Consider the following 72,089-nt stretch of genomic DNA (forward strand, 5'->3'; position numbering starts at 1 on the left):
CACTAAGCGAAAGACTTAACTCATGAAAAAGATTTCAGATGGGAACAAATAGTATATGCAAACTTAACTTCTCAAAATAAAATCTCAATACTCATATATATATATATATATGTGTGTGTGTATATATAACTCAATGTTTTAAAAACATGAACTCTGACAATAACTGAAAAATCTCTGTTTGTAACTAGTCTATGAAGCCTCTAAAAAAGACTCTTAAATAGGTATTGGGATAGGCCCACAGCTACTTCAAACCAGTAAATAAAGACTGAAAGATAAAGACTCAAGAGTGTCTCTGAATGTAAAGAGGTTTCGCCAAAAGCTTGATAGACATCTGATCTGTAATGATGTACTTGTTGAGGATCCCTCTCACCTGTGTCTGCATAATAAAATGATACAACGCCAAATGACTTCAGTATATGGAATATACGGTATGTAAAAAAGCTGAAAGAATACTTACTCAAAGATACTCAACTCAACTCATATGAATCAACTGTGAAAATAGCTCAACTTAATAAAGTATGGAATATATGTAAAATAATGGTTTAAAAGATATGGATTGTAAGACCCTAGAAGTTGGAAAGTCGAAAAATAAGGTTTAAGAAGAGTTCCCGAGGAAAATGCATCTTTTGGCACCTGTTGGCCTTCACGAGCCATGAAGCAGACCACGAGCTACGATGCTCCCTCATGATTCAGCTTGGTGTAACTTTGGATCATAAGTCAGGACCAGGAGAGGCACCACAGGCCATGATGTGCACCATGAGTCATGGTGACCTTCGTGGTGGTCACCCCTTTCAACCCCTAGTCGTCTTTCATACCACGACCCTCATCATGGGCTGTGGAGCTCTTCACTAATCATGATGTGGCTTGTGGAGGGTGAATCTCCTCAGTTCAGGAACCTCATTCAATTCACGAGACCCTTCATGGACTGTGAAAGGGTACACGGTCCATGAAGACCCTTCATGGACTGTGAAAGGGTACACGGTCCATGAAGACCCTTTCGTGTAGGAGCTCGAATTCAAGTTAAGCTAGGGGTATTTTGGTCCTTTTCCTATGGTTTCCTTAATGAATATTGACCGTTTTTGGGGATTTATTCTAACATATTAACTACCCTAAGCCAAAAATTCTACAAAATCACAAAATCCTCATTCTCACCAAAACACTCAAAAACCACAAAATCCTCTCTCTAAAGTATTCTCTAAAGAAGCTTCTTCTTCCTCAAGCAATTCAAAGAGGAATTCAAGTAAAGTGTCCAATCAACAGGAAAATTAGGGCTACCTAGATCAAAATTATGTAGGAATTCATCCATGGGTCCTTTCATCCATTGAATCCCAACTTTTCTCTTAAAATCTTTTATGAATTCTTCTTTTAAAAGCCCTAGTTTCATGATTTTGCATTGGGTCTTCTTACTTATGATATATCTTATGATTATTGATCAAATTATACATAATTCACATCATATTTTATGATTTCAAAATTAATTTCAATGACCCATGCTATATGTTAGTTTCAGGTATGGTTTTAATGAATTGTGATCATGTATTTCAAGGGAGTTCAATGAATGCTTTATGAATGATTACCATGGTTTATAATAACTCACGAAAGATTATAAATAATGTTTGAATGATACATTAACAAAGAAGTTATGGTGTGATAAGGTAGTTTTCACGCAATCATGTTAAAGAGTTGATAAGGTAGTTCTCACTAACTTATGGATTCTTATGAATCAATCATATTAATGCGCTATTCCTATGATTTTCTTGTTATGAGGATTGATATCTATTATTGTCTTTGCTAAATGATGTGAATGACTATGTTTTCATGAAGTTTTGTTGGCATAATAACTAAGCACCGAGAGGACTTTAAGGTAGGGTTCGGTCTAGTAGCCATTGTAGCTATCCAAAGAAATTCGAGTAGCAACCTTTCCTACATAGGTTAATGATGCCAATATGTTATAACTAGTGGATCAAAATATAGCTCACAGTTAGAGAAAACACCATCACGGAGTCTACCTTGTCAAAGTAGCCTCCCCCTTCTCGGTGTAGGGTACATCGAATTCCATGTTATAGCTCGTATGGTCTTATATGTCAGTTAAAGGTCCTATCCCACATCAAGGTATATAAAAAGGTATAAAGTTCTCATGATGATGCTTTGATGCATGGACCAATGATTATGATGTTCTAAGGTTGTCATGGCTTTACTAGGGATTAAAGTGTCCTAGGAAGTCTAACAGGCCACATCCAGTAGAGTTTTGTCGGTGTGAAGCGCGCCACATATACGAATAGAAAACTCAATAGCATCTTAGGAAAACATCATTCTTTCATGATCTCATCATATGATATAGTTGAACTCCAAGGCTTCTTCCTCTAATGCTTTCTCTTTGTGGTTTCATAAATATGTCTCCAAGAAGGAACCCCATCCGAAAGAACGTTGAGGAGGAGAAACTAGCTCTAAATTACCCTTTAAATAATCAAGTGTCTCATGCAGAGTTCTGAGTCACTTTTTAAGTTCTTGCTCAAGCCATGGCGGCTTAAGTTACCCGAGAGGTGGTAGCTTCCGTGAACCTAAATGTAGGTATAGTGGCTATCCGAGTTCATGATTTCACCAGTATGAACCCTCTAGAGTTTCATAGTTCTAAGGTGGATAAGGATTCACAAGAGTTCATGGAGGGTATTGATAAGATTGTTGACATCATAGATGTTAGCCCAGTGGAAAAAGTGGACTACGCAGTGTAGCAACTCAAAGGGGTTGCTCAAGTTTGGTATAACCAATAAAAGGATGAAAGAGGTAGGGATGATGGTCCCATTGATTAGGAAGAGTTTAAGGGTGCTTTTTTTTGATCGGTTCTTTTCTTTGGAGTTTAGTGAGGATAAGGTGCAAGTGTTTATCAATTTGCACCAAGGTAAAATGAGTGTGATGGAGTATATCCTCAAGTTTACTAAGTTGTCCAAATATGCTCCTTTCATGGTTGCAGATCCAAGGGCTCGGATGAACTTTATTTTGGGTGTCTGATTTAGTGGTCAAAGAATGTAGCATCACCATGCTTATAAAAGAGATGGATATTTTGAAATTTATGACACATGCTAAGCAAATTGAGGAGGAAAAGTAGAAGGAGAGATCTAGGAGGGAGTCCAAGAAGGCTCAAACCGATGGTGGTAATTTCTCTCATGGTAAGTCTGGAAATGGTAGTCGTCCTCAGTTTCGTCAAATGTATTTTGACCAAGCTTCATCTATCACTCTGACTCAAAATTTTTTATAAATATAAGGTTCCTAATCCTAAGGCACAATAAGGAGCTCCGGGTGGTCAAGTCATCCCTTCATGTAAGATGTGTGGGAGAAACCACAAGGGAGAATGCTTAGTGGGATTAGATGTGCTATAGGTGTGGAAAACTGGGTCACCAGGCGAAGGAGTGTCGGAGTGGTGCTAGTCCTCAGAATCATAATCAGACTCAAACTCAGACTACAAGTCATTCGGATCAGCGTGAGACTTCTTCAGGTGGCGATCAATGCCAAAATTGATTTTATGCCCTTCAGACTCATCACGAGTTAGAGGATTCTCCCAATGTGATGACTAGTATGGTGAAAGTCTTTGACTTTGATGTTTATGCATTATTAGATCTAGGTGATGATCTATCATTTGTTACCCCTTATCTTGTTATGAAATTTATTGTTAGTCCCGAGATCTTGATAGAGCCCTTTTCGGTCTATACTCTTATTGGTGATTCAGTTGTGGCTAAGAGAATCTATCGAAATTGTCCAGTTTTAATTTTTTATAAAGTCGCCTCAGTTGATCTTGTAGAGCTTGATATAATTGATTTCGATGTTATTCTAGGTATGGATTAGCTTCATGCTTGTTATGCTTCTATATATTGTAGGACCCGTGTGGTCAAATTTCAGTTTTCCAATAAGCTAGTCCTTGAATGGAAAGTTAGTAATTACATGTTTAAAGGTTAATTTGTAATTTATTATGATTATATTAATTAATTCTTTTGCAAATTACTCTCGTGATTGGAAGCCTCAGTTAATAAGTCTATGGTCTCTGCTATGCCTAATTAATTAACTAGTGTTGGAAAATGATATAGAAAAGGCAAAATTTTACTTGTCTTGTCAATATAGTAAGACATTTTGAATTTTAAATGATTAACTAAAAGTTTGAAATATTTTGTACTTAATAGAAAAAACTTTTTGTCTTTTATTCCTTTTTTATAATTCCTTCATTGTCTTTATTAACTACTACTTTATGACTGAAAATATTTGGTCCTCCTCCTTGGAGTGAAAGGTTGTGTATAAAAGGGCAAGGGTGGGAGGGGGGGAAGTAGAGAAAGGTATCCCTTTCAGAAAAGCATACTTGCCCATACAAGTTCTGGTATAGTAGTTAGTGAGGAGAATAACAGAAGATTACAATGTCGCAATTTTGGATTCCTCTGCTTTGTACGAATTTTGTGAAGCTTTAACATGTTAGTCATTATTCTGTGTTTGTTCAAGTTATATTATTTAGTTATAATGTAAATTCGTAATCTTAGATTGTCATGATCCAACCCACCAGATCATGCAACATCCACTCTAACATCTAGATAGGAGAACTGTTACACTAATTTTGAAAATAGGTTAATACGGAAGTTAAGAAAAATAAGAAATCTTTTTGATAATTTAAAACAGTTATGAAATACACTGAAAACCCTCCCAAGTAACTAGTCTAAATATGTATAAAAGCTTCTAAGAATAAATTTTATAAAGAGAATAAGACACAACTCCCACCACAATGAAAGAAGAGTGAAATTTATCGAAGGTCATCACCGTCTTCACCTATGAAACTCCACTGATTATGCAATCAGACTATGTCAAGTATCATAGAAAATGTAGTATTAGCATAAAAAATACGTCCTGGTAGAAATTATCCATCGAACCAAACCCACCACATAATATAAAGTAAATAATCAGAAGAAAACATGCAATAAGAAAATGCACCACTAAACTACACTAGCTACCACTAGCAAGCTTGAACTCAAACCTTGTCTTATTCCGCTGTGCCACTTTGATATGTATCATACCTCCCCCTTAACCATCTATTGCATTTCAATCCTAGCACTTATTTGATCATAGACTAGCCCTTCTATCACATAGAGGAGTTTTCGAAATACAAGTCGCCACTAACTTTGTCTAACTAGTCTACCATTTTTCCTCAAGCTCTCACACCAACACCCTGGACCTTGAATATTCAGAAGCCCACTTGCAAGAATGTAGACATAAAAATGGTTTGAGATTTCTTTATACTATATCCACACTAACCGGCTATAGCGGCCTTGACATAATAGGATTTATCCCGCTATAACAGCTCACATGGAGTCAAAAACTCGATAATTATCCCTTAGACCCTCATTATCACATGCAATAATAGGAACCTAACGTAATCAGACCCTAAGTCACTAATTCCAACTTAACAACACAATCAACTACTCTCCACGTGATCACATATAGTACCATACCTGATTATTAGAAGTACGAACAAATAGCCCTAACATAGTAAAACAGATGATACTCAATCACATCATGAATATAGCATTACTCGGACTTCCAGTATTTCACTTGAATTATTTTACAAAATGAGAATGATTAATCACAAATGACACAATCAATCAGGTTCTCTCATGGAACCAATACCCAAACTGTTAGTGTACCAGTATGGTACCCGATACTAAACATAGTTAGTGTACCAGTGTGGTACCTGATCCCATTGTGCCGATGTGACACCTGCTCCAAATGTACAAGCATGGTACCCAATCTAATTATGTCAGTGTGGCACTCGATCCAAGTTAGTGTACCAGTGTAATATCCGATCCAAATATACCAACGTGGTACCCAATTCAACATGATTTCAAACATCACAATCTGAACACAATGAATAGCACACACACTTGCATAACCAAGTAATACAATCATTGCAGTAGTTTAATTACAAGATGTTATTTCAATTCATGTTTTGTCCTTTCCCCTCTTTATATTTTATGCATGCAAGTATTAGTAAAATAGTTAACATGTACATATAAGAATTATTCCCTGACTATGCGTTATACGACTAATTCACATGGGAAGTGATATAAACAAACACGTATATACATATCTCTATGTTCGCACATAGCCATAGACCCGTAATTGAACCCCCTTATAGGAACATTCTTTCTCTCAGGAATTACCAACTATTTTAGAAAGAGTTATTCAAATTATTAATCAAGAACTAGTCACCTACTCCTAGTCACCAATAAGTCATACCTACAATAAATCACTCCTACTCTAGGTGATAATAACAATACAGTCAATCATCTATTCTCTTTGTCCTAAGGCCTAGTCATGAAATCTCCCTTCAATCTATGATATCTCATGCAAAGGGGACAAATATATAACTACTCATTTAAGAAAAGCTAGTCTACCTATGCGCCAAGTAGCTGCTGAAGAATTACAGCACAATTTTTAACTTCTGAGAGGCAAAAAGATAGAGGTAGGCATGAAATCTGTGGGTTGTAGCTTTCCTTCTGCTAAAATCCCTTCTCTTTTGTTATGCTCCGAGTCTACACCTAGACGTGACCAGCACTCAAAAATTATTTCTGATTCCTAAGAAAACCCTTGAATATAGTATAACCCTTGAATATAGTACTACTAAGCTGAAAACCTAACTCATGGCAAAAGCTAACTTAGATGGGCAATTCAAATGCATAAACATCACTTATTAATTAATAGGATAAAATACTTTGAATATAGTATAACTCAATGCTTAAAACATAATCCCAGAAACTGGAAATAAACCTCTACTCAGTTTATGAAATCTCTAATGACTCTGGATAGGTACTGGGACAAATCCACGACTATTTTAAGAACTAATAAAATGAAATAAAGAACTAAAAGAGTTGCTCTAAAAGCAAGGAGATCTCACCAACAAGTTGGATGGATGTTATCTTCAACGATGTGCCTGTTGAGGATATCTAACACCTATATCTGCATCATAGATGATGTAGCATCGAAATATGTCAGTCCATGAAATTTACGGTATGTAAAATGGCTAAAAGTGAACATATTCGCTCAAAAGAATACTGGAATAAATACTAATGTAACTCAACTCAATAAAGCATGCAATTATGTAAATAAGTCAATGCTTTAAAAAATATAGATAAGTAAATGCAACTCAATATAAAGATGACGTTTAATCTTTGTGGAGTTTCTCTAACCGAGAACCATCATTATGAGTTTTGTGATGATACAATAAATTGATCTCATTGCTAAAGATATCTAATACCTTGCAAGAGTAGGATACGAAGACTCATCTCATGGATCCATATAAATTTCGTATCAGGGACAGAAATATGGAGTCGCTTGAACTAATAACATGATTCTATCCTACGTTGGCTATGTAGTTTATGGGGTTTGAGTTATCTAATATCTTACCTAAATTGGTGCTCAATACTACTCCCAAAATAATATGCAGTAATGCTCATATACTCAAGTGAGTAAAAATACTTAAAATAATATCTCATTTACTCTCATGGGACTTTACTCAATTTAACTCAACTTTTTTCAAACTGTCCCGACCCAACCCATCAGGCTGTGCAGGCACCCACTCTATGATCTAAGTAGGAGAACCCTTAAACGCCTTATATGAAAAAAAATGTTGCGGAAATAACATAAAGATTAAATAATAAGTCAGAAAATTCTTTTTAAAAAGAATAAATCACTTCTAATAGTTTTCATACAAAACTCCGATCAAAACCCCACAAGGATGCTGGTCTAAAATAGGTACAAGAGCTCTAAAGAAATAGGACACAATAAAAATAAAAAGACACAGTTCCCACCACAGGAAAGGAAAGGTAGGAGCTTCCGTAAGATCATCTTCGCCTTCACCTAGGGAACTCTACTGACCCTGCAACAAGACTATGCAAAGTGGTATAGCAAGAATGGTATCTATACAAACAACACGTACTGATAGGCATCATCGATTAACCTGATATCCACTGCATAATATATGTATAGAAAAATAAGAGAGATCATAAGCAATTAAGCTTTATAAACCTGTCCACCCTAACCTACTAGTAAACTCCTTACTCTCACACTTATATTCTTCACCCTTCTACTAGCCACGGGTTCATTATCAACTTCGATTATGAACATGAGTCCTATGGGTTATGGGCCCACTGTGCTGCTGCTCACTTTACTCTGATAATTGCCAGCCAACAACCTTAGCCACTCAATGGTTCCACACAACTATCACTAGTCTTGACCCAATTGCCATACAACAGAAGGACCTAGCCATCTCATAACTAACTCAAATTTCTATGTAACGACTACTACCACTACTATTACTAACTGAAATTCCAACAAAAACAACTCTCTACTAACAAGCAACCTTCACCCTTAAAATTGAAGGTATAGGATATCACACATATCTCAACATGGCCTAACAAATTCCACCATATTAACCACAATGAATCTATATTGACTCATAGTCCTCTACTAATAACATACCACAAGATCAATGACTCTTTTATAAGTCCTTTTGACTAGCTCATTAACAGCTACCCTTACCATTACATAATTTATCGACATCATCGGGTCCTCTCATGGGACCATCCACACCCATACACTTGGCCCTCTCATAGGACCCAAACTCAGCCATATATGTGCTGAAATGTGACAATCGATCTAGAAACGTGTCAGAACATGACACCTGTTCTATTAATGTATTGGAACTTGACATCCGATCCAATAATGTATTGGAATTGACACCCGATCCTCACAATCACAAATCCACATTTTTAATTAATAGGCAGACAAAACAATGCATATAAAATCACACAGATATTGCATTCAATCAAGAAGATTGCCAACCCCTAAGGTTTATCACGACTCTTCTCATAATTTCTACCAGGGTACGTACAATTTTAACAACTATTGATACAAGGTCTGAATGCTACAATACCATCTCCAATTACCCCAAAAATCATTACACAACTCTTTTTACCACGGTCACTCTCTGATAAATCATAAAACTCACTTGAACTCCTACCCATGACCAGTGAACAAGAGCCAAATCATGCAACCTCTCGTTAAATCCCTTTTATACTATGCAATAGGTAAATATTTAACTACTCAAATAAGAGAAACCTAGCCTACCTGGGTGCTAAGAAGCAAGTAGAGAGATAACACGGCTCCAATCTTTGGTTCCAGATGTCTGACGGATAATATCGGCCTTAATTCTATCGGTTGGAACACTTCCAGTGCTGAGATTCCTTTTTCTTCTCTTCCCAAGTCATGAACAGCCTTTGGAGGGTTTTTACATTAACTCTCTCCTCTAACTTACCCTTTGGAAGAAGTAGGGAAATAAGAAAATCTCGACTTCAGTTCTGTTCCACGTTCTCCCGTTCTAGCGATTGGATTCCCATTGGAGCGGCGCCGCTATGGTGGGACTATCCCGCTATGGTAGGACTATCCTGCTCTAGCGGGATTGTAGGACCCAATTGATTTAGTTTTCTTGATTTCTTCTGGTCTTAATTAACGACAATTCGGTTGGTTACACAAACTCAACATATATATATATATATATATATAAGAAACATAAAAAAGTGATGTGGCACCTCTGTATGCCTTCCATTTATATTTATCTTTTTTCTCTTTTTTTGGTCTTTTTCTATTATTTAAATTAATTAATTTAGGTATAAATATTTACAAAAACCAGAATTCTTTATTACAAGAGAAACATGTTGGTGGAGAGTTTAAAAGACACAATTATTACGGAAGAGCTTAAAAGTCACAACTGCTATCAAAAACCAAAAAGTATCTAATTTTGGTTACCCTCATTCTGTTACACTCACATCTTCTTCCCCAACCCAAAAATTCTTATTTATTCTTAATTTTGGTTGTCTTCTTATATAAAATATGTCTCTAATCATTTTTTACTCATTTCAATTCATATTTTATATATCTTTTATTGATTATTGAATATTGGAAGGAAAAGAAGCAGACTAAATGGTGGAAAGATGAGAAGAAGGCGTACGAGTGATTTTAGTATATGGACAAAGATGTCTTCATCGGTAGTCACATGATATAAATGATCATTTTGTGCTAATAAATTCAAAGACTATCTTTCTTTTCTCATAATTACTGGAAAGATTGAGATTTTTACTTTCTAGCTTTATGGGTTTAAAATTTGTTATATAGTTTTTGTTTTGTATAATATGTAATAGTACCATATAATTTGTTATTAGATTTTTTAACTTTACATAATATTTGAACCATTCATATTATAAAACATATGCATCGACTTTTTGAGTCATTTCATATTTTACAAAAGAATGCAAAAGATATAAATTTTTTTGAGTTGTTTGAAGTTCATACGCTCATAATGAAGGTCACTGCTAACATCATCGCGCTAATGAAATTTCTTTTCTTGATGTTAATCAATGTATTTAGACATTATGAAATTTTTCAATAAAGTTTGACATGCTTTGAAAATCCAATACTTTGGGTATTAGATTGAGTATGTTTGTTCTTACAGTGATCTGTATTTAGTTTTCTATTTTTTTTGTTAATTGAATGACTTTTTTTTATAAAAAACAAATCGATGATCATAAAAAAAGATTCAAGATGTGTTATATTTTTATTCACCTTTATTTATATTTTCTCCATATTTCTTCCTTACTTTTAAGTGGAACTATAATTTTTACGCTTAGTAACATGTTAGTTCTGCTTTTGTGCATTTATACTATACAAATTTCATTTTCTCGATACAAACAAATATTTTAAACTAAATGTAGGGATTAATGTTTATATCTTTATTTATTTACTTATTTGTGTCAATTTTTGTATTTTTTATTTTTCATCTATTATGTATATAATTTTTGTGTGTATAAGAGAATTCTTTTTTACGGCTGCGCGAAGCGCGAGCAAGTACACTAGTTACCTATACTTCTCAAACTCAATAAATGCAATAAGATAACTTTTGTTTCTCACTCACTCTCAAGGTAAATAAATGCATAATTACTCTTAACTCATTTAGACTTGATAAAGATCATGCTTTAAAATTAGTGAATAAAAGTCTTCGCAAACTCAAGTATATGCTTAAACTCCTTTCTCAATTAAGACATGAAATATATCATTCTTTAACTCAAAAAATGCATAGAAATAGGCAATGTAGATACTCAACTAGGATTCAGGTGAATATAAGCATGAACAACAAATTCAAGAACTCAGATTCGTAGGAATAATCTCAATATCGATAAATAGACAAAGAACTCAACGAAAAAATCCTAACTTATTTGAAAGCTCAATAGACTAGAATTAAAACTCAAGCTTGAACTCTTTACAAGTGAAATTGAGATGTAGCGCGAGGATGAACTCAGTCCAACGGTATTGTAATGACCCTTTAGGTCATTTTTGAATTAAAGCATTCATTCCATCGTTTAAAGTGTTCCTGTAGCGACCCCAACTTATTTATGACTTGCTGCCACTATCTGTTCGATCGCCTGGTCGTTTGTTTGGGTTTTAGGCCCGTTTCCATGTTTAGAGCTTTTATAACTAAAAAAGTTGACTTCGGTCATAACTTTAGGAAAATGACCTCAAAATAGAATTTTGATGGTTCCATCAGCTCCAAAATGACTAAATTAGGCTAGTAGCATGGTCGGCATGAGCACTGAGGTAATTTGTACGAGCTTTGGACCATTTGGCACTTTTGCCTTTGAAGCTTGTCTTATGGCTGACTTTGGTCAATATTATTGAAAAACGTGCTCGGATGAAAATTTTGGCAGAGCGGTTAGCGTCGGAATATTGAGTTTGGTCTAGAATGACCCTTCGTCTGCTTTTCGAGGCTTTCGGTCTAATCTCAATGCCCGTTGTGGAAATAGGCTCAAAATGGCACTTGGGAGTGGGACCCACTTTTTATTAAAATGACCTCGTATGAGGATTTTGAATGCGTCATTGAGTTTGAACGTTGAATTTGGTGGGGTAGCATATCTCATTTGTGCGCATTGGGTTCGGAAAGAAACTCGAGCACCCTATCGGATAAATTGGCATACTAAGTCTATTTTGCACCAGTTGAGTCAGGTGTCATCACTAAAGTAACTCCTGGTCGCTAAGAGACCATCCCTCTAGGGAGGGTGTCACTGAAGCGACAAACTTCTCGCTAAAATAACTAGTCGTTTAAGCAACATGGTGTCGTTAAAGTGATGCCCGCCTCTTGGTAGGTGTCTCTTAAGCAATCATCGGGGAGGGGGGGGGGTCGCTAAAGTGGTATCAGAGGGCTGTTCTTAAGACCCTTTTTCCAGATTTTCTCTCCAACTTCAAATGTCATTTTCTCCTTCAATTCTTGGGCGATTTGGACGATTCAAAGGGCTATCCTGCTTGATTTTTTGAGGGGATTCTAATCAAAATTAAGGTTTGAGGCTTCCGTTGAGGTAAATATCCCTTTTCTTCCTGTGAGTCTAGTGTTCTTGAAGCTAAATGTCAATGTTGAATGCATGTTTGGGTTGGGTCTGTTTTGGTGTGTGAATTGTATTCCCTTTTGGAACATGAGATGGGGGTAGTAATTGGAGCCTATTTTCGGAGTCAATTCTACGAGTTACGAAGTGGATCCCACAATTTCAGATTTTTAGCTCCGAAATTGGCCTGTCTTCGAATTCAATAATTTTAGTGTCACAACGACCATATTAATGTTGTGACTCTATTAATTGATAATGTGGCATCATTCGAAGGCCATTCGTAAGGGAAAAACTTTGGTTCCGTAAGTTGGAGAACGCGTGGTCAGCCTACAAGTACGCTACAGTATTCCCCTCATGAGACTGAGCATGTTTAGGCAATAGTATATTGAATTGTATGAGTTAGGGGGTTTGGGTATCTAGTATGCTAAATTCCTAGAATTTACATCCTAGGCGCTATTTCGGGAAATTGTTGGACTGTTTAAGCATGACTCCTTCTATTGTTAATCATCCATGCCTGTGATGTATTTTTTGCCTATGGTTATTTGTTTGAAAGCATGTTTGGCCTTAGTCTAGGGCTTAGACTAGTGTTGCCTTAGACATGGGCAATTTTGGTGTTGTTGGGCCTTTGAACTTCTTCGACGTCGTTTCGAGTAGTTAGCATCCTTTAAACTGATGTAGCAGACTTGAGTCTGATAGTTTGAGATTTAGCTAGACAGTAACACAGCTTGTGACCTTACCTCCATAATGTCGTATTCTCCTATCTGTCCTGTATCGCTTGGTTCTTGATTCTGGTTGTTTATGGTTCGGACTGGAGTGATGTATTAATGGCGCTCTATTTGAGGGTACTCCCTATGATGCTTGGTTGCTGCTAATTCTAATTCGGTTCGATCCCATAGCTATAGTTACCCGATTCGAGCCTGTAGTCTAGCTTACTTGTGTTCGGCTCCTTAGCTATAGTTACCCGGTTGAAGTCTATGGTCTATCTTACCTGTGTTCTACCCCTTGGCTACAATTACCTAGTTAAAATTCATGGATGAGCTTACTCGCGTTGACTCATTAGCTACAGTTACCTAATTGAAATCCGTGTTCCATCTTACACGTGGTTTAATTTTGGATTCCCTGATGAATCTTTGGTTCAAGTCTTCATCCACTCTCAGTTTTGGGTTGAAGTTTCAGGCTTCTAGGTTGGTGCAGTTCAAGTTCGGGAAATTGGTGGTATTACTGGAACTCTATTGGCTCCATTTATTTTACTTACGCTGTCTTTGCTCCTATTGGGCTTATAGGAGTCCATTTAGGTTGTTACCTTCTACTTGTGCACAAGTGTACCCATCGGGTTTATAGGAACCCAACGGACTTAGCTAGATTCTTTCTCTTTATTTTTGAGTACGCTCGTGTACATACCTATATTTACTTCTTGCTCTGTCTTTGGTTGTGGTCATTTACTCGCTTTTAAGTTTACTTTTGATTATCTTATCAGTCGGCCTATGATGTTTATTGGGTACCTATTGTTTTGATACTCATACTACACTCTGTATTTATTTTCATAATGCAGGTCCGAGTACTATTTATCGGTATTGATTTGAGCCACTACGGTCGTGATCGGAGGTGAGGGTGAGCACATTACATTCTAGATTTACTCATCTCCATTTATATATATATTTTGTCTGTCTTTTGCTTTTGAGACAGCTCTATTTCCGTAGTCTACTTTTAGGACGTGTACTCTTTTTGTAGTAGCTCTGTACATGTGACTTACACTTTTTACTTATATATATATAGCTTGTTTCCTCCTGTTCATGTGTGTTCCTATTATTTTATTACGATTTTAGATTGAATTTTGGTCTTCTACCTTGACATCCCATTACTCACAGTTCCGAAATATGGGTCGGCTTGCCTATTGGTGTGTTGTATAGTAGGCGTTTTCACGACTTGAGAAATCGAGTCGTGATAGATATGAATAGCCTTACATACCTAGAAAAGCAATTTTCTAAGCAAAACTCAAAAAACTTAGTTGAAACACTCGAACCCTAACTTCTCACCTCTCCAACCTTTGCTTTGAATATTCTTAGTATTAATGAGAGAAAAGTATTGTAGGGTACTGATAAAGAACTTATTTTAATTCTAAAACATCAAGGTTTTGATTTGGGAAAGGTGGAAAAACTTGGCAAGTCAATGTTATCAAACAAAATATAAAATAATTATAAAAAATGGTTAAATGTCTGCTTCATCTGCTTCAAACTCGGCATTATTTCTCAGGGCAATGGCAATTTTATAGTTGCTTTGGATCAAAAGAACAATATTGATGTTTTTGTTAAAAAGGTTATACAAAGGAAGCTGATCCATCAAATGTGATAGCATACGACATTACTTTTTTATCTTTTGTGTTTGGTATGAAGGAAAAATATTTTTTCTAGAAAATGTTTTCTTTCAAAAGTAGTGGATTTCTAACTTATTTTCTCATGTTTTGTTGAGGAGTAAAAAATATTTTTAGTGTATATTTTTTGGGTTTTTTTAAATTTTTGGCTAGAAAATACAAAATACGCTTTAGAAAAATAATTTCTAATCTAAAAACTAACCCTGATAATCGATTCAGGATCCGACTCAGACACCTGAACTAGTACACGAACCTAATGAATGATTAAAAATCCAACCTTGAAATGTGATCCATGACTTGACCCCGACTTCTGATTTAAGATCCGTCATTTGAACTGGGACCCGACCCCCACACTCGAACCTAGACACGATCCTGACAACTAATTCAAGTCTGATCTCGATATTCAATCTAAGACCTGACCCCTCACTCATAATATTGACCCCAACACTGACACCCTACCCCGATGACTAATTCAAGACCCGATTCGGGACCTAACCCCGATTCAAGACTCGACATCAAAACTAGGACCCGACTTCTGAAACAAGATCCGACCTCGAAAGCTGACCCCGACACCCGACTCAGAATTCTATCTAATTCGACTCTACTTCATATTCAAGATTGGAATTTCAAATCGACCTCGACTCCCAAATCTGGACACGACCACATCCGACTCGAAATCTGACTTTCATACTGAAATTTGATTTTTTTGAAAAAATAACTTTAATTTTTTTTATAGGGGGGAGGCTGGTAGGGGTCAGGGTAATGTAAAAAATTTGAAAATATTTTTTTAAAACAAACTTTAAATTTTTTTAGGGGTGGGGGTGGCTGATAGAGAGGTCGGGGTAGGGGTGGAGCAAAATAAGTGAAAATTTTAAAATGTGATATTTTTCAAAAACAAACTTTTGAACTTTTTTGGAAGGGGAAGGCGGGGGTTAGGAGTGGTCAGGGCTTGGTCGGGTGAACACAAATTGATTTTTTAAAAAAATTTGAAGTATTCTTCAAAAATAAATTTTAAATATTTTAATTTTTTTGGTTGGGAGAGGAAGGGGGCTGGTTAAGGGTAAGGGGATAAAATAAATTTGAATTTTTTTAACAAAGAAATTTTAAAAGTTTTAAGTTTTTTGACGTGGTGGGGTAAGATTTTTTTTTTTAATTTGAGGTTGGATGAGAGTTTTGGAAAACGTTTTCCTTATTTTTTGGAGGGACACGATTGTCACGCCCCGAAAGGGTACCCTAGATGTGATCGACACTTAAAACCCATTATCAATTCTCAAGCGAACTACTTGGCCTGATCACACTTCTGTTCATTCATTCAATCAACAGAAAACTTAAAATAAAGAGATAAATAAGTGGGCAATTTCAATCAACAATCTCACTTAAGGAATAAATGTCATAGGCCAACAAATCCAACTCCAATCTATGTCATGAGAATAGTTTGACAAGAAAAAAAATCAAAGAATAGAAATACGCAATCAACCCATCTCTATCTAGTCTATGAAGCCTCTATCATTACTGTCTAAGTGGTGCCAATGACATGTTCATTGAAAACTCAAATCAAAATGAAAAGAATAAACTCAAAGAAAGAATAACACAAGTGGTATCCTCCGAATATTGGGGATGACGAAAATACTAAACTCAAAGCAAGAATAACATATGTGGTATCCTCTGAATACTGTGAACAGATTCTCAATGGTGCGCTTGTTGATGATCTCTAGAATCTATCTCTACATCATGAAACGATGCAGGTCCAAATAGAAGTCAGTATATCAAATTTATATGGCAGAATAAAATATACAACAAGGTAGAATCATATCAGTTCAGATACCTCAAATCAGAAAGATGAGGAACTCAATCAAGAAGTCATAAGTCTAAAGTAAGAATAAGGTTTAGACACAGACCAATCATAAGCAATCCAGTCCAATCAGTAGAGTACTATCAAGACATATCTAAGACTTTCTCTTATCCGACAACAATCACTTATGAGCCAGTGATCGTATAAAACCTCATTGTTCATCTAATCATGGATCCAATCAATCAATCAAGTCCTATATTTTCAGGACAATAAAGTAGGGAAACATTCGACTTTAACGGTTCAATCCTCTCCTACGTTTGGCTACGTAGTTATTAACTTTGAGTTGTTATTTACTCTTACTCAGTTCGGTGCTCGATAATCCTCCCCAAACTCAATGCTCATAAAACTCTATCCAATCAATCTCACTCAATCCAATCAACAAGTCTCATAAGGACCCTCATCAACTCATCAGTTCTATCAAATCAACCTTTTAACAATGCAATTTATCCACGCAATCCTAATTACATGTTCAAGAGTAGTTATCTCACATTTATGACCACATTCAGTTAAGTTCAATCATTTGGGTTCAAGTTATGAAAATGCAAGAGACCTTCAAATTTGTTAAGACTATCATCATATTCATCTCATTCACATTCAAGCACTCACAATTCAAGGCTCTAGACTAAATCATTAAGTATAAACATTTAATTATGATCAAAATATAACTAGGGTCTAATGAAATAAAATATGTAAAGTAATTGTTCAAGAATTCAAGTCATGAAAATCATCAATCAATTAATAATATGTAAAAATATTCTAGAGTTTAGGAAAATTCAAAAAAATATTCATGGAAGGTTCAAGTATTTCACAATTTCATCAAACATGTCTATGGGGAACATGGAAGAACACAATCCATGTTTTAGTTGGCCTTACATACCTGGAATGAAGAATATCTCATCGAAAATCAAAGACCTCACTCGAAAACCTTGAACCCTAGATCCTCTCCTTCTCGCTAATCTCTTTTCTCAAAAGTTTTTTAAGCGTTAATGAGGGAAAACAAGCATTAAAAACTGATATGGGGCGGATTTTAGTCTCAAAAAGACGTGGGTTAGGTATAGGAGGGGTGGAGAAAGGTCCTAAATACCCTTATTAAGCAAATATCTAAAAAATGGTATCAGGTTGCGCTGTTGGCGCGCCACCCCAGGCCTAAACTACTACAGAATATTTCGAGCATACTGGTGGCACGCCACGCCAGACCTGGATAATTAAACACTAGTCTTTGGTAAAATGGTCAAAAATTTTTTACTCTAAATACGAAATGAGGAAAACTTGGTGGAGTTGGAAAGAAGACTCAAAGATCATTAATTTTATAGGTCATGGGACACCTAACTCTTAATATTCTGAAAGTTATAGTCGTTTGAAGTTGACCCTTATATAATCTTGTATAAAAACTTAATCGGTAAGGGATCTTTGAACTCGACCTAGTACTAGAAGTTCATCATGACCCTAATTCACCTCTAATACACTTCAAATACTTAGTAATTGATCTGAAAACATATATCTAATTAGGAGTCATCGGGCTCAGGCCTATATGCATAAGAAGAATGGCTCGGGTCTTAGCTTAATTATTTTTTTGATATTTACAATATATAATGATGAGTAAACCAGGGATGGACTCGAGTCATGAATAACAATCAAGACTCAATCATTTAACCAATCAAATGCTCTAAACAATCAACTATTCAAACTCAAGGATAGACATACCAATTCAAATCAAGAATAGGGACATTACATTCAATATTCTCATCGATGGGCATGAATAGATGCAAATATTTTGCTCTCCTATATTCCTCAGCTTCCCATGTGGCTTTTTCAGCAAATTGATTCATCCATAAGACTTTGACTGAGGCAGTCTCTTTGATCCTCAATTTATGGAACTGACGATCAAGAATTTAGACCGGGATCTCTTCATAGGACAAACTATCCTTAACTCCAATACTATCAATGGGAACTACCACTGAAGGATCTACCAAGAACTTCTTCAACATTGAGACATGAAATATCGGATGAATAACAGCTAACTTAGAAGGTAACTCTAACTCATAAGCGACAATCCCAATCCTCCTCACAATCTGGTAAGGACTAATATATCGAGGATTAAGCTTTCTCTTCTTCCCAAATCTCATGACACCCTTCATAGGTGACACTTTCAATTACACCTAATCATTCGCCTCAAACTCTAAGTCTCTGCTTCTCATATCAGTATAAGATTTCTGGCAATGTTGGGCTGTCTTCAGCCTCTCTCGAACAACTTTCACCTTCTTCATAGCTTGGTGAACAAAATAAGGCCCAATCAACTCATCTTCACCAAATTCAAACCACCCAATCGGTGATCTACATCTCCTCCCATATAAAGCTTCATAGGGAGCCATCTGAGTACTTGCATTATAGCTATTATTTTATGCAAACTCAATAAGAGGTAAGTAATCATCCCAATTACCCTTGAAGTCAAGTACACATGCCCTCAATATATCATCTAATGTCTGAATGGTGGGCTCTGCCTGTCCATCTATCTGGGATGAAAGGTTGTACTAAGATTCACATTTGAACCTAGTCCTTTCTGAAGAGACCTCCAAAACTGGGAGGTGAATTGAGTTATTTTGTCTGAGATGATAGATAAGGTAACCCCATGCAATCTGACAATCTCCCAGATGTACAATCTGGCATAATTCTCTGCGGTATCTGTCGTCTTAACTGCCAAAAAGTGGGCTGATTTGGTCATTCTATCCACAATAACCCAAATCGAATCATGCTGCTTTAGGCACCTCGGCAAACCTATAATGAAGTCCATATTTATCATCTCCCACTTCCATTCAGAGATCTCAAAGTTCTTGGCCAACCCATATGGCCTTTGATGCTTAACTTTAACTTGTTGACAATTTGGGCACTTGGAAACAAATTTAGCAATATCTCTATTCATTCCACTCCACCAATAGACTTCTCTCAAGTCATGGTACATCTTAGTAGAACTAGGATGAATAGAGTATCTGGAACTATGCTCTTTATCCATAATCATTTCTTGGACATCATCAACATTCGCGACATATAATCTATTATGGTACCTCAATACACCATCTCCCCCTTTGGAGAAAACCATCACTTTTTGTTTATGCACAACTTCCTTGAACTGAAGCAAGGTAGGATCTTGTTCTTTCTTTTCCTTCACCTCAACAATTAATAAGGATTCTCCTCCATTCTGAACAATGACACCACCCTCACTAGAGTCAATAAGTTGTACTCCCAAATGTGCAAGTCTATGCACCTCCTTAGCCAACTCCTTTCTCTCCTCCTCAACATGAGTAGTACTTCCCACAAATAACATGTTGAGAACATCAGCAACCACATTAGCTTTATCTGGGTGGTACAGAATGCTCATATCATAAACTTTGAGTAATGCTAGCCATCTCCTATGCCTTAGGTTGAGATCCTTTTGACTGAATATATATATTACAGGCTTTTATGGTCCGTAAACACATCAACATGCACTCCATACAAATAGTGGCACCAAAATTTTAAGAGCAAATACCATAACTGTCAGTTTGAAGTCATGAGTTGGGTAATTTCTCTCATGAATCATAAACTATCTCGAAGCATAAGCTACCACTTTGTCCCTTTGCATCAACACACAACCCAAACCAACTCTACACGCATCACAATAGATTATAAAATCCTCTAATCCACCAGGAAAATCAAAATAAGAGCAATGGTCAGTTTTTTCTTCAATTTTTGAAAACTCCCCCCATAAGCTTTGAAGCATTGGAACTTATCCTTCTTTTGAGTCGGCTTTGTCAATGGTGATAATATGGATGAGAATCTTTCTACAAACTTTTGGTAATAGCCAGCAAACCCAAGAAGCTTCTTATATATGTTGGAGATGCGGGTTTAGGCAAATTTTTTGAATGCCTCAATTTTATAGGTATCGCCCCGAATATTATATCCAGATATAATGTGGCCTAGGAAAGCCATTGATGCTAGCCAGAATTATATTTGGAAAACTTTGCATACAACTCTGTCTTTCAGAATTTGGAGGACAAGTCTAAGATGATAGGCATGTTCTTCCTCATTCTTAGAGTAGACCAGAATATCATCAGTGAAGACAATCACGAAAATATCAAGATACAGCTTAAACACCCAATTCATGAGATCTATAAAGGGTGCAGGTGCATTAGTCAACCCAAAGGACATGACCAAGAACTCAAAATGGCCATAAGAAGTATGAAAAACTGTCTTCGGAATATCGCATTCTCTCATTTTTAACTGATGGTAACCTGATCTTAAGTCTATCTTTGAGAAATAAGTGGCACCCTGAAGTTGGTCAAATAAATCATCTATCTTGGGGAGAACATACTTGTTCTTTATGGTGACCTTGTTTAATTGTCGGTAATCAATGCACATTCTAAGGGACCCATCTTTCTTTCTCACGAATAGGACCAGAGTGCCCCAAGGTGAGACTCTCTACCTAATGAAGCCCTTATCTAATAAATCTTTCAACTGTTCTTTTAATTCTTTCAAATCAGCAGGGGCTATTCTATAAGGAGGGATAGAGCTAAGCTGAGTATCGGGAAGAACATCAATTCCAAAGTCAATCTCTTTATCGGGAGGGACTCCAGGCAGATCCTCAGGAAAGATTTCAAGAAACTCATTATCAATCAAGACTGACTCAAGAGACGGAGACTCCACACTACCATCTTTAACTCGCATGATGTGATAAATACACCTTTTCAAGATTAACTTTCTGTCCCTAAGGTAGAAAATAAATTTATCCTTAGGAACAAAAGAACTAACCTTCCACTTTAAGACAGGCTCATTCAGGAATTGGAACTTAACAATTCAATTCCTATAATCAACAAAGGCATAACAAGCATAAAGCCAATCCATGCTAAGAATCACATCAAAATCAACTCTGTCTAGCTCAATTAAGTCAGCCATGGTATTCTTATGATAGATTGACACAGTACAATCTCTATAGACTCTTTCAGCTAAGTCAGCTAAGATAACCTTGACAATAAGAGTAGACACACTAAAAGGTTCAAAAAGACACTCAGGGATTTTATCAAATCTATTAGCCATATAAGGAGTTACAAATGACAAAGTGGCACTCGGATCCATCAGAACATAACAATCATAAAAAAAGACTTGAATCATACCCGTAACAATATCTGGGGAGTTCTCTTGATCTTGATGACTATCTATGGCATACAAACAGATTGTACCCCCGCTCATACTAGAAGTAGCACCCCTCAGATTTTCTCGAACATGTGGTGTTGGAGTAGAAGACTGGGCTTTGTCAGCCCACCTTGGATAATCTCTCTAAAAATGACCCACTTGGCCACACTTTTAGAACCATTACCTCCCTCACGACATTATCCCAAGTGAAGTTTACCACACTTGCCACATGGTGGCTCAACTCTAGAACCTTGAGCCATACTAGCTTGTAACTGAGAAACCTAGGCCCTGAAGTTTTAGGACCTCTATTCATTTCGGATCCTGGGTGCAGGCGCACTAGCAGATGATGGAACTGACCAAGATGGCCCTGTCTGAATGCGGCTTCCATTCCCATTCCCTCTCTTACCAACCTCATGGCTAGATGTCTTAGCCCTCTTGCTCCTAAACTCCTCTTTGACTTGTAGTTTCTCCTTCTTTGTCTGTTGCACATAAGTCATCAACCTACCAATATCCATGTCTCCTACCAAAATTACTCCCCTTCCCTCTTTCTTTATCAAATGACCTAGTCTAGCCATATACAAACTCATCCTACTTCTCATATCAGCAACCATCTTCAGACCATAGCGGGACAGTTGTGTGAACTTAAGACTATACTCCTACACAGTCATAACGCCCTATTTCAAATTCAAAAATTCTCTTACCTTTGCCTCTCTCAACTCTCTCGGAAAGAAGTATCTTAAGAAAGCATCCTCACACATTTCCCAACTCAGAACTAGTGCACCTTCTCCTCTAGCCTTCCTCTACTAGACAAACCATAGTCTGGCAATACCTTTGAGCTGGTAGGCAGCCAATTCAACCCGCTCAACAGCACTCACATGCATAACCTGGAACACTTTCTAAAGCTCATCTATTTAGTTCTCTGGATCTTCATTAGGTGTCGACCCTGTGAACTCCGGCGGGTTCATCCTCAAGAACTCACAGATCTTGGATGTGTATGGAGCATCTTGTCTACTTGCTCCCTGCCTAGCCACTAGCGTTGTAGTTTCTTGTGCTAAGGTTTTGATGGCCTGGTGGAGCTCAGCATTGGTTATATCGGCCTGTGGGTTTTGCACTCTAGGCATAAGTCATCCTTGTTCCTTAGGCACTTGCTACTCAGACTGATCAACATTCTGTCTGGCAGGGCGTCCTCTACCCCTAACTGGTCCAACGACTCTTCTTGAAGGCATGATCTGAAACCAACACGTGAACCCACTAATTAGAAGAGATTTATTAGAGTTTTAAACTCTATCGCACGAACTCAGAATATGCAAACGTAAAACAATTCCTATGGTCCTATATCCTCCTAATTATAAGTGTGGTGCAAAACACACCCATAAACAAGACTCTACTAGACACGGCTTCATAGACTTTCTTGGAATTTTGAACTCTGTGCTCTGATACAAATTTTGTCACGCCTCGGGAGGGTACCTAGACATGGTCGATACTCAAAAACTATTACTAGCTCCCAAGCAAACCACTTGGCCTGATTACACATCTGTTCATTCATTCAATCAGCGAAAGACTTAAAATAAAGAGATAAATAAGTGGGCAATTTCAATCAATAATCTAACTAAAGGAATAAAGGTCATAGGCCAACAAATCCAACTCCAATCTATGTCATGAGAATAGTCTAACAAGAAAAAAATTCAAAGAATAGAAATACTCAATCAACCCATCTCTATTTAGTCTATGAAGCCTCTATCATTACTATCTAAGTGGTGCCAATGACATATTCATCGCTACCTCAAATCAAAATGAAAAGACAAAACTCAAAGAAAGAATAACATAAGTGGTATTCTCCGAATGCAAGGGATGACTCACCAATCAGCCGAATGTAAATAGATCCTCAACAGTGCACTAGTTGATGATGTGTAGAACCTGTCTCTGCATCATGAAACGATGCAGATCTAAATGAAGTCAGTACATGGAAAGTATGAGTATGTAATATGGCAGAATGAAACATGCATCAAGGTAGAATCATATCAGTTCAGATACCTCAAATCAGAAAGAAGAGGAACTCAATCAAGATGTCATAAGTCTAAAGTAAGAATAAGGTTTAGACACAGACCAATCATAAGCAATCCAATCCAATCAGTAGAGTACTATCAAGACCTATCTGGGAGTTTTCCTTATCCGACAATAATCACTTATGAGCCAGTGATCGTACATCATGCTCTTTTCTATTGCCACAACTGTCTAATACTTTGCCCGGGTAAAGGATGAATCATCCAATCATGGATCCAATCAATCAATTAAGTCCTAACTTTTCAGGACAAAAAAGTAAGGAAACATCCAACTTTCACGGTATCATCTCCTATGTTTGGCTACGTAGTTATTGAGTTCGATTTGTTATTTACACTTACTCAATTCGGTGCTCGATACTCCTCCAAAGACTCAATGATCATAAGAATCTATCCAATCAGTCCCACTCAATCCAATCAACAAGTCTCATAAGGACTCTTATCAACTCATCAGTTCTATCAAATCAACCTTTCAACAATTCAATCTATCCACGCAATCCCAATCACATGTTTAAGAGTAGTTAGTCTCACATTTATGACCACATTCAATTAAGTTCAATCATTTAGGTTCAAGTTATGAAAATGCAAAAGACCTTCAAATACTTTGGAATTGATCCTAAAATATATATACAAGTAGGAGTCATCAGGCTCGGGCCTTTACGCATAAGAAGAATGACTCAGGTCTTAGTATAACAATGATTTTTCTAAAAATTGAGAAAAATATGTTGCTTTAAAAATATTTTTTAAAATATTTAAGTCAATCAAACATGAAAGAATTGAAATGCCAAACACACCTAAGTGTTGTATATTGTTTTATGTATGTGAATTAGTTTACAAAGAATTTTTAAATTTTGCTTTTCAATTACGGTGGTAGAATGGTTGAATGGGATCAACTTGAGTTGTCCAAGCATTTGAATAAATTCTTCTTTCTTTAATATGAGACCTTTAATAATTGATTATTTCATATTATTAACTTTGAAATATTTGTTATGACGGAAAAAGACGGTTTTAAAATTAATTTCAACTTTATAAAGAAAAAATCAATTTTAGAAAAGAAGAGTCTCGCCACTTAATTTTTTAAAGAAATTAAGAAACTTAATTTAAAAGACCCTAACAGATTTAAGTCTTAAAAATTCAGAGAAAAGGGTACGAGGTTCTTATTTCCACTTTGAGAAAGTATTAAGCATTCGAAGTGGCATCTAACGCGCGGTTATCCGGCGATTTAAAAACTTTGATTTTGACTAACTTTGGGTAAATGTTTAATAATAATCGGAGCATTAAACAGTTGGAAAAAAATATAAATTTTAAAATATTTAGGGTAATTTATAAGAGAAATAGACTTGGTATGAAAATAATTAAATAAAGGAGGGATAATTTAAATAAATCATTAAAATAAAATAAATGATCATAACAATGGTCTCTCTTCAAGAGATTTAATTAAGTTAAACTAAACAATTAATGTTAGAATTAGCACAGGATAAATAAATATCACCAACTAATTCAAATAAGAGTAAAGAAAAGCTAAATAATAGAAATTAGTGATGCATAAAATGAATCATTTCAGTTTTTTAAAAACATTAAACTACCCCAAATATATACAAATGAAAATATTTTAAAAAGTGGACAGGATAAAAAATATTTATGTACTCATATTCTTCGGATCAGTGCCGGCTTATTAATCGAAAGACAAATATGTAAAATTTTATCGTTTTTCTGCTCGGGTCAACTTTCATTCTTTTCGAAGGGCCTAACTACCCCTACCTCTCCTATGTTCATTTGTTATTATAATCCTAAAGCGATTTAAAGAAATAAAAACTAACATCCTAAAGCGTGCCTATCGTCCCAACTTAATATTCAAGAGATATTGAATTTACTAATTGGATAGGTTCTAGACTAAAAGGAAAAGTAGGTTTCTTAAATAGACACATCGTCAAATAAAATAAATGAGACGATATTTAGCAAGTAAAATCTCAAATAAATCTCTCCATTAATTAATTAGCATGCTTGAAAATACAAATAAGTTGTGAAGGTCATAATAATATGTGTGTGCATACATAATCAGATGTATGCATCATAAATATAAAACTTGAATATCATGAGATCAATTTCATTATTTAGACACATGAAGAAAATTTTAATTACTAAAATGATTGTAACAAAAGAAGTGCTTGACAATTTTAGTTGTTAACTAATAGTGTTTAATAAAATTCTATTAACATGATTTTAGTTAACAGCATGCATGAAAATATATCGAGTAAAATAGGCACGACTTCCATATAATAATAGGAGGAAAAACTTATTAAAGTCCTATAGGCATGATTTCTAATTAATTAAGATGCTGAAAATTCTAGGATTTTATGAATATAATGACATACCAAAATATTAGTTAAAGCCTATATACATGATTACTATACCCAATAACATGCTAGAACATATTAATCTAATTTTAACATGCTAAAAAATATTATAGACATAGTTTCTCTAATATAGCATGCTAAACAGCTCTCTAAAGATATAGGCATGATCCCAACGCAAAACAACATGATAAACATTTATTTAAATCCTATAGCCCTGATTTTTAGATAACATAATATGCTGAAAAATTCATTTAAAAACTATAGGCATGCTTCAAATAGAATAACATGATAAATGTTTATTTAGATCCTATAGGCATGATTGATAAATGACGAAATATTTATTAAACTATAGGTATGATTTATAGATTGACAACACACTACATTAGACAGGATTTCTATGTGGTTAACATATTGAAAATTAAATCTTATAGCCATGATTTCTAAATAACATACATGTTCTAATGTAAACTTGATTATTTAAACAATTATTCTGATAATATGAATTGGTGATTTTAGTTTAAACTAGACAAACATAAATATGTACAAGTTAGGCAAATCATTTTTAAAATTCATATTTATAATATACAAGAAGACAAGACTAGGATAAAATTATTGGCATAGTAACTTTGGGCCATTTATCCAATTACATACGCAAATACCTATAGAAAATAATATTCAGACCCAAATGTAAATTTAATTTAAGTATGACGGTGATAGCATTATTCTAATAGTTACATTCAAACCTTAACTAATATAGCCGTACTTATCTAGCACACACACATACAACACATAAGTTGAGAATAAAATAAATGCAGGTAGCACGTTAGTTCTCCTCCCCTTAGACTATCCCTAATTTTTCATTATATAATATGTAGTTTACAAGATTATTACAAACCGGATAAAAAGAGTAGGTAAATAAATAATATAAATGAACAAATATAAAGCGAAAAGTGACATCCCAACTTTTCATGTCCAGATGACTCTTCATGACTTCGAACTTTGAAGTTCAAACCTGCTGAATCATAAAGAAGAATACAAGCAATATACGAATACTATAGAGATATATCATGATTATATAATTTTCATCTCAACAAAACAATCAAACAAAATAAAACACCCACACATATAAAGAAAAGGTTGAGACTAACCTGAATACTTCAGTTAGGAAGAATAAGTAAATAAAATTCGACAGTGATGCCAGAAACTAGAAAAAAAATATTAAAGTATGAAAGAAAACTTTTCTTATTATTTTTATTTTCGTTTGATGTGTTAAGAATGTAAAGTAAAATATTTTCTTTCTTTTCTTGCACTACTCTCTATGTTTGTGTTCTTATGTTTTTCTCCCATCTCTATTTTTGTGTGTATCTCTTTGTCTGATTGTCTCCTTTTCTCTATCCTTCTTCTTCAAATGAGGATGGGTCTTTACTTTTATAATGATGAAAGACTTTTCCGAAAAAACAAGAAAAAATCAATAAAAATCATTTTACCCCCTTTTCAAACTCTGTCCAATAAGTCCATAAAAGAGCCAATATTTCAAAAAGCAATCCCAATTTCAACAACAAAATCAAAATAATATTTCAACAATAATAGATTCAACAATCAAATCAATTATTGTGATTTGTTCAAATTTGATCACGCATTATTTCAGATTTTGGTGAAAAAAGTCAAAAAAATAACTAACAAAATCCCAAAAATTATGCTAAAAGGGACCCATTGTCAATAATTGTAGAAAAAACACATGTCACTCAATTTATACGAATCAAACTTAAAACGGAAGAGAATCAGATTACCATGAATATGAGAGTACCAAAATTATCACTCTCAAAGATACTACAAGTTGTCATGGTGAGAGCAAGCATATTTTTTTAGAGATTTTCTTTAATCAGTTGGGGCTTATCATAAACAACAAGGTTTTAAGTTGTCATGAACCAAACGAGATAGGACTCCAACGATTTCCATAACTAGCAAAGGAGGAAGTTGTTATAAATGTAACTTGTGCTAAAAAAGATGAATTATGCAAAGGCAGCAAGTAATTAACTCTAAGAAAATAAAAGTGCATGTGGCTTATGAATTCTAACTAAAGAATAGTGTTGCACCTCCAAAATAGTATTCTCGACACTAGTATGAATGTAGGACATGAACATGTAAAATTCAGCTATAAACACTAGGATCCAAACAAGAATGACCCGTGTCCAGCCCTATTGGGCCACGTATCCATGCCATGCCTCCTAGGCTACCATGTGTCCTTGTGGGGCCCACCCCCCAAGCAGGTGGGTCACCTACTTGACCCCAAATAGGTGGATCACCTACTGCCATGTGTCACTTTCGCAAGCTGCCATGTGGTGCCTCCTATTGCTGCCACATGTCGCTCTTCTCCCTCTTCGTGTATTTGTAATCTCGTCTTACTTTAAGAACCCGTGTACTCCTTGCTACGTAAGCTCGACTTGCATTCAAGTAGCTTAACTTTGTAAGACTTTTGAGTTGGTAGCTTTCGTAAGTAAGTCGAGTCCTACGACTTATTTCTTGGCCTCCAACTCTCCTCGAATTCTAATAACCTATTTCCAACCTTCCCTACCATGGGGTATCACATTCTCCCAGAACCCCTACAAGAATTGAGTATTGCCTTCCAAGGCTTCTATGTGTTGAAAAGTAGTGTATGTAGAACTATCCTTCCTTTCTCTTGAGATGTATTTGGCATGGAAATGAGGTTATGATGCCATGGTTGTTCACCGATCCCCGTAACGGGCCGGGTACAAAATATGTACATAATGACCACACGAAGGAAAGTACAGACTATGTAGAGCTTATCCTCTTTCTTCTTTTGGCATGTCTTAGACATAAGGAGAACATGATACCATATCTGGGGTAATTCCATTCTTAAGCATCTCCTATTTACTTCTGGATATCGAACTCTTATAGTAGTTGAACTATTTTCCTTGAAACTTCTATATGTTAAAAAGGTAACAGATGTACAGGCTCCAAGTCTTAACGACTATATGACAACAAGTGTTTCTGATTCCATAAGCAATTTGGACTTACTTTAATACATGTCTAGGGTCCTCGATATTCTAAGTGATATAACCCCTAATGGCATTTAGAGGGCATTTGAGAGGACTACACTACTACTCGGGTTTTCAGACGATAGCTTAACTTTCTTATACGGTCGAGTCTCTGATAATGTTTTAAATTGCATATGGTTACTCACTACTCTACTCGTGCATACTGTAACCCTTTTATCACCGAGTCCCGGGCCGACCTACGGGGTTGGGTCGTGACAAAGAATTAGTAGCATTTAGGGATGATTTCACACAAGATATGAACAAACTAGTTTAAATAGGAACTAAACACTGTATCCATTATTGAGTTTCACAATTCGTCAAGTAAACAAAAGAGCAACCAATTGAGAAAAAAACATAAAAAGATCTCATCGGAGATGAATCTTTAGAACTGCTCACAAAGAGAAACAGACATGTAATAAAAGAGGCACATACCAGGATGGATCTGTATAGATCCATCTCTAACAAAAAATTTGACCTTATATTTTCGTTGATTTGGTCTTGAATCTTTGACCGGAGTTGACTCATCGACGTTTGGTTGTTGTCGACTTTCCGCCATCATCGGTGTGCGCGACGGTGTTGGCTGGTTGGTCTGCAGGTTGCAGCGGTTGGTTGCAGGTTGCAGCGGAGCTGCTGGTTGGTGTGGCTGCTGCTGCTGTTCGTGTTGCGCTGGACAATTACTGGAGCATTGATGTTCCTTGTTGCTATTGCTCATCGGCTTCAACGAAGAAGAGGCCGCGACGTTGAGGTGATTTGCTGGTGGAGGTGAGGCGGTCTGTTGGTGGATGTTTAGTGCGAGCTCGTGGAGGTGTTCGCTGGTGGTTGCTGCTGGCGGAGGAGAAGAAGCAGCAACGAAGGGAGATAGAGATGGAGGTGTGGCGGAGTTGAGGGAGATCGAGAGAAGAGAAGAGGAGAGGAGGCGGCGGTCTTGTTCTTCTCTTTTGAGAAGATGCTAAGTATGAATCCAAATCTTAAGGTTTAGGGTGTGAAAAAGATAAGACTGAATGGAAGCCGTCTAATTAATCAAACGAATGGATGAGATTGAAATTGAGATTTAAAAATAGACCACATTAAATTTGATTAGGCTAGAATTGAAATGGAAAGGACCACGCTTTAAATAAAAATGGAGGAAAAATTAAATAGATAATCATCTAATTAATAACATAATATATATATATTGAATAAGTAAAATCATACCCTTTATCAAGTAGTGATATTTTTGTACATAAAGTAACTACATATGTATATACTATGTAAATATATGTATGTATATATATATATATATATATATATATATATATATTATATATATATATATATGACGTACGTATGTATATAATACGTACTAAAATAGATGCATAATTAATATAGTTAACTAAAATATATAATAAACTTAATTAAGTAATAACTTTATATGCACATGTATACAAGACGTATTAAAATAGATATGTAATATGTATATATTAATATGAATAAGTAAATTATAAAATAAATTTAGTTATGTAATATTTTTTATATAAATAAAATACACATATATATACTATATACTAAATAAACACGTAAAAATATTTGAACGTATGAAGCTCGTTATTTAAAAATAATAAAATATCAAAAATAATAGTAATAAGATTAATAAATAGCAAAAATATTATAAATTATGAATGTCAAAAATATGATTTATTGGATAAAATTAAATATAAATTTATTTATTTAATAAAGAAATAACTTTGAAAAATACCTATCTATTAAGATAGCAATTCAAAAAATATTTATGAGTTGGTCAAAATTGGATTTCAACAATATTAAGCGATAAAAAGCTTATTGTAATTTGTCATAAAATATTTTACAAAAAGAGGCTCATTTGAAGCTGATAACATTTGCTTATGACTGATTTAGTAAATTTCATTCGTAACCGTGTGAAGCACGGATTGTGATAAAGTAAAAGCGGACGAAAGGAGTAATCAGGTAATTCGTAGAGCTGAACTTTATCAGTACGAACAAATGGCGACAGACTCCGTAACGGCGTTTGCGGCTTCTGAAATGACGTCAATTCCTACGTGCTATTCAAGTTTAATAAACAGCCGCCGTTTTATCCACTGTGACATTCCCGGATCAAAATTAAATGCCTTAAAGGAGGGTATCATCCGTAATTCAATGCAAAATCAGGTTTTTTTTTTGTGAATTAATTCTATTTTGATCATTTTCGATTGTCACACAAATACAAAGCAGCAGGCGACAACACTACAGTGCCGCCGCACTAATCTCTAGATGATGAATTCTCCGGCGACTCTCCGTTATCTAAGCCTTGGTTCGACCTTCAGGAAACCTAGTTCCTTTGCTAGATATGAAGTATTCAACGTCAAGTTGCCTTCAAACTGCAAATTTTCGTCCAATCAGAACTGTTTCAAATTGTTTACTGCTAACAGTTTCTTCAGAACCGAAGTTTCGGGTCCGGTTCGGTGTAATCGAATACGAGCTTCTTCAAATGATTCTCAATCAGTTGCTAGCGGAAGCATACAGCGAGAAGAGAGCTTTGTGGAGTTCATCACTTCGGAGAGAGTGAAAGTTGTGGCAATGCTAGCCTTGTCTTTGGCTTTATGTAACGCGGATCGAGTTGTGATGTCAGTCGCTATAGTTCCCCTATCTCTTTCTCATGGTTGGCGTCAATCTTTTGCTGGCGTTGTTCAGGTACTTTAATTTTATCTCTATGACTATGAAACCTTTCGTTTCCAAACTCAATTCTCTTAGTTAATGGCCTTTTTGATTAAACATAACCATCCACACCTTCAGCAAAAGGAGTATGTATTGAATTACTTACATTCTGAAATATTGTAGTATATATAAATAAATTAATTTGGAAATTGATGACAGAGATAGTTGTGGAGTTAATAAGACTAAATATACATATTTGTATGAATATAGGTAAAGAGTTCATCTCCTATATCTTAGATCAAACTTACTAGAAGATCATATCTTAAATTCACTATCTTCTTAAATTACCGCTCCAAGTGTGTACATGTTCGAGTGCTAGTATATAAACTAGCAAGTTCAAAATTTTGGCTTGGAAAATGAAGTCCACAAGTTCATTGGCCAAGTTGAAAGAAAGAAAAAAGTCAACTAGGATAATTCTGTCTACATTGGCTAGTGTCTGAGCTGACTTTCTTCCATTTTCATCAACAATGCAATTCAAAATCCAAGCTTAAAAAGAATTACTCTGTGACCTTTTCAATGATATCAAGTCACTCATCTTTTATGTTGCTAACTGTTTCTTTGAAATATTATATGGTGAATCTGGTGTAAGAAAAGTTGACTTGATTCATTAAGTCAATTTTTTACCTCAGATACTAGGCGTCTACCTAGTTAGAACTCAAGTCAGATCTCGTATAAAAGTATTGTTAAGGTGTGGAAGTGTGTATCTTATATGATAATCTGATTTCGTTAATTTTAGGTCAAAGTTAATTTTCTAAAAGGAAAAAAAGGAAATGTCCTCTGTTTTGTTCTAGCTTTTTCACAACCTTTGTATTTCATCTAACATTTTGTACTTTCTGTTCACTTTCTTTTCTTTCTTTCCTTCTGGGTGGGGTGGCATGTGAGTGGGAGGAGGAATTAAATGTGACAATATCTAAGGGTACAAATCTGATATTCACATGGTCTGTTTTAACAATGTATGAAAGCTAATACTTCATAAATCAAAATCAAACGACCACCTTCCCCATGGCCCACCACACTAAACAAAATCCCTGGAGGGTGTGGGGGAGAATTTTCTTAATTTCCTTCGCAAGGTCCAATGGCTCCCATGCAGCGGCAACTCACATTGGGCAACCATCATGTGGTAAATGCCAAAAACTTTTCAGACTTTTATTAGGTAGAAAAGTGGGAAGACATCCCAAACGATTGAATTCACTTATATTGAACACTTTCAACGTACGCGCTATAAATGCGAAAAAACTCTTCATAGACTTTTAGGTAGAAAAGGGCAATAAATCCCAACCAATCGAATTCATTTGGATTGAACAGTTGCTCAAAATTAATATTTCTTTCGGTGTTCTTATTTTCCAATGTGAATTTGAAAACTAAACTATTTTCTCTCCCAAAAACCTCATGTTGGACATCCTAATGTGGTTTGAATTTGATTGTTTGAGTCTTTTATGGTAAAGAATTTTCCTGATAAATATGCATTTCTTGAATTGAGCCAAAGAACTAGATATTCACGGTACTGACCAATTTTTGAATTCATGTGTTACTATAGTAGCTATGATAACATATGAACAAATCTTCAACTTAATGAAAGAAATCAACTAACAAATCATGTTTCCATTTCTATTATGACCTTGCATTTGATATTCAATGTTCTGATTGAAAAATAGTTACTAATGGCAGTCATCATTTCTCTGGGGATACCTGATCTCGCCAATAGCCGGGGGAACTCTGGTGGATTACTACGGAGGTAAGTTAGTCATGGCATGGGGTGTGGCTTTATGGTCCATGGCCACACTTCTAACTCCTTGGGCAGCAGAAGCATCGTTATGGGCATTACTTGCCATGAGGATGCTGCTAGGGATTGCTGAAGGGGTTGCTCTTCCTTGCATGAATAATATGATTGCAAGGTATTGAAGTCAAGAAACTTTTGAATTTATAATATGGTCTCTATGATTTACTCCCTCCGTCCCAATTTATATTAGTTTGACTTGGTACGGAAGTAACGAAAGAAAGACTTTTGAAACTTGTGGTCTAAAATAAGTTATAAATGTTTGTGTGACTATAAATCATTTCACTAAGGGTAAAATGGACATTTTAAACTTAAGTTGTTACTAAATATAGATATGTGTCATTCTTTTTGGGACGACTAAAACGGAAAGTAAGTCATATAAATTAGGACAGAGGAAGTACTATTCAGTTGTAATAGTAGGCTGTATAACTGAAAGATCTGGTTTACCATGTTGCTTTAAAAGTGGTGCTTTTCCCTGTAGGTGGTTTCCTCCTACTGAGCGCTCAAGGGCTGTTGGACTTGCCATGGCTGGTTTTCAGCTTGGAAGTGCTATTGGACTTACCTTTTCTCCTATACTTATGTCACAAGGTGGCCTATTTGGACCATTTGTGATATTTGGCTTGTCCGGATTCCTATGGGTTTTAGTGTGGGTTTCTGCTACCTCTAGTACTCCTGAACATAGTCGGCAAATATCCATACATGAGTTGAGGTATATACAGAACAAGGGGCAGATACACACTGTAGTTGAGGGTAAATCAAAAACAAGCAAAGGGATCCCTCCTTTCAGGTGTTTACTCTCCAAACTACCCACATGGTCTATAATTGTTGCAAATGCCATGCATAGCTGGGTACGCATAACTATCCAATAGTATAATTATTTCGATAGCAATGCATAATTGTCTACTTCTGTGCTAGCTTGCTTAATTTTATAGAGGTGCTAAGCTACTGTGCCTTATCCAGAAGTCCATATCTTAGTGGATCAAGAATCTGCAAAGCACCATCATATTAGGTGTAAATATTACAAATTATTGGTATCCGGAAGGAAATTCACTTTGTTTAAAGTTGTTGAGTTTCATAACATGCTGAAGGCACTTATGTGTCTCCTCTTAGTGCAATACATTTTTACAATAGACCCTTGCGGTCAAGCCCTTCCTCGGAGCTCGCGCATAGCTGGAGCTTTAGTGAATCGGGCTGCCCCTTCTATTTCTAAATATCTGTCGACGTCTTCTGGTATGCTAAATTTTAAATCTATGAGCAAGTGTCACGCCTCGAGCCTAGACACTATGCAGGACTAACACTCGATGCCATCACTGGCCCGAGCGAACCCATTACATGGCATAAACATAGAGTATACATCTAGACATGAGCAGAATGCATAATTTTAAAACACTTGAGGGATTCCTTTAACATAAGGGAACAAGTCTTGTAAATAAAGTAATTTCACAAATCATAGTTTAAGTTCTTGAAGTGGCACTAAAATCAAAACTGGAATACGTGTCATAAGAGTATACTAACTGACCATGCTCCCTGCCTAACCATACGCTACCAATCTAACGGACTTACTATACTCCAAGAACGAATGGAGCTCGCCAAGAGCTGAAACATAGTCTTAACATGTTGCTCGATTGTCTTGAATACTTGAGTCTACATCATTTAAAATGTAGCACAATAGGTAAGTAATGGAATTTGTATTGTATGTAAGATGACTGAATGAAACATGATGTAAACTGCATAATTGAAGACCATGAGTAAAACATAGAGTAAATGGATCTTAACTCATAAAAATAGTCTTTTCATATCATATGTATCATACTTTTTAGGTTAACCTGACATAACCATCGTCCACCATGGAAACACATGGATTCTAATCTCGGCCAGATCAACTAAGTTGCCTCATACCTTGCTGGGTATGAGACGTACATACATGATTTGCTAGCAAGGGATACATACATAAGCCTCTTCAAGAATCATGAGGATTCACCCAAATCAACGGAAGGACCCTAAACCTATGGCGGCAAACATAGTTTCGGGCATTCACTATCTGAATTCATGCCTTCTCGGTGTTAACCATTACTCCAAAAACTTGTCATGAATAGCTTTAAGCTCATGTATCATAATTTGGTATAATGCCCATGAAAATCATGTTTGGCTTGGAAACCCATAAGTCATGACGTGAATCATGTGTATATCTTGTAGAGATCATGAGAGGTACATGTTTTCCCTAGAATCCCATAAGTCGTAGTTCATAAATCATACTGTGGAGCCTTGGCTTAAATCATAGTTCATAAATCATACTATGGAGCCTTGGTTCAAATCATATAGGTTTTCTTTTATAAGCAAGTTCTCGAAAGAAATCATTAAAATCCTCTTTGAAGGAAAAATCATATTTTTCAATTTTCATAAATCGTACTTTTTATCAAAATCGTGGTCGAATAATTATGAGCATTGATGAATAATTCATAGGATTTCATGAGTTCAAATTAAATCTACATGAACAAACATCATTGAATTCATAGGATATCCCTAATTGGTTCACGAATGGAAATTCATGGAAAACTTGGCTTTTTTGTACATAACTTAATAGTTCATGAAGGCAATTACGTAGACATGGAAAAATGGATCGTAGGGAGGAACAATGATGCTCCCACACTTGGAGTTAGCCTTACATACGTTAGATCGCTCCAATTGAAAACCTAATGTTTAAGAAGAATCTCAGAAGTCTATTCTTGAACCTTGAGATGAATTCTCTTAGAAACCCTAGGTTTTGATGGTAGATTTTTTGCTTAGGATACATAAGTTTATATTAGAATCACTATGGAATCGTGAGATTATGCTTACCTTGATGTGGAAGGATGTATAATCTCTTTGATAAATGGTGGGTTTTGCTCAAAATTACGTCTTGAACCCTAGGAGTGAGTTCTTGATTTCACTAGAGATAGGAGGAGGGTTTGATGTTAGAATCTTGTTAAGAATTCGTGGTTAATGATTAATAATGTTTAGAAACACTTTGAGATACATGGGAGGAACATACCTTGGTGTTGAAGGTTGAGGAGAGGAGAAAAATTGAGAGAAAATAAACCCTAAGTCGTCCAAGATGAGTGCCCCTATGAACCCCCAACTTAAACTTATAAAATAGAGTAACTTAACATCATAGACACTGGAAAAATGGCCTACCTCATTGCATCCTGCGTCTTGCATGGCCAGTTTGACCGCCCTTTAGTAAAATGCGCGTAACTTTATACTAAGTCGGATTGACAAGCAGTTGGATGCGTTAGAAACTAAACTCAAAGACTTTTAATTTGATAGATAATAGGCCACATAACTCTTCATATTCTGGGAGATGTGCTTGTTTTTGAAGTTGACCCTTGTATGAGTTCATATGGAAACCTAATCGGTAGAGAAACTTTCAACTCAACTTTGTGCTAGAGGTTCCTTATGACCTTAATTCACATCTAACTTACTCGTCATAATTAAGACTTGACTTTTATACCTAGTTTCAATCAACTTCACTGGGTTCCTGTCCAATTTATGTGTCGGACAATTAAAACCATAGTCTAAAGCATGAGGTGTTACAACAAGTGGCTCTTTGCTTATGCATGTTTCTATTTCCTCTCATTCAAATCTCTGTGGAAATATATGTACTTTTAATATCTTATAGGCCAAATACATAGACCGCCCCCTAAAGTTGCCACAAATTTTCATTTAGACACTTGAACTTAAGTTGTTACCTATTAGACACTTATGTATGTACAAAATTGTGCCTTTTGAACACAAATTTAACAGCTCCTAGCCAATACAAGATGCGTGAATCTCACTCTCTTGGGACTCTTTCTACATGGCAAATCAAACTGTAGAAAGATTACATATCAGCAAAACACAGAAAAAGAGACATGTCAGTACAAAAAGGCGAAAAGAGAAAACATCTTCACATAACCCTTCCTTCTGTCATCTTCCTTTCCAGAAGAAAATTTTGCCTCGACTGAAAAACTCCAGCACCAATAATGTCACCACCAGCTTACACTAAGAGCCACCGCTCCCCCTTCTCCAGCACACCCACCTATGGGCTATTGAGGTTTGTCAATTCGGGTTACACTTTTTTTTGTGGCAGTTCTTGTAAGAAGTGTATTCTTTAACTTGAATGTTTTTGACTAACAATATGAGGAATGGGCTGATAAAAGTTAAGACTAAGAGGGGATGCGATTATTCCAGACAGTGTCACACCATCAAAAGCTGCTTAGTGAAAACCTTGCACGAATTTATTTTGTATTTTCGACGGAGATACAGGTATTCAAATCTGATTTCATTCTTTTAAAGAGCTGAAAGAATCAAGTAGCTCTTCTCCATTCTCTCCCCAATGAAAACTCAAGGAAGCACGTTTCTTTCCTTTCCTTCTTTCAAGAAAGAGAATACTAAGTTACAGTTCACCTTTCTCTATGACTATATTGTTCCTCTATTCATAGCAGTAGATGCCTAGTGAGCTGTCATGACAGGGAAAAAGATGATGGCTGGGTTCTCTATGGAAGAAGAAATAGGAGAAAAAAGAGAAGAAATTCAGTGGTTCACTCGCCTAGCTCGTAGTAAGAGTCAGTGATTGTGCCACATTTGCATGAGGTGTTTAATAATATATTTTTTATGTGTGTTAGGTGTCGTATATGTTACAGGCTTTGTAAAAGTGTCTTAACTGAAAATTTGTGACAATTTTAAGGAGCTGTCTATGTATTTGGCCTATCTTATACTTATTTTCTAAGTTATTCAGTCTTAGTGGGTAATTCTTTGTTCTTGATGCAGGGATTCTTTGTTATATTATCATGGATGCCCATTTACTTCAAAACTGTGAGTAACTATTGCAGATGGGTGTCATTGTTACATCATCTAATTGACTTCAATATATTTTTTGTGATGATTGTAGTGATATAGCTGTATCTTTCCTTTTAGATATATCATGTTGATCTTAGACAAGCAGCATGGTTTAGTGCCGTTCCGTGGAGTATGATGGCGTTGACTGGCTATTTTGCTGGGGTCCTGTCAGACACGATGATCCAAAGAGGCATAAGTGTGACCCTGACCCGGAAAGTTATGCAGGTAGATTTTCTCCATATCCCTTGTTTTTTTGTTTTCCTCTGGATCATTGTTTTGATAACTGATCATGTTCAATCCTACCCCTTGAAGAGAAGTGTGGGTGAGAATCCCCTTTTCTTAAAGTAGTCTTTGAAACAAAGTTGGCTTTGCAATTACTTCTAGGGATTATAACTCAAGAAAATTAGAAACTTGACTAGGGAATTTAAACAAACCTTTGGTATGCAATTATCTAGAGAATGTAGTAAGAAGAAGAAAAGGGCACTAGGATTGCTCCTCCTTCGTGTATGATATAGTTTGGGTTTAAGTGTATCCAATTCTATTCAATTAAACATGTATCACTAATAATCTTGTCATTCAACTCCTTGGTTTGAGGTCTTGTCAAGGGCCTCATTGGAACCTCCAAAGCGTCATACTTTGTCTTTCAATGGAGTAGAGCTTCTATGGATGCTATCACATGTGGGGCTTAAGTTTTGCAGGGACTGAGATCTTTCTAGGTGGAGCATCACCTCCTGTTTTCACTTTTCCTGTACATGCTTTACCTTGGGTTGTATGTCCTATATACCCGAAAAGGTTCATGCATGCTTTACACCTTATGATGAGTGTCCCTTACACTACTAACTAATTGCTTTTAGTTTTTTTAATGTAGTTGACTAGAACTTTATATAATAAGTTTTTTCGCTCTTAACGTAGGATTTGTAGCTTAGTATCCAGTAGATTGTATCTATATGTTATGCTACGTATATTAATATATTAACTTTATACATTTGTTGCTCTTGAATTTTATCCCATTTTTAATGTATTCCATATTTTTGTGTAGTTTATACATTATTAAATTATTCTTTTTAACAAAGCTAAAATTACATTAAATGAGGCCTACGTTTCATTTCTTGGGAATGCAGCGATTGGAAAAAAGGTCCTCCCCATTTTATCTCCACCTTGTAAATACTGACCACTAATAAAAGGAGCCCACAGTTGTTTCAAGGCACATCTCTTTATTTGTTAAAAGTCGAATATTTCTAATAGCATGTGGCAGATATGGCTGGTTATCAGAAGCTACTGGTTCTATCGGGTTAGTCTGGTCAAAGTACAAGCTGAAAGCAGTCTTATTCAGTAGTGGAACTGTTGATCTACTTTTTTTCAAATTATTTTTGTTTTGTTCAATGCTTAGTTATATCTTGTTGAATATTATTGATATAATGGAATATTTAATTATCGTTTCTTCTTTTTTTGGTCTTGTTTGTTTTTGGTGCCACACTCGGTAAGACTTGTATCAAACACAACTTATTTGTTCTTTTTGCAGTCAATAGGTTTTTTCGGCCCTGGTTTTGCTCTCATAGGTTTAACCACGGCACCAAGTCCATCCATAGCATCTGCTTGGCTTACTTTAGCTGTAGGACTGAAAGCATTTAGTCATTGTGGCTTCCTTGTCAACCTACAGGTTAGCATTTAAAGATATAAATTTCATGAAACAGTGAAGCAAAAGTTTTCAATTGTGGAACTGATCTTCCATTTATATCTATTGACAGGAGATTGCCCCACAATATTCTGGCGTTCTCCATGGTAATTCTTGTCCAATTTCTCGATCTTCTTCCACTTGTTGGAATAGACTAGTCCTGTTCCTTATATTAGTTACTTTTTCTCATGTCTCTATTTATCTGGCACACATGAAACAGCATTTTATGGTTATTGTTTAATGTTGGCTTATTCTGGTTGAGAGGCTGTTTCATATTTTCTGTCTGTCTGCATCCACTTCTCATTTGATAAATAGTGAAAGAAAGGGAAACATTTTTGAAGTGGTTACTCGAAAAATAAGTTAAAAAGTAGGGCTCAATATCTTTCAGAACTTTTTCTTGGTCAATGTGCACAAAGTATTCTCAATAGAGACGCACACAACATCCTCATAATAGTTTCTTTCTGCTCTAATTTTTTTCTTGGTTTACGAGTATCTTGCCCATTAAAGGATATAAGCCGCACGACCATTCAAGAGTTCATGGCACCACTGCCAACCCTTCTGTGATCGTTTTACTCCTCTTTTCCAGGCTTTCTTTTTGTATATCTTTTTACTGGGGTTAACTTTGAACAACTTATAAGCAGATAAGTTTACATTAAATAAGGAGCTGTCATTTGAATTTATTATTTCAATTCATATAAAATTTTAACTTGCTTCCTTGGCATTTATCTGTACAACAGCTAATGTAGCTTCTGTTTCCTTTTTGTTCCAAAAATATGAAGATCTTTTTATATTTGAAAACTCTTCAATCCAAAATTTCCAGTTGTCCCTAAAGACATGCTCTTTTATAAATTGACATGGCATGTTGAACCACTACCTATTTAGGACACTTTTAGTAGTTACATATATTTGGTTCATCTCTATATTAATGTATACACATCTCTAACTAGGCTACAAAATTATTCTTTTTCAAATATTAGGTACACACTACTTTTATCATATGAAATTTCAGTCCTTTCATATAACATAAATATATAACAATGTCATAATTTTGTGCCACCCTCCACTAAATTTTCAATAATTAGGACTCTTCTCTAAAGATCCATATTGGGTCAAATTGAGATTATAGAGACATTGTGTTAGGTGATTTGGCGCACTCTGATAGACTCGGGACTTTGGGTATTGTAGGCGCGTTAGGGTTGAGGAGGTTAGATGCGCTATTAGCAGGATGAGAAGGGGAAGAGCGATTGGACCCGATGAGATTCCGGTGGAATTTTGGAATAGCACAGACAAGGCAGGTGTGGAGTGGTTGACTAGGTTGTTCAATGCTATTCTCAAGACGGCAAAAATGCCCGATGAATGGAGGTGGAATACAATGGTTCCATTGTACAAGAACAAGGGTGATATCCAAAACTGTAATAACTATAGGGGTATTAAATTGCTAAGCCATACTATGGAAGTTTGGGAAAGAGTGGTGGAAATGAGGGTGAGGAATGGGTTGTCCGTTTTTTGAGAATCAATTTGGATTCATGCCAGGTTGTTCGACTACTGAAGCTATCCACCTTATTCGGAGATTGATGGAGAAGTATAGGGAAAGGAAGAGGGACCTTCATATGGTGTTCATTGACCTTGAAAAGGCTTATGACAAAGTCCCGAGGGATGTTCTCTGGAGGTTTTTGGAGGCTAAAGGTGTCCCGATGATGTATATTAGGGCGATAAAGGACATATATGATGGAGCTAAGGCTCGGGTTAGGACGGTGGGAGGAGACTCAGAGCACTTTTCAGTTGAGATGTGACTACATCAAGGATCAATTCTTAGTCCTTTCCTATTTGCCTTGGTGATGGATGAGTTGACGCAGTCTATTCAGCAAGAGGTGCCTTGGTGTATGTTATTTGCAAAAGACATAGTATTGGTTGATGAGACACGAGACAAAGTTAATGCTAGGTTGGAGGTTTGGAGACAGATTTTGGAGTCCAAAGGGTTCAGGTTGAGCAGGACCAAAACAGAGTATTTGGAGTGCAAATTCAGTGTTGTGGTAGATGAAGTGGACGTGGAAGTGAGGGTTGCCATACAACCTATTCCCAAGATAGAAAGTTTTAAGTATCTTGTGTCCGTACTCTAGAATAGTGGGGACATCGACAGTGATGTCACACATCACATTGGGGCGGCATGGATGAAATGGAGGCTTGCTTCTGGAGGCTTGTGTGATAAGAAGGTACCACCCAAACTTAAAGGAAAGTTTTATAGAGTGGTGGTTAGACCGTCCTTGTTGTATGGGGTGGAGGACGCGTGTTAGGGTAGAAGGCTAGTAGAGGGTGAAGGTTAGGGGAGTTTTTTTTTTTTTTTTTAACGACTCTTGGGGGGTCAGGGGCTAAGCAACACCCCCAGGCCTTACCATTAATTAAAAAACACAAAAGTACAATGAGGGGGACATAAACCTTACCTTCGGTCCTATGGTGGTTCATGAGTCGACTAACTTACTAAAGTCAATTAACTCATCCCCAATGCTACGAAATGTAAACCTAGTAACTATATCCCTAATGAGAGGACTCCTCTCGATACAAATTACTAGGAAAACATAAACAAGGGAGACTCTCCCCTTACAATAGTAAGAAAAGAATAAACCTACACTAGTCCTATTCAAAGAAGCTATAACTAACAATAAGAGATAGCCAAATTGAAAAGGAAACAAGTACACAAAAAGAGATACAGATGCATTTGTATCCATGCATTGATGATTGCAGCAAACAAGGATTTGTTTCCATAGTAACCAAGAAGTCAAGGTTCAGAATGCTCCTCAAGGTTTGAGTTTTTTTCTTCTGAGACAGGCCATTCCCATTTTGTCCAAGTTGAAGTATCCTTTAGTGTCTTGAGGCAGTTGGTTGTAGTTGCAGAAGTGATGAGTCGAGTCAATCATATGGCTGAGTTTAGAGAGAGTATCTGCAGGGAAATTAGCTTCCCTAAATACATGCCTGCACTGAAATTGCCCCAACAATCTGACCAAGTCCTGCAATTCCCTAATATGTTTGGTGATGCTCCATGGAATGCTACTCTCTTGTTTAAGCCATTTGATCAGTAGCTCTGAGTCAGACTCCAAGATAATCCTGCTGTAGCCATGTTGAAGACACCAAGTAATCCCAATAACTGCTGCCAACACTTCTGCTTGATTGTTAGAACCTATACCCAATGGAGTGGAAAAGACAGAGATAAGTTTGCCCTTATGATCTCTCAATATACCCCCAGCACCTATCTTACCAGGATTATCAAGATCACTACCATCAGTGTTCAATTTAACTATGGTAGGAGGAGGTTTGGACCAGTTAACCTGCAGAATTGTCATATCATGTGTGCAATTTTCCACCTTAATCACAAGCTCCTTCCAGTTACTAGGCCACTTAATATAAGGATAAAAGGGCAGCCGGTGCACTTAAGCTCCCGCTATGCGCAGGGTCCGGAGAAGGGCCCGACCGCTTAATATAAGGATAAGCTGTGTATATCAACATGTATAGATCCTTGACAATGGAGAACATAACTGTAGTAACATTATAAGACTTGCCCCCATACTTGCACATCTATTTTTCCAGATGTTCCAGCAAATAAAGACTGGAGACACCTGTATCATAAGCTTGTGGATGTCATTATTGGTTTTGAACTGCCACCATTTCATCAAGATACTTCTTAAGGTAGTACTGTTATGCTCTATTCCCCAAAAACTTGAAAACACTTCCATATGTAATTAGCAATCTTTCCTGTAACAAAAATATGCTGAATATTATCCAAACCAGGACTATGACAGCAATAACAGGCTGCTGGATCATGGCCAAAGGAAGTTATTCTCTCATTAGTAGGTAGCTTGTATCTGAGAGCTCTCCAAACCAGAAATGATGCTTTGAAGGGGATGTTGTTATGCCATATGTTGGTTTCAGTCAATGTCTTACCCTTTTTCTTCCTCACCATCTCCCAAGCTGAAGCACAGGTGAAGTTTCCATGAGAGTTTAGGTCCAATGAGCTTGATCCTTAACATTAGGATGATATTGAAAGGTTAGGTTGAGGATCTTGTGAACCAGTTGTTGAGGAGCTTGCTGTCTTATTTTTTCCTCATTCCAGACTCCTTGATCAAGGAATTTTGACACAGTGATGTTGTTTAATCTTGGTAGGTAGTCATTATGCATAGCTAAAGGGCCAACTCCTAGCCAATCATCCCACCAAAAGCTACAACTCCCTGAATTAATGGTCCACTGAATATGGGGTTCAATATCACTCTTATTGTTCGTCATATGTTTCCATATAAGAGATTGCCCAGTATTCCATTTCTTTATGACAGGGTGTGCCCTTTGGCAGTATTTTTCTTGAAGAAAGTCTCCCCAAAGTGTCCTCTTAGATCTGAATATCCATCATTGTTTATATTGCAATGAAAGACAAACATCATCTAAATTCTTTACACCAATCCCACTCTCTTCATAAGGAAAGCTGAGGGTACTCCATGAGGCCCAGTGGTACTTCCTTTTCTCCTTGTCCCAACCTCAGAAGAAATCTGCAATGAGACTTTTAATTTGTTTCATAGTGGTGGTAGTAGGAGTTATGGCAGATAGCAAATGGATAGGGAGTGATTGGAGGACAGATTTGACCAAAGTAGCTCTACCCCCATAGCTTAAGATCTTAGCCTGCCAACCCCTTATTCTGGCAAGTACCTTGGCAACCATGCTTGTGAAGTATATGATTCTTTGACGTCCAATGTATAAGGGGCACCCCAAGTAGGTAATAGGGGCCATGTGTGCACCGGTACCCAGTAATATTATGCACCCTGTCAATAATTTCATGAGAAGTATTCATAGGAATCATGAATTGACTTTTCTCAATGTTGATAAGTTGTCCAGAGCTCTCTTCATAGGTCTGCACTGTCGTCACAATAAGCTTCAGAGAATATTTGCAGGTAGAGGTGAAGATTATAATATCATCTGCAAAACTCAGATGATTTATTTGTGGACCCCCTTTTTCCATTTGGAACCCAGTGTACAAATAGTGTTGATGAAGATTGTTTAGCATCCTGGATAGAACTTCAGCACCAATAATGAAGAGAGCAGGAGAAAGTGGATCACCCTGCTTGAGGCCCCTTGTTGAGTGAAAGAACCCATACCTAGTACCATTAATAATGACTGAGTGTCAGTGTTGAGTTATTAGACATGATTCTCCAAACCATATCTATAAACACTTCTCCAAATCCCATTTTTCTCATAACTAGACATATAAAAGACCAAGAAACCCTGTCATAGGCTTTAGCCATGTCCAGCTTTATCACCACATTATCACCAACTTTCGGTTTCTTGATGCCATGAATTATTTCCTGAGCCAACATTATGTTCTCTGATATGCTTCTCCCTTGAACAAAACCTGACTGATTATCAGATATAAGTTGAGTTAAAATCGAAGCAAGTCTTAGGCACAGTAATTTGGAGATAATTTTACTGGTGAAGTTACTAAGTGAAATAGGTCTAAACGCAGAAAGCTTATTAGGATGGTCTACTTTTGGGGGTAGAACCAAACATGCATGAGAAATGAATTTAGGGATACAGTGGCCATTGAAAAAATAGTGGATCAGGTTCATCAGATCATCACTGATGATTTCGCAGCATGAATGAAATTTTTTTCCACTCATGCCATCAGGACCTGCAGCAGATGTTGGGCTCATAGAGAAAACAACATGTTTCAGTTCTTCTTTGGTAGGTAAGGAATGAAAAAACTCATTTTGTTGTTCAGTGATCATCTCAGGGATACAATTAAGCACTGTTTCATTGATCACATTTTCTTCACCAGTAAAAATTTTCTTAAAATGGGCACAAGCAGCCTCTGCAATCTGATCATCCCCTTGGATAACATTCCCTTGTTCATCAATGATCTTATGGATGAAACGTCTCCTTCTCCTCCCTCTGATAATAGCATGAAAATATTTGGTATTGGCATCCCCATCCTTAAACCAATGCAGTTGAGTTTTTTGTTTTAAAATAGATTGCTCAACCTTCAGATGCCTGCTATATTGTGCATTGATATGGTTGAGTTTAGCTCTATTCTCTTCAGTGTTGGCATGGATGATAGCCTCCTCAGCACTTCTTACCTTATCTTCAAACTCTCTTACAGAAGCAGATATCCCCATACTGCTGTTTTGACCAGTTACTTAGAGTATTAGAGACCCTCTTCATGTTCTGATGGAACACTCTCATAGGATTTCCCTCCATAGGTCTATCCCAACAGGTTTTTACAGTCTCCAAAAAATTATCATTGTCAACCCAACAGTGTAGGAATTTGAAGTACTTGATATTGTTGGTGTGTCTCTCAGCACATTTAAGTAATAAAGGGCAGTGATCAGAACCAGTAGAAGCAAGATGATTAATAGTAGTCACAGGCATGACTTCCAGCCATCTATCATTGACCATGTCTCTATCAAGTCTTTTCCATATTCTAGCTTCTCCATCTCTATTATTGCACCAAGTGTACTTTTGACCATGAAATCCCAAGTCTGTTAAACCACAAGCTTCAATAACGCTTATGAATTCGAAACTTTTGTTCATGTTGTAAGGTATGCCCCCCCTTTTTTCCTCCACATCAGTTATCACATTGAAGTCACCTATGGTGCACCAAGGTTTCTCCTGATTAGAAAAGTGAAGCATCTTGTCCCACAAGTCCCTTCTCGTGTAATCTTTGCATTTTGCATATACAAAGGTGATGAGAAATTCCTCAGACCGAGAAACATGTTTGATTTCACAAGTTACTTGCTGCTCATCCTGATCCAAAATATTGCAGTCAATATCTTGCTTCCAAAAAAGCCAAATCTTGCTGTTGGGATTATGAATTGCACTCTCCATACCAAGCTGAATTCTGTAGAAATTAAGTTGAGATCTGTTGGAGAAAGGATTTAGAATAGGAATCATAGAAAGTTGATGATAATTCTTTAGCTTTTGGAGTCTATCCAGTGCACCCTGATTATCAATACCCCTTGCATTCCAACAAATTGTATTAACCATCAGTGTTTTTAAGCTTTGGACCTAGTTTTGATGCCACTCTTGATAGTAGCATTAGTGTCAGAAGTATTGGAAGGATATTGTCTAGCCTTCTTCTTCTTATCATTTTGACCTCTTGGTGATAAACCATTCTTATCTGAAACCTGTTGGATTTCCTCTTGATTCTCAGTGTTCATGGTAGAACCAAAAGCCTTGAGGAGCTGGGTACTAGTCTCATCTTCCTCATTCTGAGCTTCTTCTGACTGATGAGGATCATCTTCATCTTCTGAGTGTGTCACTCTATAATCATCAGTTAGATCCTCTGGTTTTGCTCTCTTGTTGAGTACAATGGAACTGGTTTGGACCTGTAGAGGGGTAACATATATTCCCTCCTGTTCTTCCATAACGACATAGTTCAGATTTTGATTCTCTGTTTCTTTGTCCTTTTCCCTACTCTGGTTTTTCTTTAGAGCATCTCTCTTTTTCTTGCCAAGTCCCAAAGTAGATTTATTGTTCATAACCTTGGGAGTAGTCATCTGATCTCTGACTGTGATTCTGAACTGCAGGAATGGACCCTTCATTTTCATCTGATTGGGAGACTGAGTGCATAACCTGTCCAGTATCAGTATTAATATGAGTATGACTATGCTCTTTTGTTTTGTAGTTGGCATTAGGATCATTTGCAGTGGTAGCAGGGGTTTTAGATAGGTCAGTTTCCCTCCCCTTGGTAACCCCATCCTGCGTGTTAGTGTTTTTCTCCTGAATAACACCAACCTCACCTCCATCAACTACAGCAGCACCAACCAGCATATTAATAATATTGGGGGGTGTCTGGGGTTGTGAGAGCATTGAGTCAATACCTGAGGGTAGCTCAGCCTCCTTGATTGTGTTCATAGCATTATTAGGGGGATCATGAGGGAGTGGGAGCACTGAGTCAATACCTGATTCTTTCCTGATGGAGTCATTAGTCTCCAGGTTAGTGTATAGTTCATCAGCTCTGCTTGTTGATCCCTTGTTGTTTTGCCTGTCCTGTGATTTCTCCTTATTTTGCTAACCTGTTTAGTGGGGTTGGGGGGTATGGGAGCTTTCCTTTGGGGACTGGGAGGTCCAGAGTCAACATTACACTTCTGGGAATTAGAAACATGTAACTCAGAGTTGTTAGAAATGGTACCTGACTTTTGTTGGTTTTGACCTTGCTGATTCTTCTTTGTGGGAGATTGGGGTACTTTAGAGTTATTAACTTGTTGCTTTGTCCCCTGCTCCTTATGTTGTTGAATAGGTTGTTGTTGCTGCTGTTGGTAGGAATTTTTTCTGTTCTTTTTCTTTTGTGTTTGCCATTCTTCACTATTCTGATTGGTCTGATCATCAGCATAGTCAGTTTGTCTTGCTTGCTCGTGGTAATCCTCAGAAATCTGCAGATCCTTATTCTTTCCTTTTGAAGCTTTGTTCTTGTTTTTTTCAGCTTCCTCTACTTCTTTTCTCCTCTTATTTTCCTCATCTCTTCTTTTAACAGTACAGATCCTGCTGATATGACCTTGGTGTTTGCAATAATCACAATAATCAGGGACTCCCTCATACTGTATAGGTTGCCATCTACCCTCACCATTCTCATCCTCATCAAATCCCATCCATATATGATGAGGTCTTGCTTTAGTGAGATCTATTTGCACTTTCACCTTTGCAACACTACCTCTTGTCTTCTTATAAGTTGTCAAATCTAAAAGCAATACCTTACCAATAGGAGAAAGTACAGGTGTCACCACTTCCATGCAGTAACAGTGCCAAGGTAATTCTGGCAGTATAGCCCATATAGGGACGAAAGCTGTTTCCTCCTCAGGCTTGAAGGTAGGGGTCCAAATTTGAAGCCTCATTAGTTGACCTTGTATAAACATTTTGCCTTTGGATCATACAGTAGCATGATCATATTCATTATCGAGGTCTATGTAAAGATGTCTGGAGTTGAAGTGAGTCAACTTAACACCACCTCTGAGCTTAGTTTGTAAAATGAATTCCTTTCTAATAACTTCCATCTTGGGCATGGTGTTGGTGAATTTGCCAATAAGAGTATATTTGCACTTCTCAGCCAATTTAACCATGAAGTCCTCTTTTCTAAATACCACAGCAGGATATCCTTGCTTAGTTGTGATTTTAGGAGGAGCAATGTTCACAGCAGTCACCTGCATAGCTTCCTGGGCCTTCAGCCTAGTCACCAGGGAATGAGGAATTATAGGATTAGGGGGGTTGGGTATATTGGTATTGGGAATTCTATTTTGGTTAGGATTTTTGGGTGCAGGATTATTAGGCACATTAGGAACTCTCTGATCATTGGGTTTAGATTGGTTTGTATTGGAATTGTTAGGCTTGAGAGCTTCAAAGTTACTAGAAACTCTTAAGGGAACATTATTGGGGATATATGGTTTTTGCTGGGATTGCTGGTTATCTTTGATGTTCTTATCAGGTTCATCAGAACAATTTTTTTTCATGGCCCTTGTTTTTTTCAGTTTTCTCCATTCCCTGGGACTTGGCTTTCCCATTATCTGATTGCATATTCTCATACATAACCTGTGCATCATTAATATTATCTGAATTAGATACATAAGTATGAGATTTAGAAGACTTACCTGTTGTGACCTTTGTGCTGGAATTCCTTTTGGTCTTATCTCCCATTTGTTCTGCATCTGGTTCCTCCTCAGAGATCACAATAGGATCAACATTAGCTCCTACCATCAACTTCATTGCTTGATCAGAATTAGTAGGGCCTGCTATCCCTTCCTCTTTTTCACTCAAATTGAGTTGTTTGTGATCATTGGTATGCACCTGAGTATTAGTCTCAGGTCTATCCTCTTCATCAGAATTTTCCACATTCAAGTTCTTCAGTTTTGGTTGATCACTCAATGGAGTTTCAATGTTTCCAACTCCATTTTTATCATAATTCATCTCTTGAACAGTTCGAACCTGCAAATTATCTTTTTGACTGAGATTTTCAACCATACCTGCAGATTTAAGAATATCAGAATTCGTTTTGGCAATTCAACTCCTTTGGCTCACTTCCAATGAGTAATTTTGATCCTGAACAATCAGAAATGTGTTCTTCTTTCGAACAACTCTCCACTTGTTCCTTATTGTTCAAACCATTTTTTGCCTTTAAGCTTGGTCGACCATCAGTGTTCTCATCCCCTTCTTCCAAATATATGTTATTGGATGCGCTTTGGGCTCCACATTCCTCCCTAAGCATCCAATTATCCCTTTGACTATCAGAAATTGGTTGAATATTAGGATTGGTGTTGTTCGACCCAGACTCAAACTCCTCCAAATCGCCTCTATCAGAACTCGAGATTTGTATGTTAGATAGAGATGATTTTTGGTTTGTAGATAGATCTTTATGTCATGAATCATCTCTATGACTTGGAATGACTCGAATCACTCCTGAATCGACTTGGGAAATGATCTTTTGAGCCCAGCGCCACTGCTCATCAGAAATCGCCTCACCTATCGCCCCATTCAAATTCGATTTCCTAGCGTTGTAGGACGAGTTTGTGGATGATTCTTTTTGGGGTATGTTCGCCATTGATAAGCGCTCCTTTTGAGCCTGGTCCGGTGGTCTGGGAGGCTCCACCGACGGTTCTATGGCCATTCCGGCCAGAACCAGTGATGAAATCACCTAGAGAGATTTAGAGAGAGAAAAATTCAAAATGAGGGAGCGTGAGTTTTCTATGGTTAGTTGAGGTTTAGCATGTTATGTTGTGTATCGTGCTTCTATTATCACACTATTTTGTGGTTGTTATTGTTTCTTCATTGTAGACTTTACATTTGCTTTGCTTATTAACTGCCATGGTTTCTTCAATGTTTCTCCGTCTTTTTTACTTGGGTTTGAGGCACTTGAGTCGAGGGTCTTTCGAAAACAGCCTCTCTTCATCCACGAGGTAGTGATAAGGTCTGCGTACACTCTATCCTCTCCAGATCCCACTTAGTGGGATTTCACTGGGTATGTTGTTGTTAGCTTAAATTCATGTGTTTTCAAGTATTTGCACCCCTGTATTTTTTGTCCGAATTCTGAAACATTTTAATAAAAATTTAAGGATGGTCCTATTTTCCTGTTCTTGTTCTATATTCAACAACAACAATATACCCAGTGAAATCCCACTAAATTGGACTTAAAAAAAAAACCTATATGCCAATCACCCAAGTCATTGTCCGTCCATTTTTTCATGAAAAGTAAATGGTTGTAGCTGATCCCCAACTGGCTCAACCCCTCTATAAACCACTCCTGCTGAAGCACCTTTTTGCACCTTCATCATAGTAAATTCATTCTAAACCGCCAAGATATGATTTCCTATGACCTTCTTCCTTCGTTTCTTTCCTTGTTTTTCCCTTGCTCGGACTCAGATGCAGGTTTCTGATACGGGTGTAAATCTAAAAGTCGGATGTTCATGATCTAAATTTTAAGACTCAGGAGTATGGGTCCAGGTATGGATACAAGTGCTAGGATTCGGTTAAAATAATTCAAATATCTAAAAATAGAGTTATAAAAAGTGCCAAAATTATGGTGGACTATTTCGAAAGAATGGACTGTACCAATTTATGAGAGCATGTCTGAAATCTGAATCTGGAATTATTTCCAAGTATAGTTGCGTCTCCTTACTGTTTTTTGTTTGTTTGAGAAGCATGGCTATTTCTAATGATATCAAGGTCATGATAGAGTTCTTGAGTTCATTGCACATTCGGTAGTGATGTTGACCTGTTAATATCTTTAAAGCAACTTCTGGTTACCGACTTTTTATATAAATATCTTTTAACGTAAAAAAACGTATGCCTAAATTATGATTTCATCCTAACTTTTGTTTGCCCGATAAAGAGGTAAATCAAGAAAGCCGCATAAGTGAATGTATAACCTACAGAAAAGTGAGCTAATCCAACCAATCTTACTTGTGCAATAGAAAAGGTCACTGATTTATCTCTCCAGCGAGTCAAATTGGCCAAAGTTGTGCGTTCATGAACCCATGCTAAAGTTTTAGTCAATTCCTGCCAATATCCACACCGAGAAATTAAGAACATAAGTCTAGTAGTCCAAAGTCCAAACAAGATGTTCAAATTAGAATATCCATCTTTTCTTCCCGGATCGATACTAACTTACCTACTCTTGCTCCTATTGGATGTAAGAGGGACGATGCCCGATTCCCCGACCCATAACTCATTCCTTCCTGACTGAGAAATCATTGTATGCGTTTCGGGTTTCTCTATCGATTTTGGTCAAAATACCCGACATCATTGACCATAATTGGTATGGATTCCACACTCACACCCACGTCATGTCAACACAAGTGTGACGTTGAAAGTGAAGAGTCTGAGCAACTTAGCCTATATACCAATCACCCAAGTCATTGCCAATCACACTGGCCCGACCCTTCTAAAGAATACTTCTGTTGAAGCACGCTTTTTGCACCTTCATAAAAATCTCTTCTAAAACCACCATAACATAATTTCTGATTTCCTTCTTGCTTTGTTTCTTTGCTTGTTTTTTCCCTTCTGTTTTTGTCATGTACAATATTTTTTCGGAGCCTTCTATTTATAGTTGGGGGTGGTGTGGTGGGAACTTCACCTATATTAACACACCTCGGCAGAACAATGTAAGTCACTGTTAAAGTGATCGCATCTACTACATACTTTAGACATTGGAAAATCAGAGCAAAGCATTCAAATTTGATTGTTTAAATAGGCAATGTACATTTCACAAAGACATAAAGGAACACATTGTTTACAAGTAATACTTTTGCTTTCCTCGGGCCATTTTATCTCTTCATTCCTCCATTCTTTTTTTTTTGTAGAAATCGATCTTGGCCCTAACTTAATCCCAAAAATTAGCTCATGAAGGAGAATTGTCTAAGTCCTTATAAGGAGATCATAACCCATACCCTTAATCAATGTGTAACATGACACTCCTCTATGCCCAGGACTGTAATTGGGGTGTGGAAAACATGACATGGGCCCAACATTGAAACACAATAATAAGGATTAATGAATCTTGCTCTAATACCAATTGAAAAAATGAATTGGGGCTAACTTCAACTCTTGAAGTTAGCTCATGAAGGGAGGATTGTCAAAGTCTATACAAGGAAATCACAATATTTAGCTCGTGAGGGGAGAATTACCCAAGTCTATATAAGGAAATCACAATATTTTTTATGTTAGTTTATATTTCTCTTTTTTTTTAGTTCAAGTGCCAATAGTTTGCAACCCTTTCTTCCAAATAGCTAGGGAGACCACGGAGAAAAGAAAAGCTACCATTGTTTCGAAGATGTGAACTTTGGAGGTTACAGGACTCTTTTTGGGCTTGACGATAGGTCTTGGAGATAGTGTATTACTGAATTAATTAAAATTCTACTTCATGGTATAGGTCATAATGCCGATATGTTATTTAGAGTATTATTTTAAAGTAAGTTGGTCTAGTTTGTGTTGTATTGCACTGTGTTAGTATAATATTTTGGGTTTTGATATGTTCTTACATGCATGCTTTCCCATGAGAGCAATTTGTGTTGTAGAAAATTGCATGTTGTGTTAGCAGCTCAATTATGGACTAGATGATGGCTGTATGCATGTTATTGATGCTGTTTCAGTGAGCTAACTGGATTACCATGTTGTGTTAGCAGCTCAATTATGGACTAGATGATCGCTGTATGCATATTATTGATGCTGTTTCAGTGAGCTAACTGGATTACTTTTTCTTGCTGTATAGGTATATCGAACACTGCTGGTACTTTTGCTGCGATAATTGGAACTGTTGGTGCTGGATTTTTTGTTGAACTGGTGGGATCTTTCAAGGGATTTTTGGTGGTTACAGCATTCTTGTATTTTTCTGCGGCTGTCTTCTGGAATGTATTTTCTACCGGGAAGAGAGTAAAGTTTGATGATTCCATTTAGATTGATTTTGTCTTGTTTTGCTTTTGTATTTTTTGGTGGTTTCTTTTCCTGTTCACTTCATTTGTCCAAAAGGATGGACCGCTCTATTATAGCCTTATAGTTTCTTTCTCAAACGAGGAATGTAAGGACCGTTGTCCTAGTTCCCCATTATAAGAAGTGCCAAACGATGTAAATATCAGTCAAGTTGGATTGAATGGCAATATTCTCTGAGATGGTGGTTAGTAACGCAATATCCATGTAAAAACCTTTCTGATTCTTTTGACAGTGTTGTTTCTGTTTTTACAAGTTGGGAGAACACAGATTCACCTCTAAACTTCTGTCCCTCAGGGGGCGTTTGGTAGCCGGATAAGAAATAAGTTATTCATTTATTAATTTCTGTGTAGCTTATATGATGCTTAGTAAGTAGATAGAAAATAAATTATTCATGTATAAAATTAATACGACGTTTGATTGACAATTTAAAAATTCATTTAATTAATATATGTGTAAGTTATGAGGGAATTTAGGTAGTATTTTATGTAAAATAGAAGGTGAAATAACTAATAGATGTATAATTAATACATGAATAACTAAATTCTGCATAATTAATATTTGCATTAATTAATACACAGATTTTTTCATAATTAATCCCTACATTGCTAATACTAGGATAACTTTAATCAGCTAACAAACGATTGCTGAATTTCATGGGCAATTCATTATTTCCTAATTTCGTATGAAGTATAGTTAGTAACCCTTTAGTGATGATGTGGCAAAAATAGATAAAACAATCCTCTTAATGCGTGGAAGTGAAAATAGAGTTGAAGATTGACCAAAAGGCAAACGTATACTGTTTCTAATTGGATGTTATAGATCTAACTAGTTACATTCAAAATAATTTTAGATTGTTCAAGAATAAAAACTCTTAGATCTGTTGTTGAAAGTGGTGTCACCTGTACCTTAGTGAAATCCTACATACTTGCCCCCTAAACTGTCGACCTTCATTCATCACCTATAGATTTATAAGTCTAACATATACAAAAACAATAGAAAAATACCACATAACCCTAAACACATTGCAGTTGACCACCGCTCATTGAAAAACTTTCACGACTCACTTCACCTCCTGCCGGAAAATGGGAAAAAAATGGAGAATAATTTTTTTCATAAAAAATGATATTTGGGAATGTGTCATTTTCGAAATCAAATTCAAAGAGTAACTTGAAAATTTCATGGTACGAGGAGGAAATTATGGGATCTAAACATGCTCTCCTTGTATAGGTCATATGATAGGATCACTATCAGAACTGAAGAATTTAACAAGAAATGTCTTAAGGAACACACTTGAAGGCTCCTGAACAAATATTTGATTGATAGAAAAATGAGATTACATTATACTTTCAACCACATTTCAATTGTGGATCCTATCTAGAATATAAAGGAAAATGAAAAGCAAAAAAAAGAAGAAAAAGTTAGTTAAATAATTGACTTTTGAAAACAATTGGCTAACTATACTATGCACCTTGTAACTAATTGCCAGCTCATCAACTCCTTTAGGCTCGTAACAATACCCACCCCTTAAAACAATTCTTGTCGTAAGGATTGAAATGGGGAAACTGAGTTTGAAGATACTCAAGATCCTGCCAAGTGCTATCATCAGGGCTAGTGTGGAGCCATGTGACTAAAATCTGAGAAACAACTTTGCTTTTACGAGGCACCATCCTCCTATTCAAAATAACTTTAGGTTCTGTGAGGAGATGATGAGAATCAAAGTGAAATGATGAAAGGTGAGTAGTATGAGATCCTAATTTCCTCTTTAGTTGAGAGATATGAAAGGTATGATGTATCTTAGAGTGAGGGAGAAAGGATAGGGTATGGGCAACAAGTCCAATCTTGGACACAATCTGAAAAAATCCCATAGAACTTAGGAAAAATCTTTTAGAAAGACTGATTTATCAATGATTGTAATAGAAAAATCGAGGTCAAAGATCCACAGTCTCAGCGTTTATGAGGAGGTGGGCAGAATTAAAGTGAACCGATGGAAGGTGAGTAGTACAAGTGTGAGACCCTAATTTCCTCTTTAGAGGAAAGATATGAAAGGTAGGATGTATTTTAGAGTGAGGGAGAAGGGCTAGGGTATAGATAATAAATCCAACCTTCGCCACAAGGCCCATAGAACATAGCAGGAATTTCTTGGAAATACTGATTTCTTAAGGATTGTAATGGAAAAACTGAGGTTGAAGATCCACATGATCCTCCCAAGTGGTATCATCAGGGCTAGTGTGGAACCATTTGATTAAAACCTCATAAAATACTTTTCCTTTGCGAGGCAACATCCTCCTATCCAAAATAGCTTCAGCTTGTGAGGAGATGTTCGAAATCAAAGTGAACTTGTGAAAGTTGAGTAGTAAAGTGTGAGATCCCAGTTTTCTCTTTAGATGATAGATATGGAAGGTAGGATGTATCTTAGAATGAGGGGAAAGGGTCAGGGTTTGGGCAACATGTCCAACCTTGGCTACAATCTGAAAAGGCCCATAGAACTTAGCATAAATCTTCTAAAAAGACTAATTTTTCAAGGACAAGTGCTTGTAGAGATGCAACTTCACAAATATGCAATCATATACTATATAATTTCTATTAGTATTGTGTTTGTCTACAAGCGATTTTGTTCTACATCGGGACCTTTCTAAGTGAAACTTTAGAGATCTCAAAGTAGACTCCCACTTGCAAACTTCTATCGGCCAAATCCAGCTAGAAATCAAAGGGCATATAGGAAAGTAAGGGAAGTGGTTTCTGGCAATAAACCACTCATAGGGAATTAAGTGGGAAGAAAAATGGTAGGTGGTATCATACCACCATTCAACAAGAGGTAACCACTAAGGCCATTCCTTAGGCTTCTCAAAGGTCATGCATATGAGGTAGCATCCCAAACACCTATTAGCAATCTGTGTTTAGTATGGGATGATATAGACAATGAAAGTGAGGAAGGAAATTATCTGCAATTTAACTAGCTCCATACAAATCTTGCTAGTGAAAAATCACATACCTATCAGAGTCTTGGACATTCTTTGTAGTTTAAAAACGTTGTCTATGATCAAATGAACCACATCCTATGCTAAGGATGCTTTAAAGCCATAAAGTAAGTTGCCTTACTAAATCTGTCCATCACTAAAAAAATCACCTCTTTGCCTACTACCTTAGGGAGTTGGCCAACCAATATTTTTTCTTCCTTCTTAACTGCCCCCTTAATATTTATAATGAGGTTTAGTGTTGATAATAACTTGCATAGTCTATAAGAGCTACTGCAAGTGAGGGTATATATATATCAAGGCTACTTAACCTCCTCCATCAAACTAGATTTCAATCCAGAAATACTGTACAACTGAATATCCTCAATCCTTATAAGGTATGGACTACAAGAATTTTCACTTTTTGTGGTGACTAAATTCGCTACTAAAGTCTAAACAATTGTCATTAAATATTTTTAGTGGTGACCTTATGATCATAGCAATTACTACCATAACTGTCACAATCCAAGCTTAGAGCCTAGACGTAACTCGGCGAATAAGACACCCGGAGGTATCTCACCCAAGTCTCTTAGCATTCATTTAACTTTTTATAGGTAATGATATTCAATATCAAGAGGAAAATAACAGTATAATGGGACTAAGGGAATCAACATAGAATGGGAGTAAAAATCAAGCTTTAATATCATACATTTACGTCCAATCATACCTCTACTAAAAGACTTGGCGGGGGCTAAGACACATCCCTAATTTACTCTAGAATGTAATGTCAAAAACACCAAAAGATAATCAAAAGTTTATACATGGCATAGCTAGAAAAAGGGAATGGGATGTTGTTCCCGAAACATGAGAACTCACCAACTATGTATCCTTCAACGAAATCAACTAGCCATGTAGAGGAGAGTGTGGAGAGACGCCGGTTCCTACATGGTGATATCATATAGGCAAAGAGTATGCGTTAGTACTTTGAATGTACTAAGTATGTAGGCATGCATGAACATTAAGAAACATTAGAATATTTATGTAATAAGAAACATAGTGCAATGCATGAGTGATCAATCATATACATAACATTTGAAACATTCATTTTGTGGGAAGATGATCGTAATCGATATTTAAGACCATGCGAGATAGTACATGAAATCCAACATAAGCCCCTACGTTGGCACGGGGAGACTATTTGCCGGGTAGAGCTCCATCAACTTCATTCATTTCTTTAAGTTTAACTTTAAGGGCTATTTGTGGATCCACTAGCCTAAGCCTACAAGGGCTCCTATGTTGGCGCATAGTTAATGCAACACAAGACTTTACTTAAGGACCCCTTAGGTCGAGTCCACATCTATATGCTACATTCGGTGCTAGGTCAAATCCCATGGAATAACATTTGAATATCATAATAACATAAGCATTCATATAACTTTAGACATCAAATCATCATTCGGTAGAATAGATCATTAAAACCTTTCATTTGATTCAAACATGTGAGAATTGTACTTTCACATAGAATCCTTTCTTTGTCTACGAAGCCCTTCATTATCATTAAATCATTCTTTAATTTCATAAGACTCCCTTTAATCATAAATATTTACTTTCATAAACTTCTATTTTGGAGTCAAAGCTTTCAATTCAACTTCATTTCAATATAATGAAACTAGGTGGGTTCGCTTCATTCAACCTTCAAATATATTTAAACCAATGCTAGCATGCATGAGAATGATGGAAATGCATCAATTAAAACATTTTAAACAACCCACCAATATACTTTAAAGTTACTTTCATGCCTTCATATAGGGACTTTGATAAACTATTTATTTCATGAAATTGAGAGTCAATATATATCAACATAGGTAAATAAACTTCAAATAGATAATGATCTATGCATTTGGAATAATCATGTAAAAACCCATAAGATTTTCATCATTTAAAATTGAAATATTGAGTTTAGAAATCACTTGGACTCCATGGGTGGAAGAATCCATGAATGACCCACATACCTTGTGGAAGGAAATCTCTAGTGAAAGCTTGAGAAGGAATGGAGACTTGAAAATGCCTTGAGATGAAACCCTAACTTGACTTGAAATCCTTGGGTGGACTTGAGAGGAGAGAATTTTTGTGTTTTGAGTCTAAGTGTGAGAATGAGGGCTTTGGGGGAGTTTAGGGCTTTTAGATAGGTCAATTTAGTCCCCAAAATGATCACACTTCAATATTAAAATATAAAAATGAACAAAATGCCTCTTTTAAAAATCTGGCCGGACTGACTTCACGGAGACCCTTCATGGTCCATGGTACTCACCATGGCTTGTGGTGGTGTCCCGTGATGAATGACTTGGCAGAATTATTTTTGGTAGTCTGTAGGGTAGGTATATGAACTTTTCCTATGGAGACCTTCACTGTTCAAGAAGGGCATCACGGCCCGTGAAATGTGGCTGTGGTGCAGGTCCTGTAGGAGGCCTGCAGAGTGACCACTATGGAAGCACATCACAGTCTATGAAGAGCTCCCCGGCTCATGGTGGTCGTCTGTGGTTCTTGCCTTTGAATGTTTCCTGATGGCTTTGGGAATGTGACACCACGGAGGGCTTCACGGCCCGTGGTTCTCACCACGGTTCGTGGTCCCTTCTCTGCAAGTATGAGCCTCCGAATCACCACCACGGTTGCTCACCATGGGGCGTGGTACATATTACAGTCCATGATGGCCTTTCGTGGTCAAAACCTGGTGCTAGTTTTCTGCATTTTCATTCTTTGTTCCTCGTATTAGGACTTTCCAATTTTTTGGGGTCTTACAATAAATAAATATTTTTTATGACGACTTTAAAGGATCATCACTAAAACTACATTTTGGCGACTAAACTTGCCACAAAAACTAACAAAAATTCGCCATAAACAAATTAACAAATTTGAACTTAAGGTCTTTGCCTCAAATTGAGGTTTTAGTGGTAGATTTTGCCGCCACAACAACTTTAGTGGCATTTTTTTCTACCATCAAAATCTTCAGTGGCAACTTTAACTCGTTGTAGAAGAATTTTGTTTTGGTGAATACAATTATTGGTGATTAGAGGTGTCACGACCCAAGAATAACTCCTAGTCATGATACGGTGCTTAGAGAAACAAGTGCCCCCAAGATGATCTGATAGCATGGCATGACTCTAAAATATAACAACCAACACAAGATATAACTAAAAAGCGGAAGAAATCATTAATAGTCTAATAAGAGTCTCATATAGCAAAAGATAATATCTGAAGACACATATGCGAAATCTATCTGTTTTGTATGAAAGTCTCTACTACATAAGTGACTGCTGGGACATATCCCTAGATAACTCTAAAATCTGAAACTAAAATAGAAGTACAAAAATAGAAAGATAACACCGCCCTCGGAATATAAGGATTCACCAACTGTAGTACTAAGCAAACTGGATCTATACTAACTGTGGGCGTGAGATGGAGAGTAAGAACCTATATAATAAAAAAATATACACAAAGAAGTATGCAGTCAGTACTTAGAATGTACTGAGTATAAGGAACATGCATAAGTAAACATGACATCAAAACATGGTAAGTCCGTAAATCATGCTAATGCAATAATCAAGAATAAAGCATGAAACACATGGTCAATGCAATAATCTGAAGGTTTGACTGTGGGAGGTATACTATTAATCGACATAAGCCATGTGAGCAACAACATGGAGTTTAGTATACTGCCTCATACTGAAAAGAGAGTGACCATACTTGTCAAGGTATGAACCATGATATTAGAGCTGAGGTGGATCCACTAGCTAATGTCTATCTGAGATAAATTGTATGGTGGTACATAGTTCTGAGAATTAGAAATTGCTACTCAAGGTCTACAAATGCTAAATGGAAACCTTTATCCCAAAAGTCTACTCGGTGCTAAGTATACTCCCAATGAAAATAGGCACAAATCTGAAAATAATAATAATCTGATAATACTGAATCATAGTCATAACTGATAAATATGGAGTAGCTCCTAAAATCATGATAAATGAAAATAATATGAAATATACTTTATCTGAAAGCATACAAATCATGATAATCATATATACTAAGAGAAGATACTTTATCTGAAAGCATCATAATTCATAAAATTCTAATAATTGAAGGTATGCATATGAAAACTAGCTTAGTCATGATCATGAAAATCCTTGCGTACTATGGGTTCATAAAATTATCCTTAAAAATATGTAATTAACATCTGTTCATGCATAATAAGATCATTCAGGGAAAAAAAATCAAAATTCACCCATAAGAAATTATGAAACCCTAGAATTTAGAATCTATAACATGAAGAAATTAGGGCTTCTTTAGGACTCAATGTGTCATTACCCAAGCTACACACTAGATGTGACATGGTGAATAAGATCTCAGAAGACCCTAAACAAGCCTCTTAGAATAATCATGACTTCAAATAACAAGATAATCAAGATAAACTTAAATGTGAAAGATAAGTCTTAACATAGAAATCTTAATATAAGGGAAATAAATCTGAGTACAAGAATGTAAAGCGAAAATCGTACTGGTGTGACATAACCTGTACTATCACATGTGTGGCATAGGACAAGCCCTAGCTCACAAAATAAGCTGAAATTGAATGAATTCTGAAAATGAAAAGACATAAGAAATTCATAAAGTGGCCATGCCCTCAAATTCTTGAGGACTCACCAAGAAATACACGTCGATAAGAAACCTTACTAACCGTGGGTGTAAGTGGGAGTGTCGTGATTTATATTATTAAATAATATAGATAAAAAAGTATGTATTTAATACTATAGAATATACTGAATTCGGATAATATACAATGCATGACATAAAACATGATGTTACAATGACCAAGATAAAACCTAACATAATTCTTAAAAATATCAATAGAAAGATAAGGTACGGTCAATGCAATATTGGTAAGAAAATCAAAAGATTAACATAACATAGGCAAGAGGTACCATTAACCGACATAACCATATGAGCTATAAAATAGAATCCGGTGTCATCCCTCCCATACCAAAAAGAGATTGTCATGCTTGCCTATAACACCCTGTACTATTTTAACTTGCCTATAACACCCCATACGATTTTAACTTAGGTAAATCACAAGAAGCTAAGAGAAATTGAGAAGAGTAGTCTGTCCAGGAGGGCCATGAAGGCACCTACAATCTATAGAAAGTTCTATAAGTCATAGGTGTGGCTCATAGACCCCTCCCATACTTGGTCAAATTTTGAGTTTTGGAGATGAGTCCTATGAGTGAGCTTATGATTTGTAGAAGGACTTATGTCCCGTAGGATCGATCGTAGACCTTAGTGTCACATTCTAGTAGCTACTGGAATGAGTAGCTAGTGGAAAGTTCACAAGTTCCTATGATTGGGTCTAACAATCCGTAAGAGTTAGTATGAGCCGTAGGAAGGGGTCCGTAGACCCTAAGCCTAATTCCCAGTCAATATCCACGAGTGGTCCCATATGACCCATCTTAGGGTCTACAACCCATAGAATGGTGGTCATATACCCATTGTACAATTTCCAGTAGGTCCCTATTTTGGACCATAGCTTCTACGGCTGGTCTTCTACGGTCCATAGAAGGACCCATAGATGGCCAAACGTTAGTTTTAATGAGGGCTATTTCAAATTTTCCCACCTTTTCCAAATCAAACCCAAGCCTTTTTGGGACTAAAGTAAGTCTCTTATCAGTACCCAATGTGCCTTTCCTCTCGTTATTACTTAGAAATTTTGAGATCAAGGATTGATGATAAGAGGAGAAGTAAGGGTTCAAGCGTTTCAATAAATTTCTTTGAGTTTCGTCTATATTATTGATCTTCCAGGTATGTAAATCTAATCATAATGTTAGATTGAGTTCGTCCACGTTTCCTACATCTTCATTCAATCAAGTTGAGTTTTGAGTCTTCTGATAAATTGAGTTCTTGAGTTATTTATGTAGTTTTCTCATTGAGTTCTTGTATGTATTTAAATGTACTTTGATAATTTTTATGAGTTGAGTTGTTGAGATGTTTGTTCAGGTTTGCATTCGCATTAACCCTAGTTGAGTTTTGCCTTAATCATTTCATATATTATTTGGAGTTTAAAGAATGATTTATTTTTTCATTTAATTGAGAAAGAGTGAGCATGAGTCAAGTTTTGAGAATTCTCTTAATTATTATTTTGAGAATGAGAATTATTGAGTCAAAATGAGTCAAGCATTGATGCATTTAAACATCTATTTTGAGAATGAGTTGAGAAGTCAAATTATGCTTTAAAATGCATTCATTGAGTTGAGATTATATCTATTTTAGAGAAAATATGAGTTGAAAAGAGTTGAGTTATTGAGTAATGTTCAATGAGACTAAATGAGTTAATTGAGTACATACACTCACTTGAGATATGAGCATAAATAAATATAACCATTAAAATGGTGGTAATGGCAACTGTTCCTTCTTTTGAAGAGGTCTTCTAGTTATGCACCATCTATCAATGAGTGCACCTGCAGCGAATAATAGGAATGACCAGAGGTCTCACGATAACCAAAATTCCAGAGCCTAAGGCTCTTAATCTTAAGGGAGTATGGTCCAGAGTTCTTTATGCAAGCCTCCTTGTGGTAAGTGTGGTGGACTCCATTTGGGAGAGTATTGTGGTAGCACTAATGGTTGCTACAAGTGTGGCTAGATGGGTCAATTTATGAGAGATTACCTGTCAGAAAGGCAGGGTAATGGAGGCAACAAAGCCCAATCATTTCAGTAACTCCATCAAATAGATATATCAGAGAGGTTCTAATTTGGGTGCAGGCGGAGGTCCAAACCATTTGTATGCTTTGACTAGTCTCCATATCCAAGAGAACTCACCAAATGTTGTCATTGGTATGCTTAAGATCTCAAAAGTTGAAAAGTCAAAATAAAAGAAAATTCCAAGAAAATGGACTGCTTCAGAGTTTATGACTTGGCCTACAAGTCGTAGGGACTCCTATAGGTCGTAGGAGTGGCTTGTAGGAATGATGTTGAGGTTGGAAAATCGATCAAGTTTAGAACTGAGTTTATGAGTCAAGCTGATGACTTGTAGGAATGGTGACAACTCATATAGTGAGTCATAGAGTTGATTTCTAATTTTGTGAAATTAACAAGCCTCAGTACTTTCAAAATGACTCAACAGGACAAGTCTTAGGATGAGTTACGAATCATAGGATGGACTTGTAGGATTGAGTTTTGAGTTCTAAATTTTGATAAGTGAAGAGGGAAATTGACGAGTCATTTGTACGGTTCATAAGAGAGTAGAAAAATTGTAAGGATGGGTCATAGGGACCAAGTTTTATTCCAGCAGCCTATGATTTTGGAGAACTACTTTGATAACTCATATTGATGACCCATAGGCTAAATGATGAGTCGTAGAAGCCATCTGTACTGTCATAAAGGGTGATTATTAATTGTGCATAGATGTTGAGATCAATTCTTAAGTTTACAAATAGATTGGAGATGCTTTAAGTTCACAAGAATCCTCTAGCACAAAGTCGAGTTTAAAATTTCCTTACCGATTGAGTTTTGGTGAAAGTTTTACTTAGGTCAACTTGAAATGATCATATCTCCTAGAATATAATAAATTAGGTAGTCCATGGCCTATCAAATTAAAGGTATTTGAGTCTTATTTCCAACTCCACTAAGTTGCCTCATTTGGAATTTGGAGTGAAATATTATGACCGTTTTACCATAGACTGCCAGATCAGAAATTTTATGAACTTGAGTTACGACTCGTAGGAAAAAGATACGAATAGTAGAAATAGTTATGACTCATAAATATGGGTCATAAATGTAGATTAGAGGCTCATTGTTTCAATATTTTTTAGGGGTTTCTAGAGAGAATTGGGTCTACGACCCATAAAATATTTGATGACTCATAAAGAGTGATTCGTATGGTGTCTAATTAGATATTATGAGGGGTTGTTTGGTATTTTATCTCTAATTTCTTTAATGTATGTAGATGTTTTTGGGACTAGGTTCTCAAATATTGACTATCCTAATTATTCCTAAACTCTTATTCTCTTATTAACTTTCAAAAATCACAAGTCTTCTCTCCCACGGGCTCATTTTAAAGGTCTTCTTCACTATCAAGAAATTTTCTAGGGCTTCTTCAAGTTAAAGTACCCTTTTTCTTCAAGTTCAAGGCTAGAATTTATAAAAGTATGTGGGGATTGATCCATGAGTTTTTTTGTCTATGGAGTCCTAAGATTTTCCTCAAAATCTCCTTAGATTTCATTGGTTTCTAACCCCAATTTTGATGAATTGCATTGGGCTATTTCAATTTTATTTTAATGGTTATTAATGATCATTATAAGCATGATTCTAAATTTATTCCATGATTTCAAGTTGTATTATGAATTCCCATGCATAATGCTATTTTCAAAGGGTGATTTTCATGAATTATGATTAGTTTCAAAGAGTTTTTCAATGAAGGTTTTATAAATGATGTTTGAGACTTATGGAATATTGCTAAAGATTATAAATTATGATTTCAGGTATTTTCTATATTATAATATGGATTATTGGTACATTCAATTATGTTTCAAATTGATGTCATTTTCATGAAATATGTGTGGATTGATATGAAGTATCTGGTCATGCATGTTTCCACTCAAACTCCATGATTTTCAAGCCAATTGATCATGTATGCATGTTTTATCCAAATTTACAAGTATAAGTCATGATCTTGAATTTCAAGTTATATCCAACGAAAACTTTATGAATGTTTGACAAGATTTATGAATGAGTTTAAAGATGATTTATGTAAAGGAGGCTATGAATGATATTTTGTTATAATATTTCAAGCAAGTTAAGTATAGGGTGAGTTAAGGACCTAAAGATAATTTATGAATAATGATATGTAATGATGGAAGGTCTATACTCACATTACATGATAAAAAGTTAAGGAGCTATTCAATGATTATATTCTTATGAAGAGTGGACAGGTAGTAGATATGTCCCCTATCACATGATGTTGACTTTATGTCTTATGGTTTATCTATTCATTTGAGAGTTTACCTAGCACCGAGTGGACCTTGGGATAGGCATTCTCTCCTGTAGTAAAGGCAAGAGACCCGTAGAAAAATCCCATTGTCCATAACTATGTGCCACCGTAGGATAGAGGATCACCCATAGGAGAGGCACAATTCCTTTGAGGTTCACCTGTAGTTGAGGCTCGATCCTCTAATATATCTTAGTGGATCCACTTAGGCATGATGGAGTCTACCTTGACAAGTAGTCTCCCCCTTTATTCTGGTTTAGGGGTAACATCGGGACTTCATGTTATAGCTCACATGGTTTATGTCGGTTAACAGTCGCTCTCACAAAGGTACAAGGTCCCTCTCTCAATGTTTAATATATTTTTTACTATATCTAATATGTCTCTCACAAAGTAAAGTATGTTCTTTCACCTGTGGTTTTATGACTCTCAATATGATTTAAGATCCTTACTACTACTTATGAACATACAAGATCTTTTATGATTCCTCTTTATAACTCATGACTATCCATGCATTGTGCAATTTATCTTCATAAGGTTGTATTATGGTTTAAAATGACGTTAACCTTACTCATGATTCACTTTTACGTGTAAATGGTCTAATTATTATATGTTTTAGCCTTGATCATACATCATTGCTTTTATGTCATGTATTGCATTTCTCACATATTTAGTACATTCAAAGTATTAAAGCATACTTTTATTTGCCTACATTGTGTTATAATGTAGGGTTCGGTGATCACCCTACACACTTTTGTGGCTAGGTAGAAGAATTATTCACTTGATTTGGTAAGTCCTCATGCTTCGAAGCCACCTATCAAGCTTTTATATTCTTGTTATCTTCTAGACTATGTTATTATTTTGAGATATTTCTTTTTCTTGTTTGGGGAGCTAGTGACTTGTTCTATGCCCCCACTTGTGTTAGTATGATAGAGGCATGTTTAGACATAGAGTTGATATAGTCCGTTTGGACATATGACTTGATATTTCATTTCATTTTTAGACTTCTATATTAGATATTCTTCTTCGCTTGTTTATATTATGTTTCACCTTACCTTATGAATGTGATATATGATAAGAGGCTTGATTGGATTTCTTCAAATTCTCGATTGCTGTGTCACAGCTAGGCCCTAGTCCAGGTCATGACATATGCTTTGAGTCTTTACTCACAATGTTTATGCATTACTTGATCCAGGTGCTACTTTGTATTTTATGACTTCTTATGTAGCTATTAAGTTTGGGATCCTTCCCGAATAACTTTTAGAACCATTCAATGTTTCTACTCCTATTGTTAAATCTATTCTAGCTAAGAGGATCTATCAAAATGTACTATTTCTATCCATCATAAAGATATTTCTGTAGACTTAGTCGAGTTAGACATGGTTGACTTTGATGTCATTCTTGGAATGGATTGGATTTATACTTGTTATGCCTCAGTTGATTGTAGAACCCGAGTTGTCAAGTTATAGTTTTTGAATTAGCCAGTTATTAAGTGGAATGGTAGCCATGCTTTGCATAAGGGTCGATTCATATCATACCTTAAGTCTAGAAAGTTATTCTCTAAGGGGTGTATCTACTATATTCTTCGAGTTAGAGATAATAGTGTGGAGATACCATCCCTTCAGTCAGTTCCAGTTATGAGTGAGTTTCTTAAAGTCTTTCCTGAGGATTTATCTAGAGTCCTTCCCAACAAGGAGATAGACTTTGGAATAGATATTTTTTTCGGCACTCAGCCTATTTCTATTCTGCCATATAGAATGGCTCTAGCAAAGTTAAAAGAGTTAAAAAAGCAGCTGCAAGATATTTTAGATAAGGGATTCATTAGGCTGAGTGTCTCAGCCTTGGGCGCTCCTGTCCTATTTGTACGAAATAAATATGGTTCCTTGAGAATATACATTGACTACTGATGTGTCGCGTATTTACGACATTTTCGATGCTCAAAAGAAAGAATTAGTGTGTATTGCAAGCATGTTTTGTAGATATGATATGCGTTTTGTCTATGTTATAGGAAAACTAAAATACGTACAAGTTTTGATAATTCTATAGGTGTAAGTACTATTTAGCTGAGAATTAAGGAATACGAGCCCCACCACGGACCGTAGTGCCTTGCACGGGCCATGATGGTTGTCGTAGTGCTGATGAGCAGAGAAAGCTACTGCTGAAACTTTGATGAAGTATCTCCATGGAACCCACCACAGACTGTAGTGCCTTGTATGGGCCGTGATAAATGCTGTAGTGTTGACTGGGCTAAGATGAAGTGAATCGAATTTTGGCCAAGTGTAACTTCATAGAACCCATCACGGGCCGTGAAGTCCACTACGAAACATATTGTTTGAGCGTAAAGGTTGAGGAATGAAGTTGGAGAATTAGCGAAGGCTATCACCACGGACTCCTGGATGGATCATATCCAGCACCATGGGGTGTGATGGTTTCCCGTGATGAAGATCAAAGTTTACACAGGCGAAGATGCTAAGGTAAGTACCACAGAAGAAGGACTACGTACAGTCCGTAATGACCCAGCATGAAAAAAGCCTACTTAAGTTTTCTTAGTTGGTTTAGAATTTGGTTTTGTATTTATATAAATACCCAAATTTATTTTATTTTTAGGGTTCTGCATTTTGTTAGTTTTTTGAGTACTTTATGAACATATTGAAGCTATACTCTACTACTTTTGAAGATTGATTCTTGAAATATCATTCCGATTTTCATTCTTTATTTGTGTTTCATGCATTTGATTCAATGTTTATTTGTTCATCTGTGTAGGTATTGATTCATGAATTCTAAAAAATTTTCTGTTCTTTTAATTACAATTATGAGTAGCTAAGCCATAACTAGGATTGTGGGAACCATGACAACTTAATTAAATATGCAAAACGTAGAATTGATATTCTTAATTTGTTTTTGCATGTATTATGGTGTCTTCATTTAAAAGTCTTTCTTAGTGAGTGCACGCGTTAAGAACTTGTCCGTATTCATTACTTGTTCGGGAGGGAGATAATGATTAGGAAAAGAATATCACAACAGTAATTTGAAGAATCTAACTTTTAAAGAAGGGATAAACTTCATCTAAGTAACTTGAGACCAGGAGAAGATAGTACTCTGATATCTAGAGCGAGGCTTAGTAAAGCATACATTCTGAGACTAGGAGGAAATGAATGAGATACGTCTAAGAAGGATCGGGAGGTGAATTAGATGTTACATAACTCGCTAGATTTTGCTTGCAATACATTGAACGATATCATGAATACAAACTGTTTGTTGAGTTACATGTCATTGGGAACACAATCCTAGCTAAATTCTCATATTGTCACAACGTAATTGTTAGTTACTTTGCCAAAACATCATTAAGTGGTTACTAAATTAAACAACAAAACCCCCATTTTACTTTATGCATCTTTATTTTAGGGAAGTAGCAACTATGATTGAATAGTGATAGCTAATAGAACTTGTTTCAACCTATTCCCTATGAGTTCAACCCCGACTTTTAGCGTGGTAAAATATACTGGTAACGATTCTCTATATCTATTTGAAATTCTCATATTGTTCACAATGTAATTATTAGTTACTTTTCCAAAACATCATTAAGTGATTACTAAATTAAACAATAAAACCATCTATTTTACTTTATGCTTCTTTATTTTAGGGAAGTAACAACTACGATTAAATAGTGATAGCTAATAGAACTTGTTTTAACCTATTCCATACTCTTTGTTGGGTAAAATATACTGCTAACGATCGTCTATATATCTTTCTATAGGTGTAATTGAGCGTTATCAAAATAGCGCCATTGTCAGGGAATACGACTTTCAAAATTTTCTATTTGTTTCTAATTCAGTTTGTAGTTCTATTTTCTAATTTTACTTTTTATTTATTGTTTGTGTTTTTGAAGGGAACAAATAGTGCATGCCAAACACCCAAAGTAAGGGTGAACCACTACTTCCATACGATCCTGAACTACAAAGGTAAATTCAAAAGATGAATGCGGAAGAGCATGAGGCACTAAGGCTGAGAGAGATGGCTAAAAATAAAGTCAGGGATGGTGTTGACAACAGGGATGAACTCTAGAGATCAGAACCTGTGAAATTTGCTCTGGTTGATGATGACGCTGATATGGATAGTGCAGGAGCTACTGGAGCTATAGTCCTCCCACCACTACCTCAAGGTGTGAAGTTCACTATCACTAGTACTATGCTGCAAATGCTAAACTTGAAGGGACTATTTAGTGGAGAAACTAGTGATGATGCCAACCAACACTTGATGAACCTTATCGCTACTTACAAGTCATTTGAAATCCCTGGGGTTAGCCAATCTGTCATGCAATTGTGCTTATTCCCATTGTCTCTGTCTAGGGAGGCAATGAAATGGTTGAGTGAGCTTCCACATAAATCTATCACAACTTGGAGGGAGTTGAGAGAGGCATTTTTGGAAAGATTCTTCCCACCATCCAAAAAGCTGCAAATCAAGGATGAGGTTAATGCTCATAAACAAGGACATAATGAAGTAGTGCATGAGACTTGGAAGAGATTTAGGCAGAAGCTAAAGTAATGTCCAAATTTGACTGATGATCACTTGAAAGAGATATTCTTATAGGGATTGTAACTTTGTGATAAGCCAGTGATAGATTCGGCTTGTGGTGGTTCTTTTATGGATAGGAAATCTTAGGAAGCCATAACAATTCTGAATTAGCTAGCAAAGAACAATAGGGCTTGGTATACCAGAAATGCAGATTATTTGGGATTCATGTTTGAGATGTCAGTAGAGAAAAAGTGAAAAGAGGAGGAGTGTGATCAAGTACGGCTCACATGAGGACACAGATGGATTTATTGACCAAGTACCTATTAGGTGGAGGACCGGAGAAGGTGAAAGATATGGATAGTGGATATTGATATAATGAGACAGACTTCAATTATGAGGAGGAACTCAAGTTTCTAAATAGCCAGGAGGGTTTCCTAACATACAACTCTGGGAACCAAGGTCAGAACTTTCAAAGAGAAAACTACTATGACCGAACTAGAAATTATGATCAAGGAGGGTGGTAGAACAAAGACAACTTCAATAATGATAGAAATGTGGTGTATGTGCCACCTATGAATAGAGAGCGAGCTGGTAACACTAATGATAACTCTAAGTTGGAAGAAATGATGGCAAAGGTCTTATAGAAGGTTGAGGCAACTGAATCTAGAGTTAGAGATATGTGAGGCAACATGAATAACATCACTTAATTGGTGGATTCACACTCTACCTCTATCAAGCAATTAGAGCATCAGATGGTTCAATTGTCAGAAACTTTTAATTAGAGGAAGACTGGTACTTTATATAGTGACACAGTTCAAAATCCTAGAAAAGTTATTCCCAATAAGACGACTCGATAGAAGATTGCTTCTTCCAAAGCGCGCCCCTTATTTTGATTTATCGAACCGAGATTATCTCAATAGATACCGAGATTCATATTGGATGGGCAATACATGGCAGTGACAATGAGGAGTAGAAAGGTAATTTCTGACACTATTATTGTAGGCACTGAGTAGACTAAGGATGCAACTTCTGAGATTGATTGCCAGGCAAGGCATCAGACATCTAAGGCGGTTATATTTGATGATGATGATAAGGCTGATGAGATAGTATTAGAGCAAAAAAATACTAAAGAGAATAATGGTACAAAGAAAATAGAGGCAGAGGGACCTCACCCTTTACCACCTGTTCGCAAGCCACCACCTCCATTTCCCCAAAGAAGAAAAAGGTAGAAGATGGAAAGTTTCTAAATTTTATTTCAATTCTTAAGGAAATATCGGTCAACATGCCATTGGTGGAAGCACTATAGCAAATGCCAG

At 36.3% G+C, this 72,089-nt stretch overlaps 1 protein-coding gene across 2 annotated transcripts; it reads left to right on the forward strand.

Annotated features, from left to right (window-relative positions):
- Positions 1-31,291: 31,291 nt before the first annotated feature.
- LOC129882515 (probable anion transporter 4, chloroplastic) lies at positions 31,292-54,511 on the forward strand. Of its 2 annotated transcripts, none has more exons than XM_055956835.1 (8): positions 31,292-32,005; positions 33,698-33,924; positions 34,288-34,654; positions 38,595-38,639; positions 38,742-38,888; positions 40,186-40,323; positions 40,412-40,445; positions 54,065-54,511. In XM_055956835.1, exons 1-8 carry the CDS (start codon positions 31,586-31,588, stop codon positions 54,247-54,249), a joined length of 1,563 nt encoding a protein of 520 aa, XP_055812810.1. In that variant the 5' UTR covers positions 31,292-31,585; the 3' UTR covers positions 54,250-54,511. The 2 variants fall into 2 exon arrangements, with proteins under 2 accessions (XP_055812810.1, XP_055812812.1); XM_055956837.1 differs by having other exon boundaries at positions 31,917-32,005; positions 33,685-33,924.
- The last annotated feature ends 17,578 nt before the right edge of the window (positions 54,512-72,089 follow it).

This window comes from Solanum dulcamara, chromosome 3 (assembly GCF_947179165.1).
Source record: "Solanum dulcamara chromosome 3, daSolDulc1.2, whole genome shotgun sequence".
NCBI lineage: Eukaryota > Viridiplantae > Streptophyta > Magnoliopsida > Solanales > Solanaceae > Solanum > Solanum dulcamara.

What these genes read in the sequence shown, in the direction of transcription:
- LOC129882515 (XM_055956835.1), top strand. Translation starts at nt 31,586, where the DNA reads ATGATGAATTCTCCGGCGACTCTCCGTTATCTAAGCCTTGGTTCGACC. An exon ending in CAAATGCCATGCATAGCTGG is followed by an intron (nt 34,655 to 38,594) that starts GTACGCATAACT and finishes TTCTTGATGCAG; the next exon opens with GGATTCTTTGTTATATTATC. An exon ending in GCTTCCTTGTCAACCTACAG is followed by an intron (nt 40,324 to 40,411) that starts GTTAGCATTTAA and finishes ATCTATTGACAG; the next exon opens with GAGATTGCCCCACAATATTC.